The sequence below is a fragment of the Saccostrea echinata genome, unplaced genomic scaffold, assembly GCF_033153115.1.
Source record: "Saccostrea echinata isolate AGI-Se365-2 ecotype Australia unplaced genomic scaffold, CSIRO_AGI_Sech_v1 ptg000057l, whole genome shotgun sequence".
NCBI lineage: Eukaryota > Metazoa > Mollusca > Bivalvia > Ostreida > Ostreidae > Saccostrea > Saccostrea echinata.
Genome location: NW_026889806.1, coordinates 969,221 through 1,041,309, shown reverse-complemented (window position 1 = coordinate 1,041,309; position 72,089 = coordinate 969,221). Strand labels below are relative to the sequence as shown.

General features: G+C 33.0%; 1 protein-coding gene across 1 annotated transcript; it reads left to right on the top strand.

The window, feature by feature from the left end:
- Window positions 1–14,465: 14,465 nt before the first annotated feature.
- LOC133174263 (glutamate receptor ionotropic, kainate 2-like) lies at window positions 14,466–56,361 on the top strand. Its single transcript, XM_061309343.1, has 12 exons — window positions 14,466–14,897; window positions 29,523–29,657; window positions 38,604–38,849; window positions 41,314–41,492; window positions 41,630–41,683; window positions 46,945–47,163; window positions 49,093–49,197; window positions 49,941–50,087; window positions 50,727–50,945; window positions 51,061–51,884; window positions 53,875–54,061; window positions 54,698–56,361. The coding sequence occupies exons 1-12, from the start codon at window positions 14,822–14,824 to the stop codon at window positions 54,857–54,859; spliced, it is 2,553 nt and encodes an 850-aa protein (XP_061165327.1). The 5' UTR covers window positions 14,466–14,821; the 3' UTR covers window positions 54,860–56,361.
- Window positions 56,362–72,089: the final 15,728 nt, after the last annotated feature.

Here is a 72,089-nt window from a genome sequence, read left to right as displayed (position 1 = left end):
ATTTTACTCTATTAAAAAATAGAAGATCCTAGGCAAGGAAGTAATTTCAGTGCGGGGGGGGTTACAACTCAACAGAAACCCCTTGCCAAGTAATTAAAAAGATCACAGGCGTCATTATTGAGGAGCATAACTGTATAGTATATGTTGGCAATTTATTGTGAACACACTAGCCCCCCCCCCCCCCTCCCCCACAACCATCACCACCAATGCTTCTACAGACCTGACATTATCCATTAATCCGAATTAAATACGACACATATAAATGTACTTTTCATACAGGGTAAAAAGAAACACTAAAAGATATTACATGTTTTAGATGTTTTACCCAAGGCAAAAGCTATTTTGAGTTTTAGCAATATTTCTAGTATAAATACATATACCAACAAATATTACCCAAAACCCTACTAAAATTAAGTTTCTACTTTTGTCATATGTGAACCCCCCCCCCCTCCCCCGGTCAAAAAAATTGAAAACATCTGTCTGCAAGAAAATGTGGGATTTAGATATTTTGTTTTTATGAGGAAATAATACTCCTTCTTCCGATATACTCCATCCTCGCCTTCACAGTTTAAAAATTCCTGAGTCTGCCAATTTTTGTTATTATTGTATGAAATATATGGAGATAACGAACAGTATTCAAGCTCAAAAGTCCATTAAACAATACAAAATAGGAGTAGAGCAAACACAGACCTCTAAACATCAGAGGTGGGATCAGGTGCCATGGAGGAGTGAGCATCCCCTGCCGACCGGTCACACCCGCCGTGTGCTCATTGTCATGATCGGGAAATAACGGAAAAATCCGTCGACAATTCAGTGTGTAAATAATGGCCTAACAATTAGTATGAAAAACATCAGTCAGCATTTGACTCAGTGATAAATTGTATTTGCTGACAAGGTCATTGTATCGACCATAGAACTTACGAAATGATGACTCTAAACGAGACAGCTGATATTCTTGTTTCATCAGCTTGTTTGTCAATAATTTACCTCGTTTAAGAAATTGTTCATACGTAGAGCATGCTCTTGCGTATCGAATCAACTGAGAGATATATACCCCGTATGCAGGTGATGAAGGTATATTGCTGCATAAGTAAGGGAAGTTGACGATTGAAAAGTTAAAGTCATCACGTTTATCATAAAGCTTGGTTGTTAGATTACCATTAACGTCTTTTTCAAGTAAAATATCCAAATATGAAACAGATGTGTCAGACTCTGTGGTATCTTTTATCTCAAGCTCACCAGGATATATCGTATTGACATAAGAATGAAAATAGCCATTGTTAATTGACAATACATCGTCGATATATCTAAATGTCGAGTTGAAGGCCACAGCAAGTGTTTTCTTCTTTTCACGTACAAGACTTTGGACAAATTCTGCTTCATATGAATACAAAAAAGGTCTGCTAATAACGGGGCGCAATTGGTACCCATGGAAATTCCAATAGATTGGTGGAAGACCTGGTCTCCAAAAACCACATAGATATTGTCAATCAGAAACTCAAGCATCTTTTTAATGTCAACTTCAGAGTACTTGTGTGTACAATCAGAATGTTTTTTAACAAAATAATTTTGCAAATGACCAATGACAAGGTAAGTATATTTACGAGTTCCATTTTTATTGAAAAAGCAGCTGTCAATTATATCAAAAAGCCTGGACTTTAATTTATCGTGGGGAATGGTTGTGTATAAAGTAGAAAAGTCATAAGTTTTTAAGCTGTTGATTTTGGTAAAATCTTGCGATTTCAAATTTTCCAAAAGTTCCTTGGAATTTTTAAGTATCCACATCTGATTTACACCACTTCTCGAATATATTTTTGCACAGTACTCTTGAAGTTTCTCCTTCACCACTGTTAATATCTTAGTGAGGAGTAAAGAAAGAGGCTTGGTTGAACATTTACTGGAACCCGCTATATATCTTTGTTTGTAAGGATTTTTATGAAGTTTCGGAATCCAATATAAATATGGTAGTTCAATTTCATTTTGGTTGTTTGGAATATTAAAAATATTCAAAACTGACATATAATTTTGAAGAATTTCTTCCTTAGAAAGGGAACTACGAGTATAAGTTGGATTACCACTTGTAGAATTAAATCCAAGTTCCTCTAAAATACATTTAATATAATGAGCCTTACAAAGACAATGTTGTTACCTGCTTTGTCAGCAGGGACCAGTACGTACTGATCATGTAATCTATCTAATTCTTTTTTCACTTCTGGATTATTGAATACAGAAGGATAGATGGTTCTCATATTGCCCCTCAATCTTTTAATGCGTGATTTTAACATACATCTGATACATTTAATCCATTCTGACAAAGTGTCTAGGTCTTCTTTTTCATGTCTGGCCCATCGCCTGGCGTATTCCTCTACAGAATCCATAATATTTATGAAATTCCGACGCCAGTTGAAGGATCGGGGTTCCCTAAATTTAGGACCTTTTAAAATAAGTGATTTAAGGTCCTCATTATTAACTATATTAACGTCACCAGTAAAAACGTGTCCAGCAGGACTATAGTATGTATAAGAACTATCGATTCTCGCCTATAGTTTACATATATTTAATTCAATATTAATGACAGTTTGGTCATTAAAACTTGCTTGAATGCAAAGATGAGTTCATTAGTAATGTCATCATAATTTTAATACCCGTGTCTAAAAGTTAATTGCTCTTATTTACAACTCTTTTCATAAAGGAGGGGGGGTTTAGAAAATTTTATCAATTGAAATCGGGCTTTAAAACATAACCAGATTTTCAAATACTCATGGATAAATGACCATCAAATCTCTCCGTATGTTTAACTTATGTAAAAGTCAACTTTTTAGATTGATAAAGTACATCTTTCTTATGTGCAATCTCATTAAAATTGGCAATAAAATGAATTTTGCTGCTTTTACTCTGTAAACATATGTTCTACACTCCCTCCCCCTCCCAATTACAATTCATAATACCTGTAAAAAGGAATTGTTGTTTCAGGGGGGGAGGAGATGTTTTAAAATATGTTTCATTGATTTTATAGTGAAAAAACACAACTTTTACCAGAATAATAGACTTTCCTCTCTTTGTTTTCCCAAATAAGTTATGTTTTATGATGAAAATTCACATAAATATCTATATAAATATGAAAAAAAAATTAAATATGTAAGCTTTTCAAATTAATTCGGAGATAGGCGGAAGAACATTACTATCGTTCGCAGTTCTTTTCTTGCTATCATGAATTATTCAAGCATGCGTATTAAAGCTATTAAGATAACAAATTAGGCAATATCTTCTATAAACAGTGGCAGTTGGCAGTAAGCAGTGAGCAGTTGGCAGTAAGCAGTTGGCTGTCGTATATGGAATTCCATAAATTTACGAGTTCCTATGGAATTCCATATACGACAGCCAACTGCTTACTGCCAACTGCTCACTGCTTACTGCCAACTGTTCACTGCTTACTGCCAACTGCTCACTGCCTACTGCCAACTGCCACACATAAGTGAATAAATTTTCATATTTATATTGATATTTATGTGAATTTTCATACAACCAGGCGCGGATCCAGGATTTATTTTACAGGAGGGACCCACCCCAGTAAAAAAAATCTAATCCAGAAATTTCTTGACCAAAAAGAAAACAAAAAAAAAACAAAAAAACAAAAAAAAAAAACAAAACAAAACAAAACAAAAAACGCAAACTCCTTTCCTAAACGTGAAAAACCTATTTCGGCGGGGGGGGGGGGGGGGGGGGGGGGTGGGTGGGGGGGGGGATGGCACTAATACGCTTCCGTAAGGGAGAACTACTGTATATAGTATATGCTGGAAATTTAGTGGTTACGCGCCCCCCCCCCTCCCCACAACCACCACCACCACGAATTTTTTTTTACAGATCTAACATTAGTCATTAAAACGATTTACATAAGACACACATAAAAATTACCATATATAGGTACTTTTTCTAGGGTAAAAAGAAAATCCGAAAGATATTACTAGATATTTTAAACTAGGCAAAAGTTATTTGTTTTTATAACTTTCAGTAATATTTCTATTATAAAAACATATACCAACAAATGTTACACAAGACCCTTTTAAAAGTTTGTTCTTTTGTCGTATGTGACCCCCCCCCCTTACCCGCGTCAGAAAAAGCTATCAAATTATTTGCCTGCAACGAAATGCAGAAATTAAATGTTTCGTTTTTAAGAGGAAACACCCCTTCTTCCGATTTACTCCTTCCTCGCCTTTACAGTTTAAAAATTCCTAAATCCGCCAAATTTTGTTATTATTGTAAGAACTACGCACACTAACTCTCGATTCCCGCCTACATTTTCCATCCATTTAATTTAATATAAATGGCAATTTGGACATAAAAACTTGTTTGAATGCAAAGAAAAGTTCATTAGTATTAAGTACTAATTTTAAAAACCAGTGACAAAAAGTTAATTGCTCTTATTTACAACTCCTGTTATAAGGGGGTAGAAAATTTTATCAAATGAAATCAGGCTGAAAACATCACCATTTTCAAATATTCATGAAAATGAAAAAATGAAAATGGATAAATGACTCTTAAATCTCACCGTAAGTTTTAACTTACGTAAAATTTAACATACGAGATTGATAAAGTGATCAAGTACATTTTTTATTTGTTATCTCATTTGAAATTGGTAATAAAATGACTGTTTTCCTGTTTTTAATCTTCAAAAACACGTGCCCCCCCCCCCCCCCCCCCGTGAGACAACAAAACCTTTGGAATGAATAAAAACTGAATAGAAGGATCTGTTGTTTCGCGGGGAAGATGTTTTGAAAATAAATTTCCATTTTCCGTTAATTTCTATAGTGAAATATTTTCTCAAATTAAAGATCTATATATCTTTGTTTTCCCAAATAAGTTATGTTTTACATACACGGATCTAGAGAGGGGGGGGGGGGCGGTGGGAGGGGGGGTGGGTGTCCGGACCACCCCTGGAATTTGTAGAGTTATTTAATGTATATACTTAACCAACTAAAAGCCACGGTGACCTTGGAACACCCCCCCCCCTCCTAGAAAACGTGGATCCGTGTTAAGTTGATATGAAAAGTCATAGATATGAAGCATAAGATGTCAACCCCTCCCCTCCCCCCGCCGAAATAAGTTTTTACGTTTAGGAAAGGAGTTTACGTTTTTGTTTTGTTTTGTTTTTTTTTGTCAAAAAATTTCTGAGTGGGATTTTTTTTACTGGGGTGGACCCCTCCTGTAAAATAAATCCCGGATCCGCGCCTGGTTTTATGAAAATTCACATAAATATCAATATAAATATGAAAATTTATTCAAATATGTGTGGCAGTTGGCAGTAAGCAGTGAGCAGTTGGCAGTAAGCAGTGAGCAGTTGGCAGTAAGCAGTTGGCTGTCGTATATGGAATTCCATAAGTTCCAGTTTTTCTTTTTTTTCTTTTTTTTTTTTTTTTTGTTTTTTGTTTGTTTGTTTGTTTGTTTTTTTTTGTTTTTTTTTTTTGTTTTTTTTTTTTTTGAAAAAGCAGCTGTCTATGATGTCAAAAAGCCAGGACTTTAATTTATCGAGAGGAATGGTTGTATAAATTGTTTTGATGTTTTAAATTTGTATTGGTTTTCGTAAAATTCTGTGATTTCAATTTTTCTAAAAGTTCCTTGGTATTTTGAAGTATTCATATTTGATTTACACCACTTCTCGCATATAATGTTGTACTGTAACAGAATTTTCTCCGATTTGTATTGTTTCAATGGACTTTTGAACTTGGTTGCTGTTCGTTATCTCCATAATTCATGAAATGATTTGGAGGTTGCTTTCATATCCGATATTGCCCCTAAATTTATTTGCAGATGTTAAACCTATTCATACTTATGTATGCAGACGACATGGTTATTTTTGCTGAATCTGCAGAAGACTAACAAAAAAAAAGTTAAATACATGCGGTTATACTGAAGAATGGAGTATTCCTGTTAATATAACAAAACTGTCGTATTTAGAAATGGTGGTAAACTACGTAACAACGAATCCCGTTTCTACAACAGTGTAGAATTGGAAATTAAGAATGAATTTAAATATTTAGGTATTTTCTTTTACTTTAAAAACGCAGAAACAAGGTAGAAAAGCTATGTTTGCTATTTCAAGTCGATTAAAGAAGTATGAAGTATTGTTGAAACTTTATAATCAATTTTTGACACTAACATGAAGTGTGTTACTTTATGGATCTGAGTTATGGAGGTTCAATTTTTGTCTCCATACATGGAAAAGGTACATTTAAATTTTTGTAAGAATCTCTCGGTGTTGGTAAAAAAAACTTAATCTATTCTGCGCTTGGGCGTTTTCCACTACCTGTTACAATGAAACTTAGAACATTTAAAAACTGGATATAATTAAGAGCAATAGAAAATTGTATTCTTAAGTCTTGATATGAAAATATGGTATGACAAAATGATAAATGGAATTTACAAATTAAAAAAGAGATGATAGAACTTATAGCATTATAAAACAACGACTTTCAGATGTTTCCAAGCAAAATATGCAGAAAGTTCACGTATATCAAATTCTTCAAACGGTTATTTATATCAACAATTTCTGCTTACAAACTTTTTAACAAAATCCATTGACAAAAATATAATCGATTATTAGCAAAATTTAGGTTATCTAATTAAATGTTTGATATTGAAACAGTAATAATTGCTCATTTAAAATAAAATGACGTAACAATTCGTATGGGAGACGTCAGTCAACATTTCGACTTAACGATAGATTGTATTTGCAAACCAGTCACATTCTATAGACCATGGACTTCACAAGATTGTTGATATCCTTGGATTATAAACTTATTTGTCAATAGCCTGTCTCGTTTTATAAATTGATCGTGCATAAAACATGCTCTTGCGTATTGAATCAGCTGGGAGACATAAACCCCATATGCAGATGATAATGTTATTTTGCTATAAAAATAAAAGAAAGTTGACGATGGTAAAGTTGAAGTCATCACGTCATCATAATGTTTAGTTGTTTGCCTTCAATGTGTTTTTTTCTAGTAAAACATCCAAATATGAAACAGATGTGTCAGACTCTGAGGTATCTTACGTTTCGAAGTCAGTGGAATAATTCGAATCAACGTAGGGATGAAAATTAATATTATTAATTGATAAAACGCTGTCGATATATCTAATGAATTGAAGGCTGATTTGAAGGACTGGTTGCTGAAAGACATCGTTTCCAAAGATTAGATATTATCAATGAGAAACTCAAGCTTCTTTTTAATATCTACTTCAGAGTACTTGTGTGTACAATCAGAAAGTTTGTAATAAAATAAGTTTGCAGATGACCAATTACAAGTATGTAACTAAAATTTACGCGTCCAAGTTTTATTAAAACAACAGTTGTCTATGATGTCAAAAAGCCTGGACTTGAATTTATCGTGAGGAATGGTTGTATTTAGTGATAAAAAGTCGTACGTTTTAATGCTAGTATTTTCGGTAAAATTTTGTGACCACAGATTTTTCTTAAAGTTTTTGGAGTTCTTAAGTACCACGTCTTATTAACACCACTTCTAGAATATGTTGTTGTACAGTGCTACTGAAGTTTCTCCTTTACGGTTGTCAAGGGGGACCGACCCTCTGAATAGAGAGATAATTTTCCAAGTAAAAATTCCTAAAATTACTCATTATTTATTTTACCAGCTTTTAATAATAGATACCCTTGAGTAGTCAATTCGATCAAACTTGACATGTGATGAAAACATTAACTTCTATTTCCTTTTGCCTATACTTTTCAAATTGTTTTATTATGTTTAACAAAAAAACATTTAAATCCAGTATTAAAGCCCTCACAAACTGAATAAGTTCGATCTTTAAATTGACCATTTTAAAAATGCATTAATGTATCAAGTAGTATATGTAAAATTTTTAATAGTTTTCCATTGAAAAAATATTTATGAGAGATAACTCTTGCTTATGGACGTATTCTTTTCTTACAAGCACATATAACATTGTGATATTATGCCTTAAGAAACAGCGCTCTATTTATTTTTTCTAATATAAATTTAATAGGTATGACACTAAATATTATTTTCATATACATCTCATAATTATAATTTTGTATTCATAATAAATTATTACTCTTCCTATTCTCTATGTTAAAATTTCTTCATATGTAAAATTTGTGACCTCAAATTTTCTTAACATTCCTTGGCGTTCTTAAGTACCTCCTCTGATTAACACCACTTTTCGAATATGTTGTTGTACAGTGCTACTGAAGTTTCTCCTTTACGGCTATATCATGGTCTGACATAAAAAATCATTTCCGAAAAAATAACCAGCGTTTCAAACCTCATATTATTTTTCATTTGAAAATAATGCTATAGCTCCTAATGAAAATCAATGTTGGGAAGTTTTTTAAAAATGTGAAATTTAGAGCAGAGGGTCATTAGTCCTTAATGTTTTCGTGAGGAGTAAAGAAAATGGCTTGGTAGAACATTTATTAGAACCCACTATGAATCTTTGTTTGTAAGGATTTTTATGTAATTTTGGAATCAAGTAGAGTCAATGCAATTGGTTGTTCGGAATATTAAAAACAATGGATCAAACTGACATATGGTTTTGAAGAAAATTCATCCTTAGAAAGGGAACCTTGAGTATAAGTCGAATTGGCCCTTCTGAAAAAAATGATTTAAGGTCCTCATTGCCAGTAATGATGTGTCCAGCAGGACTATATTTGTAGGAAGAACATGAACACGTAGGAGGATTATGTTTAGGTTGTTATCTAGGCACTGTATAGTTTTCTTGTAATTAAAAGGTTTGGAAGTAATAGTTGATGAATATTCAGAAATACAAGGTTTGGACTTAAACTTGAAATATGGTGGAATACAAAACTGGACCTTTTTGTAAATAAGAATATTAACAATTTTTTCGACATCAATTCCTTATTTGCAAATTTTAATTTAAGGAACAGCCAGATTTCTTGAGAATTCCTAGTATTGTCTTCCGTAAAATGTGGCAGCTTAAAAAGCCTATGGCTGGCAATATCCATAATCGCAGAATCCATTCTGTATTTTGGTGTTGAAAAATTCAAATATGGATTTCTTTGGCCTTTTCATAAAGGTAATATAAACTTTCAAATAAACAAGTAAATTTGGACCGGATGTGATGCAGACCTATCTGTTTATTATAACATAATGAAGAAGTGATTCAAAAGAGACATCGTGTTTATTAGGTTTATTGTAAGACCGATGTCCATGACTTACTTCTCTGCGTTTTGTTAACAGGTCCCATCACATTCACGTTCTTGAAAGAGTCCCCACACTGTCGATATAGACATTGCAACGACATGGAAAAGCAATGCCTAGTTTCCTAATCCAGTATTCATTCCGAAGAAAAAATGGTTATGCAAGATCCCTTCGTGACGTAGCAGAGAACCCCCGCCGTATGACGTTGAGTTACGGAGCTTGTTGAATTTATTAGTGTGTTGCATGATCATCGTTGTAATCCGTAGGTGTGACGAAATGCGCTTGCATGAGCTCACATTTGTTTGGAATTCGTAATCCCTGTTAAGGATCAGATGCTGATATATAATATATTCGATAAAAAATTTTTTTATGGATTTGACTAAGAAAACATCCATTGCATGCAGTTTTGCTCTATATTGATATTGTCGTCTCTCTTTGTACGGCTGCAGTGTAAATTAATCAAAGTAATGAATCCTTTATTTAACTTTTTTAGGGGAAACTTTTTCGAACATCAATCGAAACGACTGCATATCTGTTGAGAGACCGTCCTGTGAAAGATGAGCATGGAGGGTAACTTTTGATTTTTGTTGTTCTCGAGATACAATTTGCTTTCTCCTGTTATTCGTGTTGCATATTACCACAATGTGAGATTCACAATTTAAGTGATTTTCTACAATTTCTGCATTATCATATTCTAGTCCTGGTAAGAATTTTATACTTTTGAGTTCCTAACTTTGTCAGAATGACCCTAGCTTATAATCCTGGCACCTCCTAAGACCATAACCAACTGTCGTATCAAGTATTAGCTTAAAGTTTCTCTATTTAAAAAAAAAGGTGGTTGGATAATGACTTGGACGAAGAGACAAACTGACTCACGCACAGGGTACTTCCAGTACACTCTAGACATTGCTTGCGATTAGACTGGAAATCAAGACATTTTCCAGATCTATTTTGTAATGAACGGCATATTTTTATAATGTAGTCAATTTTCTGGTCAGTAAATATTTTACAACTCATTTACAGAGTCTGCTCTCGGATTTGCCACTCATTTTCACTATGAACAGAGGCGATCAATCAGAATTTATGTCGTTGACTTGTGAGCTAATCCGTAATGTGTTCTTTGCATGATATCTTTGTTGCTTAAAACGATTTTCTCCGACGAAGCATCCATGCTAGATTCTTGTAAAGGAACCATAGTTTGAATATCCTAGAAATGATTAAATATGTGAACATCTAAGTAGCATCTTTAAACATTAAAGTGGTTTGTTGATTACACTTAAACCTCTTGAAGTTCTCTTTGAAACAAAGCGTAAATTATTTAAAATGTTTCAGGATCTGTACACTTACGTTTAAGATTATGATTGGGGTAAATAGGATCTTTCATTTTTTCAAGTGTCTGAAATTAAAGAAAAATATGCTTAAATCAGTAGTATTAAGGGAGCTCTAAACACTAAAGGAAAATGTTTTTGGTCTTTAAAAATATTTATCATATTTAAGTTTTCTATTCTAGCTCATATTCAACATAGGGTACCTGAAATACTTCTCAAGTAAAAAATGTTCTAAAACAATAAAGCAGTGATAAAAAAGAATTCACAATGGTTTACCTACATTTACATTGGAAAAACACATGCAAATGGTGTTTTCAATTACTAGTACTTTGGTTTAATAATGTATAACGGATTATTTTAGTCACCGGCAAAATTAGAGATTTAATTTATCCTAAACATTTCTTTTTAGCGATTTAAATTTCAAAAATATATGGGATTGAATTATTATCAACATCTAATTTACTGTAGTTCGTTCTATTTATACTTAAGAGCAGATCACTCTACCTATAAATGAAACTACCATGGAAGCTGAATTCTTCCATGGGCAGTATTTAGAGCTTTTTAAAGTTACCGAATGAGCGCCCTCTTTTTAAAGAACAAGGTACGGTTTCAATACAAATCTTGCCCTGTGTTTTTCTTAAAAATGAAAGTGATGTAAAAATTAAAACTCATGCTTTCTGAATCATTGAAATTCCATGCAGAAAGATCATACAAATCATTTTTCAAACATAGCCTTCTAAATGCTAATTGAGACGTCATAAACTTGTGCATTTTCCCGTATTTTCTTTAAAAGTTGCAGAAGACACCAATTTTCAATGGAATTTTCTTTCAGATAATATTGTCCACAGGCATCGCCCACAAAGGTTTTGAGATATGTGATTATTTTTCAAAGAATTTTACACAACATATCCAAAAATTAAAATGGGCGACGGCTGTGGACACTATTTTCTTAAGGCAAATACCCTTGGAATGGGACATTTTGAGACTTTTTCTGTTTGAAATAGAGAAATGCATCAAATTAATGACGTCATATTTCCAGAATGGTACTCCTTCATGTCATATTCTTTCCTGATTTATCACATTCATATACTCAACAAAACTTTTTTGAAAACATATATTTTTAGGGCACAATAAAGCTAACACCGTACCTTCTTCTTTAAAAATATGCTCGGGGGAATTTAAAAAGTTCTAAAGTGAGGTATGAATGGAGCCCTGTCATGATTTTTGTAGTGAAATAATTTACATTTGGAGATTCTACGTGAATCTGAAATTGTGGATTCCAAAGTTCTGATTACTATACGTAACAATTTAAAGTCTCTCATTTGAACGCTAACTATTTTTAAATTTTTATTAATTGTTTTTTTAATACTAGTACTTTGATCATCACACAAAGTATTACTTGGATAAACACTGGGTTTTTTCTTTAGATATGACTTATTCTATGTATTTACTGCGAATTTTATTCATATTTATTCATATTTAAGATTTGCCAAACTATTTTTTAAATAAAATCATACACCTTGATTCAATTCACGTTCTGTTTTGATCAGGATGGAGTTCGTTTAAGTCATGAGATTTAAATTTATTTAGTATTTCGTTGATATTCAAGCAAAAAAGGGTGAGCAAAATAATTTTTAAAAAAACCCATATCTCTTTTTTGTAGGAAATAAAGATTTCATTTGTGTAAAATAAATAATTCAAAATCATTAGAGTTCTTTAAGGTTCTATACAGTTCTCTAAGGTTCTCTATTTAGTCGGACCCCACGTCAAACGGAAGTATGTAAATCTTTGTGTAACTGAACATTTGTCAGCAGTGGAACCTGCTTCCAGATAATGAACATACTATTCCAAAATGTCTACCTGAACATGCTGAATGCTACATGCAATACCGAATCCTGGTATATTTAAGTTTGATTAACCTTTTATTCTCACAGAAATGGATGAATCGATGAGTCAAGTAGTTCATTAATAATGGTCCAGAATGAGGAAGTTGGTAGTTACCTATGGTGGTCAGTGATGTTGCAACACAAGCGGTCTCCCAGTCAAAAATAAAATGATATTGGGCAATCTGTCTATCTTGTCACCTATAGAACACACCCAGTGCTTTTTTTGTCCATACTCCATGTCCGTCCTCCACACTTCCGGTTGTCCCAGTTTTGTGGAACAATCTTGCAATTGTCATGTCATGAAAACTGAATGCTGTTTCCACCTATAGAAGATTTTCTTATGTTTCTGTTTCTTAATTTGTTGGCATTTTTTTTTTTATAGAAATTGAAATTGAATTGTTTTAATTTTTTACAAACCTTTCCAAAGGAACACCCTGCAGACACCATACAGACTTCTTTGGCAGGTTATTCTCTGGTTAAATGCCTCATTATGTTGTTACTTTTTTCTAATTTTTTATTAGTACAAATAAAAAGAACAGAAACACAAAGAGGCAAGTGAAAAAAAATTCATTTCTCCAAAAAACGACGAGGCACGATTTTCGTGATTTCTATGAAATGGTTTGAACATTTAAATGACTTACTTTTAACTTTAGTATAACATTTTTATATATCAAATATTTCTTAAGTGATTTTTCAAAAGTCAAATATGAATTTGTACTCATATACGTCCCTCGTAATATACCTCGATGTTCTATCGAAATGAAATATACAAGAGAAAAGTTCAAAGAATAAAAAAAATTAATCGTAAATGTTTACAAACATGCTCTGTATCTGTATTTTAAATTGCCGTCATAGACTTGATTTGAGTAGACCCTGAAAAAGCAGCCAATTAGAATCGTCGTAGGTACTCGTACATGTATATGCAGCCAATTAGAATCGTCGTAGGTACATGTACATGTACATGCAGCCAATCAGAATCGCACTACAGGTGTTTTATAACATGTTATGAACACGAAAAAAGGAACAACTGCTCGGGAGTTATAAAACACAGTTGATATGAGAGAAAAAGAATTCAAAATATTTTTTTCTTTTTTATTTCTTTTTTATTTTTTATTTTTAATGAATTAGAAAGAATATTAGTCACTGTGTCTTTGCCGAGAGCATATATATATGTGTTCACAATTGGCGTATCGCACAACTTTCTTTTTGTTTTCTTAAGAAACTTTACTTGCATATTCAAAGTCATTGAATGAGACCGTAAATAAAAGGCAATAATTAAAAATTTTTAATTCTAAATGAGGTCAACGGAACGGATGAATTAAACATTGCACAAGATCGAAGATCTTGAGGAATGGTACTATGAGATGTTTGGATTTTTGTTTTCCATTAAAGAAAAAAAAAAGGATTTTATTTTCAATATTTTCCCTGTGATGAAACTTTATTACAAAAATGAAATAAATGTAAATATGAACTCCGGCTGGACTTGGTTTCAGAGTAATTATCTGAATTCCAAAGTAAACAAGAATTGCTCCCTTTCTTCTGGCAAACATCTCCATCAGGAATATTGGTAAACATTTCTCAGCAAATGCCTGATTATTATTAGCGAATATGAACAACATTATACATTTATCCGTCAGCTCTCATCCCTGGAACTCATATATTTAGGGAATATATGAATATTGGTTACATATTCGATTCTTTTTTAACAATATAGATCTGTGTTTTCACAGTTTTTTTTTTTAATCAAAAGAAAAAAAATCCAGATTTGATTTTTTTTTTCAAACCCCAAAGGCATGCCTTACGGTTACACACATAACAGGGTTATGAATATTAAATGAAAATACCCATTAGCAAAATGGAAAATAAACATTTACAGTGGGAATAATTAATACATCCGATATCTGTGAATGATCTCGGAACTGATCGGACCTTTTCAATACTGATCGATCGATCAACACCGAACCGAATTTGAAGTTTTCTTATTTACTTCAACGACATATGGTGGTAAACATTGTGTGTAACAGCAACGTAGCTAGTAAGTTCCCAACAGCACAGGGAGGTACGTTAAATCTGATTCCGTATGGATTGATTCAAAGTACTCCGATGGATTTATGCGAGAGGGATTATACTCCAAGTTGCTTATGATTTCTAACCTGATAAAAATGTTTGTTCACTTCTTTGTTAATCAATTTAAGAAGGAAAAAGGGAAGTCTAATTAAACAGGTGGAGCGATAATGCTATTTCTGATGGTTGTTTTTAAAAAACGCGATGGATACTCTATGGAACCGTATGTTTACCCGATTTTTCTGTTCGACAAAAGAAATATTCTTGCGTCGGCATTTTTTTAATTCGAGAACATGACCGAGGTTAGCGAGTTGCACCCCTTAACATCAGTGGACGGTGTATATATTCAGTGATGTGGATCTTGGTCGTGACTTTTGCTTTCCTTCTATCACATTTGTCTTTGTGCATGGAAAATCCCCACAGAGTCGGTAAGTTACTAGTTTTACCTCCAGTCAAAAATCTTTCCAGAATTTGAAAATAAATGATTTTTTCTGCAAGATAGAATATGGTTAATGGGTTTTAAAACATCTATTTTGAGGAAACAAATAGGTTTGATCTTGTTTTCTAATTAAAATTTCATGAAGTATACTCTATTTTATAGCCAAATCATTATTGAAATTATTTTCTGACATCGTAAAATTTGCCGTGAAGTGAACCAAAATGCAAATGGATTTTCAAGCATGAAAATTTGCAAGTACTAGAAATATATTATGTAGCTATTTATCATTTTTTCCACATTATTATTATGCCTTTTGAAACGAAAGATATAATTAGCTTAAAGAACTACTTTATTATAACAAATGATACTTAATGCAGTTTTATTTTGACTGCCTTATGTCAAAAATTATGAACTGCCTTCCTTTTCGAAAGAGAAGAGAAATCAGGGACAATATACGATCAATATATACTGAAGAGAAGAGGCAGAACGCATTAAAAGAAGCCATCGCATCTCATCTGAAAAGCTTTCGTACCTCATCTTCTATAACCGAATAACATATTCACATATATATATAGAGAGAGAGAGAGGAGTCAAATACAAATATCTTTGAATAGTATTTTCTGTTGGAACATGTACTTGTGATGTTTAAGGATCCGTTAATTGAGTTCAAATTGAAATGATTCCTAGAAAAGGAGAATCAAATTGAAATGTTTCCTTGTAAAAGCGAACGAAATTACTAATCCTGAAACTCTTGGAAACCTAATCACTTGGACTCTGACGAAATAATGCCATTTCCTGATTATTTGTTTAAAGTCCTTTTTCTGCAGTTCGATTGACAAGTCTAGAGAGATCCCAGCGGGCTGCTTCCTTCGGGTGTCAGAGAAAGTAAATGCTGCATAAACTAATCTTAACAAACATGCAACAATATGTCCACGAATAAATCGTTTAATTCAAACTCTCATATTTTCCCCTGAATTTTCATTATGCGCCTATTACTACGTCTTTGATCTCCGGCTTGGCTTTATCACACTAATTAAATACTACATGGATCGCACAATTAAACTCAGTAGTGTACTTCTGCAAGAATTGATTTGATTGGAAGATGAACATGTTGATAATAAACAGGTGTACCTTTTTTACTATTATTATTTTACTCATTCATTCCAAATTAAAAATTGTCTTTTATTTTGCTTCTTTGCGTCATAAAAAAAAATCAGCGTAAGTTTTGTGTATTTGCTCTGTGATCGAGTGCAATACTCTGTAAGTAATTAGGAACGATCTGTTACTTTTTCAGCATTATAACTGACTATAGAGTATTAGAATATAAATTCAATATCAAATCCATAGTACAATATGCAATGTTAAATGAAGTGTATCTTGATTATCCAATGTTCTGTTTATAACAAAAGAGTCAAAGCGCACCTGTTTTAATAGGCAAAATGGAGGATCCACTAGTCATTCTCTGAAAAAAAAACAGCTGTTTCACGGTGCGGCTATATGTCAACACGCTCTAGTTTACAGGTCTATGTTTATAGACGTTATCTCGCGTTACAGATCGATATGAGATTATGATACTTATCTATTCGATTGTCGATTTAAAAATTAAAACAATTGACATCATGTTCCGCTCTGGAGGCGTCAGAAGTTGAGAGGGGTCTATTTCTGGTGCAGATGTAGCTGCAGATCTGTAGCTCGCTGGTCTAAAGAATTCGAATGGACGACGAGAGAGCTACAATGCCACCCACTGAAAAAAGTGTATATTGCGCACAAAAAGTGCACTGTTTCTCAATTTATTTCTGCGTATATTTAAGCTGTCATTTCAAAATATTACTAACCGTGTGTTCCTAACATATTCTTTTACTACTTCCAAAACAAAACATCCCCAGACTGTTGTTAATAGCCCCCTGGGTTTGAAATTGAAACCATCGAAAATTTTGCCTATTTATACTGCCATTTGGGTGGCAAGACAATTCGGTCCAACGCTCTTCGTGCATGACCTGTATATGCAGTTTTGTTATTAAAGTAGTTAAAGAATATGTAACGAACACACAGTTTTTAATATTTTTGAAGTACTAGTAAACGGAGAAATATATCGAGAAACAGCGTACTTTTGGGTGGTATACAGCAGCTCTCTGGCCGTCCATCCCATTTTTTTTTCAGACCAGCGAGCTACAGATCTGCAGCTAGTGCAGATGATACCTCATTCCATCTTAAACTTGAACTGTTTACCTTTGAATCGTGTTCAATTAATCTTTGACGTATTTTAAAGATTTATAATAACAATTATAACCTTTATGCAACTTACAGTTTAGAAAAACCTTAGTTTTTGCTACAATGCTAAAAAAGAAAGTGGATTCTTGTGTGCATGAAAGCCTTTAAAATAGATACAGTAATAAATAGATAAAATAAATTGTAGATCGGTATTAAACATTGTCTTAGCAGTCGTCATATCTCCTAGCTATTTATGAATAATTTAGAATGTCTGTAGTATTAACGATCTCGCAAAGGAATTTTTCCAATTAATTTCTAGGTGACATCACCTTTGCATTTGACAAACTTCATCGGTAGGAAATATATACTGTAAAGGCTATGAACTCTGAAACAGTTTTAAAAACTGATTGAAAATGAGATATACATTAGGGATGCGCGATTTTATCGGTATACTGCTATACTGCGATTTTTTATTGCGTGATACGTATCGTGATACGGAGATTAAAATACCGGTATTTGATACATAATTATAAATTCTGGAAATCATTCATTTATTTGTTGAAACTATTGAAAGACATTACAGGAAGTGTAAAAAATGTTGAAAACGGTTAAACAACGGCATCCAAACATGCTTTATATTAAATAAAAAAAAATTTAAAAAGTAAAGTTATGTTTTTATTGCATATTTTAAAGAAATATTATGGACATTCATTTGAAATTGTAGTAAAAATTGTGTGTAAAAATATCACGATTTATCGTGATACTTTGGGGAAAAAATCGTGATATATCACGATACGAAATTTTTGACGATACCCATCCCTAATATACATGTATACACTGTATATCACAAATGGTGTACTATTTCCGTGGGTGGACATTTTTAGTAGATCCAAATATCGTCTTCGAAAAAATACTTGACAAGCTTTTAAAGTATCGATGTCCCTTTGTTAGGATATAGCCATATCTTTCTTATTTTATAGGAGTTAAATTAATTTCGATCGCTGTATCAAAAAACTTTTTCTATGATTTGTATTCTCCAGGGAGCCAATAGGATGTCAACATTGCACAACCATTCTTCAGATGAAAACATGACTTGCTTAATCAAAAATTGCTTTTCTTTTTTCGTAAATTCGTCAAGTATAACATTATTTTGACACTATGAATGCAGAATATAATGTACCTAGATAATGCTTTAGATTGTAGTTGAAATGGCAACTTGAGGAAAAATATGAACCCAAACAATAATCAAGTTAGCGTCCGACAATCTCATTTAGTTTTCATTGGGAGTCAGACATGATCTTGAAACCTTTTAAGAAAAGCGAGATCTGGAAGTGGTCTCGTTCAAACCTGACAAGTGCTTATGAAATTTCTTTTAAGAAATAATTCGACTCATTGCATGAGTGTTTGAATCGAAGACGAGGTGATATGATAATCTATTCACTCCGTAGTCGGGCTTACCCCAGAGAGACACGAGCTAACAATAGATGCCAGCAGTCACGGCTTGAGAACTCGCAGAAGAGTTCCCAATCACAAAATGGCAGGTTAAGATTGCCACTCCTCCAATTTTTGCTGTCTTAGGCTAGAAATGATTTTCCTAAAAGGTCATTTACATAATCCCTTTTGTCCAGTAATGAATAAATCGAGAAGCTAATACAGCAGGGCCTGATGGTCAGCTTCTGATTATAAGCCGTATTTTCGAAAAAGTAAAGATGTGGAAAGTAACGAAAAATAAGCTTCATTAATATTCATAAGGACTCTGAAGAAGCAAGACAGCGTTGTCATGCCACGTACGGAGAATCTCTTCGGCGGAATGGTCATCAGGAGAAGGACAGATTGATATCGACCGATCTCTGAGGGAGGCTCTCCACATTGCCCTCAGACTCTTCAGTCATTACCACAGGATGATGTATCACAGGGAGCACAAAAATGTCTCTGTCTGTCGGTGCCAATATGTTCATCTTAGCTTCTCCTGTAAATCGAATCGACAGCAAAGTGGAATAAACCGCTATAGATTCAATATAAAATGGAGGTTATAGATAGATGGAAATTAATGGCGACATGTTTATTGACACCAGATAGGTTGCAAAATCTCCCTTAACACCGGGATGATTGGAGATACTTTAAATGTTATACACCAAAGTCATCCAAATCCTACAGAAGCGAGGCTAGGGTAATGGTACACATCGGTTATTTCAGTTATTGAACAAGTTTGCTTCACAGAAACATTTTATTTTTTGAAACGTCCCCATTGTTTATATCTGAATCAAATTTTTTACATGATGGATTTGCGATGTACCTCGATCTTCATCAACTGAAATAAAATTGTGAACTCATTTGCAGGCCCTGATATCAAAGAGATTCTTTTTTTTCACTAGTAATGAAATACTGGGCGAGAACCGATAAACTTACTTTAAATAAATAGAGAAAAAATCGGCAAAGTTCAGTTACATTTATACTGCATGATTATGCAAAAAAAAAAAAAAACAAAAAAAAACAAAAAAAAAAAACAAAAAAAAAAAAAAAAAAAAAACAGCATAAAGTACATGCAGTCTTTGCTAAGTTTCACATAATTAACACTGTGGACATAAAGAGTAAATTGTAAGAAATATTTGAGATTTTGGTTGTACATATAATGTGGGTTACGTCTTCACCTATTACATGTTCTTTCACTTTTGTTATTATATTTTATGAGCAATATTACTGAATTTCTATTTACATTGTAAATTAATAAAAAAAAAAGGGCATTTGTCATTGTAGTTAAAAAAATCTGCTTGAGAAAATTTAGAGCATATAAAATTTATATTCAAGATTTTGTATATATCTGCCACGCATCGAAGGACAGATATACGGGATCGAACAATTTATAATTTAAACTGTTCTTCCTTCAGATCAATTTTGCTTATATCCAGGAGTCAAGATTGACCTTCGATAAAGATCGTGTCACAAGGTCATTCAGATGGATACTTCCATACAACGTATCTTTATTGCTAGCGCTCTCGCGCGCTAGTGACTACGTTAGTCTTTTTACTGGAATACACATGCTCTACTTCACGGTAGGGCATTCTGGGAATACCGTTACTACTGTAGATAAACTATACAATGTCAATTTCGTTTTTCTTGTGTTTTGTTGTCTAATCTAGGTCACACAATGCAAGACTGTAGAGATCAGTTATTTCTAGAATTATAATAAATACCTAGCTTTTCTTGACTACCTTTCTAGATCTTTCTGACAAGCTCAAAAAAACCTCGGATATGTATTCAGACCTTGCCGGAAAGGCCCGAGAAGATGCGATTGCTGTGAAACAGTACCACACTGGAATATTTTAAACTAGGTGCTCATTGGCTACACTGATCTCTTATTTTTCACATCAAACTTGAAATTACAGAAAACTAGAGAATGCTTAAAGCACAGTTAATGAGTTATGCCGATAATAAAGATTCTAGATTCACCATTTTGAATTGAGATCCCCCAACTCCAACACAACACCCCAGTGCACCACTGTGCTTTCTTATTAATAATTAGTCGGTTCATAAAATTAAACCGATGGTTCAGATATCTACTTGTGTTTTTTATGATGGCTACCACGCTAGCTCACCTATCTTTTTAAAAGATCTACATGTTTAATCCTTCCTTTGACTCCATAGATAATATATTGATCTGCGACCTAAATCTTCATTCTAATTAACCCTATTTTCCCCTAATTTAGTTTTTTATTTTACATATAAAATGGTGACCAGTACCTCTTAAACCATGGTCATATTCACACACCCACACACATTTATACATGACTTTTACATTTTTTGTTCTTGTAATCTAAATTTTCTAAATCGGGGGGGGGGGGGGGATTCTAAGATGTGCATATTATCCAGTTCTACTTGATATTTATAAATTGCACATAAATGTATTTGCTTGCCGGGTCTCATCCTCATTAATTATCGTACCTGTTCTCACGGCGTTAATGTTGCATATCATTTTAAGTAACATGTATCAGCGGGGATAAAGTGTCAGTACTGCGTACCACACATTAACTGATACTTGTTGATTTAACGATCCTATAGCTACGCGTACATTACTGGTGTCTCTTGTAAGCGCAACTTTAAGATAATTGTTACTCATTAATTATCAAATGATTAATGGTTAATATACATGAACAATGAAATATAACAGACAATATAAAGATAATCATTTTTAAAATTTCAGTAAAAACAATTCTAGCAATGATTCTAACATTATTTAACTGAATTGAAACGAATGTAAACATCTGAAATATGATGGGATTGCTTTACTAACTGTTTTAAAGTCTAGAAGTCATTTCCTTTCCTTGTTCTGTACCCAGGGTATTTATGATCTGTATGTATCCAGCTAGTCGGAACATAGTATGATTGATTGTATGTTGTTTTACATCCCATTCGAGAATGTTTCACTCATATAGAGACGTCACCATATACCGGTGAAGGGCTTGAAATTTTGACCTTTACTGGGCACTCAGGGCCATTGTGCAGTGAGGGACCTTTATCGTGCCAACGCCTGCCGTGACACGGGGCCTCGGTTTTTAAGGTCTCATCCGAAGGATCCGCAACTTTCACTTCAAAGTGCCGAGCGCATGGCGAAGGAACAGTTGCTACCCATTTTTTATTGACTTAGGTCAGTCGCGGCCGAGATTCGAACTCACGACCTCCCGATCACAGAGCGAGCGCTCTACCGACTGAGCTACCGTGAACGGTTAGGAACATAGTATGAAGCTATTTTATAATCAATGAAGAAAGATGAAGAATGCACTGTAATTATTCATTTTTATTTTGCCCTCTTCTTCTCTTTGTCTGTAACATGTCAAGTGCCAAAACATAAGGTTTGGCTATAAACATAAGTTGATCAAGGTCGTAATTCTGATCCCATATACATGTAGTGACCGTTTCTTGCTATTAACGTGATGTTGATAAAGGTCGTAATTTCTGACCCTACATATTGACCGTTTCTTGCTACCTTGCTGAAATTGAATTGTTTATTTTGGGATCACTACTTCCAGGTTAAATAAATAATTCAGATCTGCTTTATCGTGATCATCACTGTTTCTGTATTATTGCTTGTCTGACACTATGAGGCTATACTCTCTGGGACGAGTTGGAACTCGCCATTGTTTATCGGCTTCTACACGGCATTACAATCGTCTACTGCAGACGGTTCATAACATTCTGCAGACCGCCTTTGCAGCAATATGTGATACTGACAAGACTGTCCCATGGGGAAAGTTATACATGTATGGCTGTATGACACGGAGCTCCCTATTCCAAAAGACATATCTTTTTAAAAAAGATAGGTGAGCTAGCGCTGTAGCCATTATAAAACGCAGAAAAAGATTTCTGAATCACTGGGTTTTATTTTTGCTGAATTGATTAATAGTTTTTAATAGGAGGGCAGTGCTTCAGAGGGGGTGGGGGTAGGGGAAGGTCTCAATTCAGAATGATAAAAACTCTCGTGAGCTTCACGTCGGCACTGTCATCACTGTGTTTAATCTGTCTTTTATTGTTATTTTAACATTGGGTGGAAAATACAGTAATTTTAAGAGATCTGTACAACCAAAGTCATTTAGTTTAAAATATTCCAGTGTGATACTATTAGCTTCTCTTGTCTTTCCGATAACTTCGAAGAAAATCGGGTGTTAAATGTTTCTTCAAAATGGAGTCACCTTCCATCAATTAAAGTATTGTCTTAAGGACATACGCAACGTATCTTACCTACTGATAATTTTTCAAGATATTCTTAATTTAAGATTATAGTGCCATCAGATGTTCGTAGACAAAAAAAATCAGCATGCATTACCAGGGGTTTTGAAAAGATATCAATTGATGAAAATTCTTGTATAATTTAAAGAAAAATATTCAAAAATTACTAAACATATATTCTAGATGTTTTGATTATCAAAACTTGTTTTAGAAGAAGTGTACAACAGCATATATAGACATTAAAATGTAGCACACAGTTCCTTTAAGTGTTGGAACTCTTCAACTCCAGTGGAAAAGACAATAAAGTTCAAACTACGTTGCGTATGTCCTTAAAAGAGTTGATTGTCTGTTTGTTTATTTATTCCTTAAACCATATGGCTTATCAGATTACATCCTCATTAGCCAATTGCAAAATACAAAATGTAAATACATAAAATATTTACATACACTTGTTTTAACATAATATAAATTGTGTACAACTAGTCTATTCTGTGTTATATTTTAGCTTAAATCGCCCGTGTGGCACAGCTAGTGGTTAGAGTGTTTGCTCCGGAGTCGCGGCCTAATGTTGCGGGTTCGATTCCACTCTGTGATCTGAAGACCGTCCTTTGGATGAGACCATATAAACTGACGTTTACGAGAGAGATCCCTTACTGCTCAAAGGCCGTAAGTGCCGAGTAAAAGTCTAAATTTGCAGCCCTCCACCAGCAAGTGGTTAGGTCTCAATATGAGTGAAAAAATTCTCGGAGGGACGTTAAACAACCAAATAAACGAACAGATATCGTACTTTTTCAGATGATAATACGAAACTGACATGTTACCTTTTTCCAGAATGCCCTACTGTGATTTCGAGCATGCGTATTCTCGGAAAAAAAGACTAATAACGTAGTTGCTAGCACTTGGGAGCACGGGCAAAAAGATGTAAACTTACAGGAGAAAACTCTGATCAAAGTCTAATAAATGTTTGTAAGGTTGTTCTACCTATAGATTATAAAAGCAGAACTTTCTAATCCGAGAACCATGAAAAATCTAATGAATATTTGGTGTTGATATCTCTTTGTTCATTGATGAAATGTACATTTCGCTGACGAAAGCAAAGGGACAGGATGTGTTTTATTATCCTCGCATTATTTAAATACGTGCTTGAATGTATTTAAAGACGCTAATCAATCTGAAAAATATTGTTAGCATACCGTTCTTGGTTCGATTTTTAGGTAAATTTGACTAGTGTCATTAATCACACGGTGACACAAAGCCATTGTAATTAACATTTAGACCCTTTTTATGTTCTACAAAGTTTAAGGTTCATGGTTTAACATTGGATACCACTCACTTATCCAAATTAAGATTTTGTTTTTGCCATTTAATCGCTTAATTAACTAATGTAAGTGAAATAACATAGCTCCAAGATAGGTCTAATACAGGCTTTCATCTTGAGAGTAGGTTATATGGTTTTGTTCTAATGGATTTCCAATACATGTCCTAACACTTGTGCAGGCGGTATAATGAAATAACAGAAAAAGAATCGAAATTAATATGTCGATATTTTGAGCAAAATTATGTATAAACATAATTATTGTAAAAATTCTTTTCTACATTAAAAAAGTGTCTCGTTTTACAATCAAGATAAATAGCCCATAAGTGCAAGTCATGCACATTTCATCTTAACTGCAGTGTAAAACATTGATTTAGATTAACTTTGTTTGTCTTCTTCTCAAACAATTTACAACAATTTATGACACTTTATTATTGTGTTGCTCGGAATCAAAGAACGATGCTAATGTTCCAGAATGCTTAGTAATAAAATGGAAATGTTAAATTTATTATATAGAGGTAGTCGATATTAACATTACAAACAGTTCACATTTTAATATGAAATAATAATTGGAATATGATGTCGAGGAAAGGTATAATGCACATTTCCTTTGTCTTGCTATGTAATGACGTTATATTTGTAGAGTGTTTAATTTCCGTGGATTTCATTATCATGTAACGCTTATATTTCCCATTAATTTACAACCTTAATGAATTTAGATTTACAAGAAATAGTTTTCAATTTTAACTTCATTATTAATGTATGAAAACTCCCCTTTTAATAGTAGTAAAAAGAACAAATTAAAGCATGAAAATATTATTTGCATGATGAATCATTGGATCAGTCTATAAAGATTTTATTGATTATTATGTTGGAAAAAAATTAATCGAACAGTAACAAAAAGATATAAACTTTTAAAAAAAAATTATTGATTTTTATCTTAATAAAAGGATTATACTCCAAATCTACACTTAATGCATGTAAAGTTAACCAATAAAGTAAAATTGTGTATTGTAACGTGTCAAGGATTGATTCCAGGATCTTGGGGTTTGGATTAATTAAACTAGCTAATAATTGTCCTCTTAAACAGTTAAAGTGATTGTACAAAATGATTGACTTGGAAATATATTCCTATCTGGTTCTTCCGTTACTTTACACTTGATGGTCGCCTTAATAATTGCGAATAAATAAAGAGTTCACCAATGTCATCGGACAAATACTGGTCTATGTTTTATTCAGTAGTGTCTACCACCATGTCAAGCCCCTATCTTACAGTGGTGATCAGCCTCATATATAAGTAGATAATGTGTTAACGTTGTCCTTATTCAAAACGGACAGAATCCACTGCTACCAGACTTTTACCTCTTCCTTGTACGTAAGCAAGGCAAACCTCTGAGAGAATGAGCTTTTATATTTTGGATAAAGATAACAAACAGTTATCTTTCTCAAAAGTCCATTTAAACAATACAGATTATGAAAAGAGCCAGCACGGACGAAACAACATTGGAAAGATAATCACAAAAAATTCTACGGCACACATCGAGAGGGAGGAAGGTTAATGTATACATTTTAACAATGTTTTTCATATACACGAAGATTTTTTAAAGTCCATTGTAATGAGAGAATTAAGGATTGCAACTATTGCCCCTTCCCCTCCCTCCCAATATCTGGTAAGTGAATTGTGTAACTTTTTTCTGCAATATTGCAGCCGTTAATTCTGCATTAACAAAGGAGGATATTTTGAAATTATTGTTTATATTTATTTCTGTATAAATAAGCGTATAAAGTAGGTTTAAGTAAAAATATTGTATTTTTATATGTACTTTAAGGTATGATTCATTGATGGAAGAAGTCTTTACAAGCGGTAGCCTTGAAAAAGTAGTTCTAACCAGTTTAACGTTAATGGATTGATTACGGGAAGTATTCAGTGGATGTAAATAATATTCGAGTAATGATATGTGAAAGTTAAATAAAATTTTATAGTATTATTATCATACAAAAAGGGTTGTTTTTACTTGTACTTCTTCAGTGCTGCATTGTGTTTGACTGCTGGCCTTTAAATTTGCACGCAATAAAAACACATAATAAGACAATATTCTGAAACATCTTTCATGATTTTCGATTTTACGGCGCAATTCCAGTGTAAGTATTTCTCTGCCTTCCTTCAATTCTGAAGAAATAATAATTGGATTTAAGTTTTTTTTTTTCTCAGGCATTCTGATTGTACACACAAGTACCCTGAAGTTGACATTAAAAAGATGCTTGAGTTTCTGATTGACATTATCTATGTGGTTTTTGGAGACCAGGTCTTCCAACAATCTATTGGAATTCCCAAGGGTACCAATTGCGCCCCGTTATTAGCAGACCTTTTTTTGTATTCATATGAAGCAGAATTTGTCCAAAATCTTATACGTGAAAAGAAGAAAAACACTTGCTGTGGCCTTCAACTCGACATATAGATATATCGACGACGTACTGTCAATTATTTCCATTCTTATGTCGATACGATATATCCCGGTGAGCTTGAGATAAAAGTAACCACAGAGTCTGACACATCTGTTTCATATTTGGATATTTTACTTGAAAAAGACGTTAATGGTAATCTAACAACCAAGCTTTACGATAAACGTGATGACTTTAACTTTTCAATCGTCAACTTCCCTTACTTAACGAGGTTCGCTCCTGAGCTTTTGAGCAGATTTTTATTTTGGCCTATATTTCAAAAATTCTCCATAATGTTTTAATTCTTACAATAAATTTGGATTCTACAATGCCAATTTAACTATATTCAGTTAAAACGCCATGATTAAATTCCATACCAAAAGCATTAAGTGAGGAACTATATTTTGTGGCGGAAGTTTTTTTTAGAAGAAAATGATCATTTTTTTCCCTTTCGAAGTATCTAAAGTATGTTAAGTTTGGATTCCTATTTTTACATGCAGTCTGCACACATAGTTATTTATTTGCAGTGGACTGTTTTATACTGGTCCTAAATTATCTATTAAATAAACTGTCATGAATTCTGTCATCATATATGATAAATATAGCAAATATATTGTGAAAATGAAGAAAGAAAATAGCCCTAATTTAAGCTTAAAATTAGCACTATTTTAGTAATATCTAAAAATTAACGTCACAGACCCCCACTTTTAATTTTCTTTTCTGAATATATACGATACTTTGAACCATTCTTCTTAAATTCATTAAAATGTCATTACTTTCAAATGATTTTTTTGCTTGTTAAATTTTTAATGCCAGAAAAATGAAAATGTTTGAGTGCAAAAAGGTCAGATAATTGAACATGCGGAGTAATTTGAAAATCTCTTCGTTGTCACAAATTTTAATGTGTCTATTTAAGATAAAATAAGACTGTTTTTGTTCCCATAATTTATTTGAACAAAAAATATTGAAGAAAAAACTTAAAAATTGATTGATGTGTAAGATGTATTTTCAGTGCAAAAAGGTCAAACTAAATGCTCTGTAGCGCCAAAAGAAGCGCATTGACCCCCATTTTTGTTTTGATTTTTAATAAAGCTATGTGTCTAAATCCTAAAAATATACTTGATAAAAAATTCTCATTACTTTTGATGACAGGATCCAACCTCCTTAAGCAGCAATATACCTTCATCACCTGCATACGGGGTTTATATATATTTCTCAGTTGATTCGATACGCAAGAGCATGCTCTACGTATGTACAATTTCCAAATCGAGGTAAATTATTGACAAACAAGTTGATGAAACAAGAATATCAGCAGTCTCGTTTAAAGTCATCATTTCGTAAGTTCTATGGTCGATACAATGACCTTCTCAGCAAGTACAATTTATCATTGAGTCAAATGCTGACTGACGTTTTTCATACTAATTGTTAGGCCATTATTTACACACTGAATTGTCTACGGATTTTTCCGTTATTTACCGATCATGACAAGGAGCACACGGCGGGTGTGACCGGTCGGCAAAGGATGCTCACTCCTCCCTGGCACCTGATCCCACCTCTGATGTTTTGGAGGTCCATGTTTGCTCTGCTCCTATTTTGTAATGTTTAATGGACTTTTGAGCTCGAATACTGTTCGTTATCTCCATATATTTCATGAAAGAGAATTGAGAGTCTTTTTAACATAACACTTGCTGTTCATAAATTGTGTGTGTAATCGTAACTATTATATAATAGCTCTAACAGTGCTACAATGACGATCCTTTTCTCTAGACCTTAATTTCACCCATTCTAAATATGGAATATGCCAATCAGTTACGTGATTTGAAAATTCTCCAGTCACATGTGATGATATTGAGCTTGAACTTGTCCGTATTTAGAAAAGTTCTGAACCGCTTGATAATAACAATGAGAGACCGATGTCAAGCGAACATCATTTCGAATAATCACTTTCTGTTTTACATGTACCCCAGCGGTTTTTAGTTACGTTCTCTTGAAAGGCTGTCAATTAAATTTAGCAATGCACTATGTAAAAAGACGAATATAAATCATTAAAAATGTTAATAATGAATTCAGTTTCTTTTTTATCCAGTGGAACATTTTTGTACGGCTTATATAAAAAGCGTTACCGTTTTTCCTTCAGTAAGTGTCTAATGACGAGGCTTCGTCTTGAGCTATAGAGCATGACGTGCGTGCGCAATGCTAGTTGCAACATTTACCGGATGTCTTAGTGTAATCAAATGTGATGGCAGAAGCCGATCACAACAAGGTGAATATAAAATGTAGGTAGGCATATCTAAAAGAGACTTTAAAAAGCACAGTGGCTTTTGCAAGCATAAGTGCTTAAGAAATGATTAATTTGCAGGACTACATCTTGATAATAATTTCGCGTGATCACAAAGTACCACAGCTATCAGCGTGCCCTTTCCAGTAACGACAAGGAGATGGTTTTAAGTAGGTGTAATTACTAGCGAAAATCAGTCCTAATTGGCTGGGGCTCAAAAGACTTTCCTTGCTGAGAGACGTATATTAGTCTATAATCCTGTATAACGTTGATACAAAATAAAGACACGCGCTCTGAAAGTGAAATGAAAACGTGATGCATTAAATACGAACCGGTTGACAATTGCAGCACTTGACTTGAATGTTTGCTACTTTTAAACAAATGACAGTAACGTTTTCGATCATTCAGAGGTTACTGTATTATTCGTCCAAAAACATATGTCCAAATTAACATATCTGCTGATTCAGTAAATATGTCAATTATACTAATTTAACTTAAAAAAAAATACTGGACACAAGTATTTGATTATTGTAAAATATACATAAATGCAATTTTTCCAGCATCATGTCTATATGCACATCTTGAAAAAATTGCTTGATGATGAAAAGGCATGTAATTATTACGTATTCATGTGTACCTTTCAGCTGTCCTAGAGCATCGAGGGATATCAAGTCAAGAAATTCGCTCCTTTTTAGTAAAACTCGACCCCTACCACGAATTTGACCTGGTGCGTATTCCAATAACCTATCCAGAGATGACGTTTGACAACGTTAGAAATGGTAAGAATAAATGAAAGAATAGTATATCGTGTTTTTCCATTATTCAAACTATTGTTTATTATGCACTTTACATATATCTTACGTGTATTAAAATATTTTAAAATTGAATTGAAGATATTTCTATGTACTTTTCTCACTGCACGGAATTTCTGCCTTTGACTTAAGGTCACCTGAGTCATTTAGATGATCCATTGCTATCTGTTTCCAACCGTCGTCGTGCATTTTGGGTCCGACTTTCAGCTTCTTCTAACCAGTTTCAACCAATTTTATTATGAATCATCTATACGTAAAGGGAAACAAAAATGGTTAAATTTATACATGTAGTATCCGCCGCCCTGGCCAAAATCGCCACCTAAAAAGCTTCTTCTTCAATCAGTCGAGCTGTTGGCATCATTATAATATGCAATAAGCCCTATACCAAAGCTGTAAAGTTCATAATCCTTAGGAACAGTCACAGATTGGGACTAAGTTGAGTTCGATCTACCCTTCCTACACTGAATCCCTAAACTTCATAAAAATCCTCACAAGCAAAGATGCAAATGCTCTACCAAACCCCATTCCTTACTCCTTTCACAAATATTAATAACTGTTGTAAAGGATAAACTTCAGACGTACTGTGGAATAGCATCATCTAGAAGTGGTGGAAATCATATGTGGATTCTCAAAAATTCCAAAGAACTTTTAGAAATGTTAAAATCACCAACTTTTTTCTCAGTAAGTCAGTTACATAACAACCTACGAGTTTTCTACACTTTATACAAACATTCCTCCCGATAAATAAAAAAACAAGATTTTTTGATATCATAGACAACTGCTTCTTGAGTAAAAATGGAACTTGGAAATTTTCCTATCGTGATTGGTCACCAACAAAATTACTTTGTTAAAATCACTTTGATTCTACACAAAAGGACTCTGAAGTTGATGATAAAAGGATGCGGGAATTTCATACAATATTAATGTTGTCTTCGGAGACCAGATCTTCCAACAAGCTGCTGGAATACCGATGGGCACTAATTGTGTTTCTTGATTAGCCGACCTGTTTTTATTTTCATATAAAGCAGAATTTATTAAACATTACTACAAGAGAAGAAATAAACACTTGCTGTCGCCTCGAAGTCGATATTTAGATATATCGACAACGTTTTATCAATTAACAATAGTTATTTCCATTCATATGTCGACTCGATATATTCCAGTGAAGTTGAAATAAAAGACACCCAAGAGTCTGTCGCATCTGTTTCATAATTGGATATTTTACTGACTATAGACAATGAGGGACAACTAAAAACTAATCTGTATGACAATCGAGATGACTTCAACTTTTTCATTGTCAGCTTTCCTTATTTATGAAATTATATTGCGCTATCACCTGCGTATGGTGTTAACGTTTCCCAAATTATTCAATACTTGAGATCATGCTCTGGGTACGATCAATTTTTAAACTGAGGTAGGCTACTGATAGAATGTTGATGTCACAGGGATTTCAACAACCTTGTTTTAAGACAGCATTTTGTAAATTCTATGGACGTTATAATGACCCTTTTAGCAAATATAACCTATCATTGAGTCGAACTGTGGCTGACGTGTTTCATAATAATTGTTAGGTCTTTGCTTTTAAACTAAATTTGACTAAGAAATGGTCCATGTACCTGATCAATACATAGGGATCACGGCGGGTGTGACAGGTCTACAGGGGATATTTATTCCTCCTAGGCACCTGTTCCCACCTCTGGAATTTCTAGGGGTCCGTTTTCATGCCCTGTTCACAGATTTGTGATGTTTAGATTTTTTGAGATCGATTACTGTTCATTATTATTCACCTTTTTCGTTGGTATTTAATTGAAAATGCCATTGACTATGTGTTTAATGTTCAGGCTTCTAAATAGGCCTACCCGTAAGTCCGTCGTATATTGAAAATACATTAAAATTAAAAAAAAACTTCTTTACTTATGGACCTCAAGCAACTTGATTACAATGAGTACTAACCTCTTTGCCAATATTGTAAAATTCATAGTCCCTGGTTCAGATTTCAGGCCTTAGAGTGGGGTTATATTGGACCAAAATTATAAGATCCCTAGCTGATGGATCCAGTCCCCCAGGGTGTGGTTTGATTGGTCTTGTATTGATTTAACTTAAATTAATGGACACAGAAGAAAAAGTTTTTATGATTATAATGAGCAGTTATCCCTCTATCGCAATTATGAAATTAATGTCCCCAATGTCAAGGTTTATGCCCCAGGTTGAGGCTACGCTGGTCATAATATTGAAAATGCATTACATATTTGAAATTCTCATTGACTTTTGATTTTTTTCCAATTGATGCAGAGTTAAGGCCTCAGGGTTGATTCCAGCTATATACATGTATATGTGTGTCTAGAGATGAGACCTTGGTGGGCACTTTATTTTTAAGAATCTTTTTCTTTTCTACATCTAAAATCATGAATATGATAGTGAACAAAGAGTCTTCTACAAATGACACGCAATTGATACTAGATTAACTATCAAGGCCTTTGGGTCTCTTTTTTATGTTTAGATATCCATTTGTCCCCATTTCTTGACTAGAATGCCTTTTGTTTTCTTATGTTAAATTTGGTAGCAGATATTCTTATACGATTTGTACGACCGTATAAGATTAAATGATATTTCATAAAAAGAATCAAAAAGTATGTTTTTTGCTCCGAAATATGTTCAGAAAAATATGCACATGTATTTTGGTAGTGTCTCTTTCACAAGCTGTCTGATATTTTTATGAAATGAGGTATGGAGAAAGCATAAGGCATCATGTAGGATCAAACTTGAATGAAACAGTATATTCTTCAACTACAATAAAGTACAAAAGACAAACAAATAAAACAAACAAACAAACAAACAAAAAATACGAAAACTCTACGCTGTTGTGTCACAGTTAAATGCAATTATGTTAAATGTAAAAAAAGATGTGCTTTCAGGAGAAAAAACAAGGCTGAACCATTACGTATTCCTAGTCAGATTTTATACCAGTTCGACAAAGTTTTCAAAATAATATAAAAGTTAACAAAATTAATTTTGACCATTGCCGTCAAACTTACGTAAGATTAGTTATTAGATCACCAAAGATCAGCGTAGTGTGAGCGACAAATCGATTCCGAACTTGTGCTATGTCATTATGTCACTGGCGACACGCAACGTGAAAAAATGAAAAGTAAATTAATAATGAACTCTTAGTTGAACGAAGGGAAACCTTTCAAAGCAGAAACTTTGGGGAAAACATTGAAGGAACCTAGTTTGAATTTTGATTGATTGTATGTTGTTTAACGCCTCATCCGAGTTTTTCCCTTATCTACTGACGTCAACATATATGCCGGCAAAGGTCTTCAAATTAAGACCTATACTCGGCACTCAGAGCAAGTGAGCAGTGAAGGTTCTTTATCGTGCCAATGCCTACCGTGACACATGATCTCGGTTTAAAGTCTCATCCAAACACCTGTGACTTTCGCTTCTATGTTAACGTCTTAGGTTTGACGAGGCGCTGCGAACGAGAATCGAACTTGGTCTCCCGATCAGGTTCAATAAACGCTCTACCACTAGGCTACCGTGACTGTTCCAAGTTTTAAAGATCAAGCTATTATGACGTTTATATCAGAAATAAAATTCGCATTCGTTCCTTTTCCATGCTTGCATAAATGAACAATTTGCTATTTTGATAATTTGCAACCTAAAGTAAATGAATGTATTTCTAGCATTCTGAATACAAAGAAAAAATATTGACGTCATTAGATAAATCTTCTTTAACAAAGAGAACGTTTTTTTGTCTTAAGCCATGGTCACACCGAGAGACTCGGAGAATCTGGTTCTGTGAAGACAGCTTGATTACAATGCAAATAAGATTCTGCAATTGATTTTGTCATCAAAGGAAGTTGGTTATCAGATTGTCCTCGTCTTAAATGTCTTCGTTGCAAAACGAACCCAGTTAGAGGAAAAGTACCCTAAACTTCACTTTAGATATCAAAATGAGTGGATACATGTACCTGTTCAGATGAATGCAAGGAAACATTAGATTATTTTCATTTTTTTAAATAAAAGGGTACAGAAAATTTTCTAAAAATCATCGAAATCTTAATAAAGCGGAATAAAAATGCATGTCTTGTCACGTAATTTTCTTTTAATAAACCTAGGTCATCTGATTCGATTGTTTCACGATTGTTTTGTCTATTAGCATTTATCATTACTTACATTTATAGAGATGATATGTTTAAAATGTACATAATCTTGAATTCAAAAACAAAGGATTTGAATTGCATTGTTGTAGCCATGAACAAGGCGAGGATAATGAAATGTAACCAATTTCCTAAATGCTGTAAAGAATTCAAAACGTAAACAGAGCAAAACACGGACATGTTTGGACATTTGGAAACACCAGAGTGAGATCAGGTGCCTACATGTAGGAGGAGTAAGAACGCCTTGTCGACTGGTATATATAAAAACCGAGCGAGCCCTTTATATTCAGCTAGTAAATAGAATAATCAGTATTTAAACAATTAATGGTCTAACAATGGTATGGAACATGTCAGTCAAAAAACGATCCAATGATGAGATGTATTTGCAAACATATTCTTTTAACGACCATAAAATTTTCGAAATTATGACCATAAACAAGATTTTAAAAAAAACTGTAATTTCATATTATTTATCAGAAGCCTGACTCAGATTAAAAATTATTGTACTCAACACATGCTCTTACGTACCGAATCGGTTGGGCGACATTAAAACCATAACTATGCAAGTGATAGGAGACTATTACTAACTATATATATATATATATATATATATATATATATATATATATATATATATATATATATATATATATATATATATATATATATATACACACACACAAATGTTCAACCGTGAAGTTCAAAAAATATTTGAAAGGCCACAAGTTTTTATTATCTATTATAAAAGGTGCCAATCAATTATTCTGGAGACAAAATGTTATTAATTTTAATGATAGGTTTCACAGTCAAAAATTCTGGAAAAATATTAATACAATTTGCCGTATTTCTTATGTAGATGAAATTTTCTAAGAAATTAATGAAACTGGAAGTACAACTCAACGAAATTATGGAGGTATATAATTCACTAAGCTATTGGTGGATTTTACATATCTGATTGCGGAACGGTGTTCACTCTTTATCTTTTTATTAAGTTTCGAGCTGTTCGCGTGTTAATGTCTATTGCTTGAAATGTTTGTTTGTTCTAAATGAATTGCTAATGTAGGGAAATGGACATTATTTAACTTTATCACGTCATGTTCTTGGCTACAGTAGAAAATACCATCACCTAATAGCAATAATGCGACTACCTCGAAGTTATGTAATAGATCTTTCTAATATCTGCTAAATGTATCTGCAGTACTTAAAGAACTAATCGTATTACAGAAGTTTTTTAAAAAAGGAAAAAAAAGAGTATTTTGTCTTATAATTTCCTCCGTTTTTTCACAGCATCGATTTCTTGTCCTTTTGTCTTGTAAATGTGTCCATGTTCCACTTGCCTGATACATGTATCACTGGATGGATGTGATGTAAATGAGAAACTGTATCCTTTATGACAGTTTCATTCATTCATTCATTCAAACTCTGCACTATGATTACTAATAAGTCATATTGAGGAGTTTATTTAATAAATTAAAATCTGTTGGAAAAGGCAATTTAATGGCTAATGACCAATTCCTTAACCTTTTTCCAATCACCCGATGCAGGCCTGTTTTTTTCATAATAGATGGATTAAATTTATAAAGAATCTTGTTAATATTTTACCAGGTGTGAAGAGCTTATAGGTAAATATGTCATGAACTTTTTTGAAACATCTCAGATCTACACATTTTTGTGACCGTTCTCGGACATTCGTGCATTGTTACATTTTTCTGATTAACTGCACAATATACGTCAAAATACCATTTAATCAACTCATGTTAATGAATAAAAACTAATTTTAAGAAATAAGGCAGTATTTAAGTTGAATGCTTTCCAGACTCTGAAAATAAATTGAGCATTTTCAGATATAATATAGTTAGGTTATTGCCAAATTTTCTGACCATGTGTTTGTTAAGGAGAAAAAAGATTTTTGAAATGTTTGTATAATAGCACAGTTTAGTACCCAGTAGAGGAATTGCACTTCTAAGAATTGGTGGTGAGCTGACTTAAATACAAAGCCTTAATTTTACAGATAATCTCACTCAGGTTTTTGGTCATGTTTATTTTTCTGCAGCTACAGTGAGATGATAAATTTCGTTACATTACAATGTACAAGAAAAAGTGCATCAACACGGATGATAAATAAAAAGAAAATCGGTGAAATGTTATTGCAATAAGGTTCGTGTTTAGTAAAAGGAGCAGGTGATTAAACGATTTGAATATCTGCCTTTTAAACATAGAAACAATAAAACAAACCTCACGGATTTCTTCAGATACATTTATTCTGATAGTCAATGAAAATTCAAGGAAACCAGTAGGAGGTATTTTGATGATGTAGCAAAATACTTCATTGGATTAATTGGATTAAGTAAAATATCAGGGACATATTCAGATGGTTACATTTTTACTAAGTTCATTCATGCAACTTATTTTCATATAAGAGAATTTCTGATGTTAAGATTATTCATTCAGGAGTATTACATCAGTTTACTTTAGAAATCCTGCAAACTATACGAGTCGTGAACAGGGCAAAAACGGACCCCTTGAAACACTAGAGGTGGGATCAGGTACCTAGGAGGAGAAAGCAAACCATGTCAACCAGTCCTTATTGATCAGGTTATCGGAGTAGCCTTGGTCAAAATTGTTATAAAAGCAATGCTTTAATAATTTGTAGGAAATATATCAATCCTAATACGACCTAATGTTAGGTTGTATTTGCAAATGAGGTCATTGTAACGACAAGAGTTTTGCAAAATGCTGACATAATGAGAATGTAGAAAACCCTGAAACAGCAACGTATTTGGCAGTAGCTTGCTTCGGTTTAAAAAATTGATTGTACTGTGGACAAGCTCTTGCGTACGAAATCAGCTGAGAGACATTAACGCCACCTGTAGGTGATAGTGATTTATTACTACATGAATAGATGGAATTGAATTGTAAAAAATGTTGACGATGGGAAAGAAGACACCCCGTTTGTAATATTGTTCAGTTGTTATTTGGTCATTAATATCTGTAGTCAGTAAAACATTCAAATGTGAAACAGATCTGGTTGACTCTGTGTTTTATAGACAGATTGTTTGAAGACCTGGTCTCCAACGACTAAATTAATATCTTCAATGAGGAAATACCGGTCACGGTAGCTTAGTGGTAGAGTGCTCTAGTCGTGGTCGGAGGCAAGGAATCGATTCTCGTTCGCCGCGCACGATAAAGTACCCTAAATGCTCAATGGCCATGAGTGCCGAGTATAGGTCTAAACTTGCAGCCCTTCACTGGTATATGGTGAGTGAAAAATCTCAAATGAGACGATTCAATAATATACAATCAAAGAGGAACCCAAGCATTTTTATATACAAACTTCAGTGTACTAAGTCTTGTATTTTGAATCAGAATGAATTTTAACAATGTAATTTTGTAGAAGACCAATCACAAAATATGAAAATGTTTTTATTCAAAAGCAATTGTTTATGATGTCAAAAAACCTTGTCTTTAATTTCTTTGAGGAATGGTTGTAAAAAAAAATCGCTGAAAAGTTATCCGTTTTGCTGTTATTGGTTTGAGGGAAAACTGCAATTATATATGTTCTTTAAGAGTTTTTGAGAGAGCACCTTTAATTAACACCACTTCTTCAATATTTTGTAGTGCAGTACGCCTAGACTCTCTCCTTCACAGTAACCTGACATATAGATAATGTACCTCACTCCAACCCTTTCTAAGATTTTTTTTCAAACACGATAACATAAAATACATGAGTTCTTAGCCTATTATGTCTTTATTTTGCTATCTTCTTTTGTGTTTTCCTTAATAGTTTATGCCTATATATTCATTGTTTGAATAAAGGGTATTTAAAAGTAACATATTTTATGGATATACAAAAGTAAGGTGGGTAGAATAAACTATCGTAAAGAACAGTGACATAATCGTGGCTTCTTTCATTATGCACCAACTTTAGAAGAATGGCATTCTTTCTTGAAGGATCGGGTCCCAAGGGGACAATCAAGTACCATTTGCATGATCGCCTCAAGCGACGTGATATTTCCTAGAACTACCATTAAAGTGCATTTGATATTAGTAAGGGTATTGATATCTCACAGCTTTACAATTCAAGTAAATATTTCATGGCATGGATTTAATGTTATAACAATAGACTTGCCTTCAGTTTCACTTTTCAAATGGTACAGAGAGCTGTAACATTAACTAGATAGGTAAAGTTCTTAACATCAGATCTATTGATACTTTTTGTCAATGCAAAACTTATCAAATGTTCAGAAACTTTGTGCTCTCCATAAAAAAAACATTTTGTAAATGAAAAATCAATGACCGACGCTGGCGCAAAACATGACAAAGGACTGGGTAAATAAAATTCATTTAATGCAGCCGAGATACGTACGGTACATTAGTACAGTTATACACTTTGATCTGCATGAAATTTGAAATTCTCAATCTTTTAAATGAATCGTTTACTATTAATCTAAATTATAGAAATGAATCGCACTTTTTAATATCTTAAATTGTTTCTACAATCGAAAATTGTTCAAACAAAGAACTTCAACAAACATCGAAGATGCACAGTTGAATTTTCATCCTTTCACAAATACATATGTAAGTATGTAAGAAAGAAAGTACATTAAACAAATTAAGAATGAGCAAAATTTGAAAAGATAATGACAATATCTACCAAACCGCAATCCTGATGGTGTTTCACCTTTATATACTAACCATTCACAATAAGCTGAGAGCTTAAGGTATTACTAACACATTGTTTTCATTGTAGCTTCTAACTTCATCAGCAAACAGAATATCTCAGCTATCATTGGAACATACAGTGAAATATATAATCATGCAACCTGCTATCAAAGAGTACCCTATATCGTCACATCCGGTCTCCCTCATGACGTCATGGAGAGTCCTTTCTTGTTAAACATTTTACCTGGGATCTATAGTTATGCTTTGGCAATCAATGACATTGTGACGTATTTTGGCTGGAAGAGAGTTGCTGTCATCTACGACTGGGAAGAAGGTAGAAGAGAGAGTGATTTCTTACGTTTTTTAATAACAAGCTAAATAAACGTCATGCTTAAAGTGAAATTAAAGGCAACATTAACATTACGTGTAACAAAACCTGCTACAAATAGATTGTAAAATACAATATTTTTTATTTCATGCATGTTAACCATGATTTCTCGCTGTCTCCTATAAATAAATATGTTATGATTTACCAGTAGTAAATACAGCCAATAGAATTCCGGAAAATAATGATTTAAATAACATTTTGCTTGTAGATTAAAACATCATGCTTGTAGATCTCCGCTTAACATTAACTAGTTTTGTTTTGCAGATATATTGCCTCTTCACATGTTTCGTGAGTGAAGTTGAAATCCTTAGAGAAATGTTTGCATTTGCATGCCAATTTTTAAAAATATCCAATGGTACATTTTTATTCGCCTATTCGTTTGAATATAACAAAATATATTTCTGAGATTGAGAAGGGTAAATGATACTGTTTTATTATCTGCATGAATTTGGAAGATTTAAATAGATTAGCACCCATCCATGCTGCTCTTATTTCAATCTTATTATTTCATAGTCGCAATATTTTATAACCCATAGTAGTGAGAGTTTAAGTTTAGATTTGCTCACGACTATTCACCAGAAAACTTTATTAAACTGAAATCAAAGATAGCATGAAAAAAAAAATTCTGAATGTTTTCCCCCCAAAAATACACACATTTTCCAGCCTCTCAAATCATTTTTCTCCTTTTTTTATCAAGCAGAACCAATTACGTCATTTTGGCATGATAATTATCCCGAATAATCCTCCTTTTATTACCGTTGTGTTAAGCCAAAAATTTTAATGAATGCTATTTTAAGGCAGATATAATATTATATTATATTATATTCAGCTTTATTTCTGTGAGTTTTAGATATTAGCAAAGTGTCCTGTTTTATAACAGACAGCTGTGGTACGATATTTATTGTTGGTTTTGTGTGTATGGTTAAGCGTGTAGTCTTGTAGTGTAGTAACAATTGGTAAAAACAACTGTGTACAGATCGTTCACTCAAAGAGTTATATACTCTCACTACTCTTGTGGCTTGGTGACAAGTAGCACAGATAAATTGAGTTGTTCTGAAATTGTGTGCAAACGGTTGGTATTTCACGGTCTGTCTCGTAGTAGTCTAGTCTTGATCATTAAGACGCTTTGACTCTATAGCGGTTTGTGTACTAAATACAAACGTCTGAATGATCGAGACTAGTAAGTGTTACTGTATCATGATATCTGACAGAGAAAATGTCATTACTGTTTTATCATTAGTCTGTTGAATGTTCTTAAGAGCAGTCGGTCTCCAACAACTGGATTTTCTTTTTAACCCTCGTAGTGTGACCTACTACCTTATAAGCATACATGAAATATGGAGATAACGAACAGTATTCAAGATCAACGTCCATTAAAACAATACAAATCGGGAGCAGAGCAAACATGGACCCCCAGAAACATCAGAGGTGGGATCAGGTGCCATTGAGGAGTGACCATCCCCTGCCGACCTGTCACACCCACCGTGTGCTCCTTGTCATAATTCGGAAATAACAGGAAAATCTGTCGACAATTCAGTGTGAAAAGAATGGCCTAACATTTAGTATGAAAAACGTCAGTCAGCATATGACTTAATGATAGATTGTATTTGCTCACAAGGTCATTGTATCGACCATAGAACTAACATGTACGAAATGACAATTTTAAACAAGACTGTTGATATTCTTGTTTCATTAGCTTGTTTGTCAATAACTTAACTCGTTTCAGAAATTGTTCATACGTAGAGCATGCTCTTACGTATCGAATCAACTGAGATATGAACCAGTATGCAGGTGATAAGGGTATATTGCTGCGTAAGTAAGGGAAGTTGACGATTGAAAAGTTAGTCATCATGTTTATCCTAAAGCTTTGTTGTTAGATTACAATTAACGTCTTTTTCTAATAAAATATCCAAATATGAAACAGATGAAACAGTAATGTGTTTGATCAGTCGTCAACACCTTTACCACAATCAGAATTATTAGGACTACTTGTTAGAAATTCCGGGAAAAATAAACTTCCACCCACAACTGATCACGTCGTTTTAATGAAGTTGTGAAATTTTTCAGTTGTCTTGTAAATAAAGTTCATAGAATAATTTGTTATTATGACTATAGTGGCTATTGTAAACATGAACTCTAGTACATACATGTAAAATAACAATGGGGGGGGGGGGGGGTAAGGAATAAATGAAGGATCCTTTTCTTGCTGCTGGTTCCATCTTTAGATGATGAACGTTTCAGCTAAAATTCAAACTCATGAAACAAATTACTATCTTGAAAGAGATGTAATTAATGAATTTAATTGCAGCCTATAGGCAAGGTGGTGTATATTGCTTTTTTTCATATATAATTTTACATATAAAGTTGCTTTGCAAATTTTATTAATAAACACATTTTTATGTTTTCTCAGGTCCTCCAATAATGTCTTTGCTGGTTGATAGGCATCCAACAGACCTTAAAGCATATAACATACGTCATAATACGTCAGGAGCCTACGTCAGGGGAGTCCTGCGGGATCTCCGCAACAGATTCATCGACCGAATAATAGTTATTTGCTCATCAGTCGATACAAACATTGTTTTAACCCAGGTAATGATAAGTTTGTTGTGTCTCTAGTATTCTATTGACAGTTATGCTCAACACTTATTAAAACAGGTTATAAATTTGTAAGACAAATATTTGGTTACAAAGTTATGATTATTCTTCCTCATTTTTGTTTGTTTTAGGCTTTGTATCTGAGCCTCCTCTCCCGTCCATATGAATGGCTGATTGCAAATGTGGTATGTGTGCTTTTATTTTGTTCATTAAACAGCATTATAAAATGCTTTACTGATAAAATCAATCATATAATTCTTTGTATCCAGAATCTGTGAAATTTCAAATTATTCCGACTCTAAAATATCAGTGTGTGATATTTGATAGCAATATTTAAGGAGGTTGGATTCTGCCATTAAATTATCACATTAAAATTTGTCACAACGAAGAAATTTCAAATTACTCCGCGTGTTCAATTATTTGACCTTTTTGCACTCAAAATTTTCATTTTCCTGGCATTAAAAATTTAACAAGCAAAAGAATCATTTGGAAGTAATGACATTTTACTGAATTTAAGAAAAATGGTTAAAAGTATCGTATATATTCAGAAAAGAAAATCAAAAGTGGGGGTCTGTGATGTTAATTTTCAGATATTACTAAAAAAGTGCAAATTTTAAGCTTAAATTAGGGCTATTTTTTCCTTCATTTTCACAATATATTTGCTATATTTATCAAATATGATGATAGAATTCATGACAGTTTATTTAATAGATAATTTAGGACCAATATAAAACAGTCCACTGCACAAAATAACTATGTGTGCAGACTGCATGTAAAAATAGGAATCCAAACTTAGCATACTTTAATACTTCGAACGAGAAAAAATGATCATTTTCTTCTAAAAAAACCTTCCGCCACAAAATATAGTTCCTCACTTAATGCTTTTGGTATGGAATTTAATCATGGAGTTTTAACTGAATATAGTTAAATTGGCATTGTAGAATCCAAATTTATTGTAAGAATTAAAACATTATGCAGAATTTTTGAAATATAGGTTAGGATAAAAATCTGCTCAAAAGCTCAGGAGCGAACCTCCTTAAGTTAAATGTTACACTATGGTAACCAAATAACTATATAGGAAAATCTAATACTTCAACATATTGATTATAATTTTAGGTTCATTGTGTATTATATTTTTCTGTGTCATTTGAGAACTTAAAAACATATGAGCATGTGGGCTTTGTACCTAGCCCTGTGTTAAATAAAGCTACTGATCAAATCTTGCCAAAACAACTAAAACATGCTAATTATAAATGTAAAGTATATCAAATCTTCATTATTTTGTCAGATGAGGCTTTATAACACATCATTCGAGGAAAGCAACTTTGTTAGGTGGACAGTATTTAGTTTAACGTCCTGTAAATTATCTTGATAAGTTGAAGTGTTAAATTTAAACCCACAAATTGAAGATAAGGAACAGTGATCGATCTCATATATCCTGTAAAACAATACAAATCGCGAAAAGTGCAAAAGCACAGAGGTAAGATCAGGTGCCTAGGAGGAGTTATCATCCTCTGTTGACTGTTCGAACCCGTGAGTCCTCTGTATTGATTAGGTAAACATCAGAGGTAAGATCAGGTGCCTATAGCTAGAAGTAAGCATCACTGTTTGAACCCGTGAGTCCTCTCTATTGATTAGGTAAACATCAGAGGTAAGATCAGGTGCCTATAGCTAGAAGTAAGCATACTCTGTCGACTGTTTGAACCCGTGAGTCCTCTGTATTGATTAGGTAAACATCAGAGGTAAGATCAGGTGCCTAGGAGGAGTAAGCATCCTCTGTTGACTGTTCGAATTCGTGAGTCCTCTGTATTGATTAGGTAAACATCAGATGTAAGATTAGGTGCCTATAGCTAGAAGTGAGCATCCTCTGTCAACTGTTTGAACCCGTGAGTCCTCTGTATTGATTAGGTAAACATCAGAGGTAAGATCAGGTGCCTATAGCTAGACGTAAGCATACTCTGTCGACTGTTTGAACCCGTGAGTCCTCTGTATTGATTAGGTAAACATCAGAGGTAAGATCAGGTGTCTATAGCTAGAAGTAAGCATCCTCTGTCGACTGTTTGAACCCGTGAGTCCTCTGTATTGATAAGGTAAACATCAGAGGTAAGATCAGGTGCCTAGGAGGAGTAAGCATCCTCTGTTGACTGTTTGAACCCGTGAGTCCTCTGTATTGATTAGGTAAACATCAGAGGTAAGATCAGGTGCCTAGGAGGAATAAGCATCCTCTGTCGACTGTTTGAACCCGTGAGTCCTCTGTATTGATTAGGTAAACATCAGAGGTAAGATCAGGTGCCTAGGAGAAGTAAGCATCCTCTGTCGACTGTTTGAACCCGTGAGTCCTCTGTATTGATTAGGTAAACATCAGAGGTAAGATCAAGTGCCTATAGCTAGAAGTAAGCATACTCTGTCGACTGTTTGAACCCGTGAGTCCTCTGTATTGATTAGGTAAACATCAGAGGTAAGATCAGGTGCCTAGGAGGAGTAAGCATCCTCTGTTGACTGTTTGAACCCGTGAGTCCTCTGTATTGATTAGGTAAACATCAGAGGTAAGATCAGGTGCCTAGGAGGAGTAAGCATCCTCTGTCGACTGTTTGAACCCGTGAGACCTCTGTATTGATTAGGTAAACATCAGAGGTAAGATCATGTGCCTAGGAGGAATAAGCATCCTCTGTCGACTGTTTGAACCCGTGAGTCCTCTGTATTGATTAGGTAAACATCAGAGGTAAGATCAGGTGCCTATAGCTAGACGTAAGCATACTCTGTCGACTGTTTGAACCCGTGAGTCCTCTGTATTGATTAGGTAAACATCAGAGGTAAGATCAGGTGCCTAGGAGGAGTAAGCATCCTCTGTCGACTGTTTGAACCCGTGAGTCCTCTGTATTGATTAGGTAAACATCAGAGGTAAGATCAGGTGCCTAGGAGGAGTAAGCATCCTCTGTCGACTGTTTGAACCCGCGAGTCCTCTGTATTGATTAGGTAAACGGAATAATCTTAAGTCAAAATAAATATGAAAACAATGATTTATCAATTACTATGAAACATATCAGTCAAAGAATTAGCGAAATGCGGACTTTAAAAGAGATTACAGTAATCCCTGTAACATCAACTTTACCTCGGTTTTCGAATTGATCGTATTCAGAGCATGCTCTAGCGTACCGATGAAATTGGGAGACATAATGTCATGTGCAGGTGATACTAGAATATTACTGCATATATAGGGGAAGTGGACGGACGATGAAAAAGCTTAAGTCGTCACGTTTGTCATATAGTTTAATTATTAGTTGGACACGAACATAAATAAAACAAAATACAGATGTAGGAGACTGGTGTGTCTTTTTAGTTTGAGTTCACTGGGATATATCTTGTCGAAAATGAAATAAAATTAACCATTGTGAATTTATTTAATGCGTCGATATTTGTAAATCTCCATTGAAAGCCGAGATTTCTTATCATGTAGAGGTAGTCGTTTTAGGGGGAAAAATCTGCTTCATAAGGATATAAGAAACAGGCCGGCTTAGAGCACAATTAATGCCCATTAGAATTCCAATAAGTTGTCGGAAGACCAGGTCTCCAGGAACAACAGCATTGTCAGTGGGGAACTCAAGCATCTATTAACAGGATTTTCAGATCAGAGTATATACGTGTAATTTTATGTAGAATTAAATTGATTTTTTTTAAAAAAGAAACTTTGTAAATGACAAAACTCAAAACTTCAGAGTTTCAATTTATTAAGAATGTATTTATAAAAGAAACAGTTGTCTATGATGTCAAAAAATCTGGTCTTTAATATACCGTGAGGAATGGCTGCATAAAAATTTAAAGGTATACTTGTTGATGCTTTTCATTTTGGAAAAAAAAGGTAATTTTAAATTTTCTTTAAAAAAAAAATTCTTGCTGTGTTTGAGATTTTAATTTACAACATATCTTGATTATGTTGTTGCCATGATTCTCCTTTGCAGCAGTTAATATTTTTGTGAGGAGTAAAGATAGGGGCTTTGTGGAACATTTACTAGATATGGAAATGCAATTTTATTGATAAGGAATCTTGTAATATTTTGGAATCCAGTTTAGGTACGGTAACTCAAATTCATTACCGTTGACTGGAATGTTAATAATCAAGTATTTCAAACTTAAACGTGATTTTGTAGAATTTCATCCTTTGAAGGGGAATAATGAGAATAAGTTGGGTTGCCAGATGAGGAATAAAATCCAAGTTCTACTAAAATGCTACTTATTAACCTTTCAAACAAAAGCTATATTGTTACAGGCTTTGTCAGATGGAACCATAACCACATCGTCCATGTAGTCATTCTAATTCTTTTATCACTTTCGAAGGATAAAATGAAATGACAGATATGAAGTTTTGTCGAGATTTGAAATTTCAATGTATACGATTTTTTTTTCATTAAATCTTGACAAGAAAATAATGTTTCGTAAACAGTTTTGTTTAGAATGAAATGCACTTCAAAAGATCCCGTGTGGTCACAAAAGGCAGAAGGACAGGACTTCACTTAAATTTGAAAGTAGATCCTTTATAATGTTATAAGAATTATATCTTTTATTTTGTGACAAGATGTTTTGCCGATGGTTTAATTGAATTAAGATATAACATGTAAAAATCTCTATTCCTAATTAAATTATTAATTACATTACAAAGATTTTGATAGCATTAGAGATATATTATATTGCTTGATATAAATTTATAGTCAATTTCCAGGATGAATATTAATGCTTTTGTTTTGTTTTTATTTTTTTCGGAAGGGATATGAAACGATATATAACTTTATTGATTTCAGATAAATTATGATGCAAGTTTATGATACTCTTGTTTTGAGGTTAGAAATTAATTCAACTAAAAGCTGTTTATCTGCTTTTGTGACAAGTTATATTCCTTATCTTTGATTGCAAGAAATGGCCATGAACAGGAAAAGTAAGGCACCAAAAAACGGGAATAGATAATCTTCTAGTAATGCTGTTCATCTTTGTACCTCGTCTCCCAGAAATAATCGACAGCCCACTGACAGTCATTTAAGTACAAGTTGTCGTGTGAATTGTACTCACCTTATACAACAGATTATAGAATGCGGTTATCTGGTCATAATGCGTTTTACTCATCATCCCTTTATACCGGAATCAATTCTTATCTGACGAGTACTTCAATATGCGCAGTCTTTCAATCTAAATTTATAATGTTTTAGCAAATTGTAACCATTAGTAGAATAGTAGATCTCATCTGCGATTTTATTTTCAAATGCCATTAACTGGTACTTTCTTGGCGATTTAATGGCTGTATTGACAATTTGAATGTACTTTCTAAAGGTAAACATTGCAATCAGCGGTATGAGTTTTCTGCGTAACCCAGGCTTCTATGCAAGGCTTAATGAAAAGTACCTCTTACTAAGTAATTAAATAACTTGATATTTTATCAGGCAAGTTATTTTATCAGGGGACAGACGTGGCAGTCTTAGATGATTACCTAGATTCCCGTGTTAACCTGACGTCACTTCTACTGATGATCAACAGTAACCCGGATGATTGTGCCTTGGAGAAGGGGAACGTATCTCTGTCTAATGCCGTCCTTCATGACGCTTTCAAGATTTACATGAACATTCTAGAAGAACATGTCAACAAAAACAGACTACAGATGAGGAAGGCTTTACGAAATGTACTTGGGAGAATCCATTTTATTTGAGTTTGAAATGCTTTAATTCTTTGATTTTGAGAATATTTTTATTTCTTTATATTCAATCATGCATACCCAATCCTTCCCATTTTGACCTCTTACTAATTTTGTCAATCTTTTCCAGAAAGATTTAGACTTGCGAAATGTGAGCAAAAATTTTCTATGAAGAGCACATAAATGTTGTTATGTATCAAACACCCTTTTTTCCTATTTTTCATTATCTCACAGTTTCTTTACAGCCTCCGAATGCATAAACTGAACAATTTATTGTCAGTTTGCACGACAATCATTTAGATCAGAAGCATGCAAAATCTACCACCTCTCCTTTACATGCAGCTATTATTGTTTGTTTCATGTTAGACTAATTCATTTAATTTATTCTTGCCCTACATACAACATACTGAAATAAGATACAATGTACATATACTTTTAATCATACTCCTTTTGTCATTCATTTCTGGTAGGATTTCAAAGTAACATCCGGTCTTTTGATTGATGCTTTATGTGTTTTGTCTATCAGTACGTCCTATCCCTAAAAAAATACTATAGTTAACTATAGTTTACCATAGTATCAAAGTTTTTTTTTGTACTATAGTAAATCAAAGTATTTCCATTATGGATTTCAGATTGTTATATGTTTTGTTCTTCAATTCATACATGCACATTTTTTATATTAATGGAACTACTATTGTATATTCAAATATTATTTCCAAATTTTACTACATTGTTATCGAATTTAAGAGATTTTAGGCTTTGAAATCTCAAAAAAAAAGTTCCAAAGATTCAGAGTAAATCAAAGTTTTTCTTTAATTAACTATAGTATTTTGTTTATTAGGGATATGCTCTTATATCTTACATTAAGTAAATCAGGCTGAAAGTTTTCAAATACCACCATATATGTTGACCCTGGCCTTTAACGGTAGTTTGATAAATCTGGTTACTACTTTTTAATACAGTATTTTTTTTATTTTACTTTTGTGATAAGAATTGATGAAATATATTGGTTAAGATTATTCCAATAAAGATACAATTTTCTGTATATACAGTCATTTTGGTACAAAAGTTTTCTAAGAGTTTCTCTATACGATTGTTTCAAACTTCCATATGATGATATACTAGTATTTTATGGTGATTTATTAAGGTTAAAATACCTTCATTTTTTAATACAATACTCCTTTTATATATCAAAGACTTAAAAAAAATCTTTTTACTTGTGACAAGAAAATAAAAGATTGGTACGACTAAACTAAATTTAGATGATATTATAAGGAGTTTCAAATATCATCGTATGGATTAATATTTTCTCTAATATACGAAATGTTTACATAACGTCTTACAAAGCAGGATGTGTTGACTGAATTACATAAAACAACCATTTACCCTGACACTTCACCTCATTATTGGCCTAGGCTCTAGGGTTTGACTTTGAGATTAGAGAGTTACAGGCACTGAGTTGTGGTTGTAGGTAGTTTGTAAAATATTTTATCTTTATATCTAATGTATACTAGATTAATTAAGATTAATATTTTGAATACCCATTTGTGTGCTGACCTTTAACATTTAATCTAGTTTAATACTTTGTAAAGATGGGTCTCGTCTTAAGTTTTTTTTTTATTGAGCACATTATTTAGGACTGATCACAAACATGATATTTTCATTTTATCAAATTTCAGTTTCTTAACAATCCAGCCATTCCTCTCGTCTTAAAAATTTCTTTTTTTTTCTATTTCTTTTACTTGCATGATTTGCTTAAAAACTAAAGTCCTTAACAAATAAAATATCAACATATTGATTTTAAAAACAAGTTTTTAAAACAAGTCAAAATTTATTTAATTGCTCATTAGGAAATGATTTCAAGACCATTATAATGAGGACATGTAACTAGATATATATTTTGGTGTATTTTTGTAGATACGTGTTGATGGCTGCACTGGTAAACTCTCCTTTTCAAAACTGGGTGTTAGAAATGAGACTTATCTCCAGCTAAAATCTCTGGCAACCGATCGAGATGGAATGGTGAGTAGGTCCTTCAATTATCTCAAAATGTTTCGATCTGAAGAAATGACAGAATTGTTAGGCAAGCATATGTCTGTATCTGTAAACATTTACATTTTGATAAAGCATTATTAGAAGTGAATAACAGAATCGAAACCATGATATACTTGTATATACAATTGTAGGTATTCAATTTTTATATGTACAAAATAAACGATTTATGAAAAGCAACTCACTATCTATGGTCATAAGCAATCTAAAGAAATTAAAAAAATGAATATTGATATTTAAAGATTAAATTTTTCTTATGTTGAATAAATGTGATAATGCTAAATATTCTGGAGAATGATTGTTGTGTTTTAGTGTTGTTAGATGTAACTTTGCTATATATATATATACTAATACACTGTACACAGAATGATATGGTGAACGACTGTTGTACATATATCTCCTACATTCAAAAGTTATGATTTTTTCAGAAATGGATTGCAAAATATATTCTTTAAGTATATATGGAGTGTAAAATATATACAAAAATGTATTGAATGTATGTTTGGTGTCATGTACGTGTACTTGGACGTCCTTAATGAAAAAGCAACGAAAGCATCGACTTTTTTCTATCCATGTGTTTTGTTAACGCTTTTTAATTATACATTTTTATATAAACTTGACAAGATGCATGATGTGTTTTTTGGCGCACCTGCTTCTGTTATTGTCTGTCTGAATGCACAACTGACTCTGCGCTTTTTCTGTCAATTTGACAGACATATTTATTTCAGTATGGGACTTGGAGGAGCGGCAAAGAGCGGTTATTGGAACGAATTCAGCCGTCGCACACATACAGGTCAATGATGAACAAGGACAACGAGAATGTATTTACAGATAATAGAATTAGAGTCACAACTAAACTGGTTAGTCCCTATCCATAATGAATATTGCAGTCTATTTGTTATCTACAGCAATTTTGTGTTTTCTTCAATTGTAAGGACTATATATTTTGTCACAGAGTTTTTAGGGACTCCTAGATAAAGTAGATAAAGTCGAGAATCTAGGGTAAAAAAAATCAGCACATGGAAAACGACATCAAACGTGATTATTAGCGTAATGAAAAGTTATTGTTCAAATATCCTGGCAAAGGTATTAAGATATTGCTTTCTTCCAAGTCCTCTGCTAGGAATAAAAAGGTTTTGGGGTGATTTTTTTGTGAATATTCAACTCAATACAAGTATTAAGCCCATTATACAATGCATAGATGAAGAATAAGTTTAAATGCATTAATAATAGAAAAATGGTTAGTGTATTCAGTTGGCAAAAAAATTAAAATTGATCATAGGGATTTTAAATTTTTAGTAGCAATATTAAAAAAATGTCTATAAAATATATGTCAAAGAACAGGACGTGTAAAATGCTAAATGTGTTTTTAATATTATTATTCATATTATTTAAATAAAACCAAGAATAAGGGGAGTTAGAACTTTAAAATACTGAGGGGTTACATCTAGTATTGCTACTGCTGTTACCAGTTTTATGTCTTTGATTTTATACCACAGGAGGAACCCTTTGTTCAGTGGAAAAATGATTCCGGGGGTGGTAATAAGACTACAGATATCGGGGACCAGCTCGAAGGATTTCTTATAAGTATATTCGAGAAGTTGGCAGAGGATTTAGGATTTTCTTTCAACATAAGCTTAGTACCAGACGGAAAGTATGGGAGCTACAAAGGCAAAGTACGAGGCTGGACGGGAATGGTCCGGCAACTCTTAGATAATGTAAATATTCCATATATAATATTCTTCTGATTAAAAATTGCCAAACATATGACTAATCTAGAGATATTGAATCTATCAATAGAGAGAATATAATATTTTCTTTTTACTTTTTCAGAAGGCTGATATTGCTTTGGCACCTTTCCAAATAACTCCCTCCCGTTCTAGAGTTGTCGACTTCCCAAAACCATTTATGACAAAAGGAACCAGTTTAGTAGTTAGAAAACCTGAGAGGAGTGTATCCCCTTTCCAATTTCTTATGCCTTTATCCCATGTTGTGTGGATTAATATTTTTGTGGCATATATATTCACTGCTTTAATGCTTTTTGGTGTGAGTCGTGTGAACTGTGATAAGCATGAAAGCTGTTTGAACAACTTTCGGGAGAGTTTCTGGTATATATGGGGAACTCTGTTACGAGGAAATTTGACACAATCCCCTACTGGTATATCAAGCCGGATAGTCAGCAGTGCATGGTGGTTTTTTTCTTTAATTGTGATTTCAGTTTATACAGCTAATTTAGCGGCTTTTCTGACCATTTCTAATGCTCACATACCTATCACCTCTGCTGCTGATCTTCCAAAACAGAATGATTACAATTATGGTACTGTAGAAGGAAGCCAAATAGAAAACTTCTTCAGCCAAACAAACATTAGTCACTATCAAGCTATGTATGCTCATATGAAAATAACAGAGGGAGCTATTGTAAGGAGAGTGGAAGATGGTTTCCAGAAAGTCCGCACAGAAAAATATGCCTTTCTTTGGGACTCCCCTATAATCCGTCATGCAATTTCTACTGATTGTAACTTGATGGAGATAGGGAGTCCATTTGACCTGAAGGGCTATGGCATGGCAGCACGAAAACATTCACCGCTAACTGAAAAGCTCTCTCTTGGAATTTTGAAATTAAACGATAATGGAGAGTTGTACAAACTGGAAGGAAAGTAAGTGTTGTCTTCATATAAACACTTTGAAAAGGTGTAGTTATCATATTTTTTATGGAGTACATTCCATTGTTTCATCAATATTTCATTGATGATTTTCCAACTTCCATTTTTTTCATATCTTTTAAACCAGCATAGCTAAGCTTAAGGATGATGTTTACTCAGCTTTTTGTTGTCAGAAACGGAATGCTATAACGTATAAGATGTTATCAATTTAGAATTTAACATTTTCTTATTTGAAGAAAATATGCAAGCGTATAAGTAAATTTATGGTGAAGCAGAGGATATTCTGACTGAATGTTAATTTTTCATTATTTACACATTGTTTTTCTTGCAATATTGTTCATTAAGTTATGATTTTATGTTAATTTCAACACCATTTTTCAAACTCTTTTTTTTTTCATTTTTGTGTGTTAATACTCGAACATTTTTTCAAATAATTGAATGGCATGCAATGAAGAATTTCAAAAATACGAACAAAGTCAATCCAGACAACAAATCTCAAGAGTTTGATCATTCGTCTCTTATAATCTAAATACCAACAAAACAAGGGCAATTAAAGTAAATTGAGATTGTTAATAGAGTAGAGGCTTATCATAAAAATGGTTAAAAATTAGATAATTGACAGAGGAAATCTGAATCGAATAAGTAAAACATTTAAACTTTGAACTGTTATTGTTTATTAATATTTAGCAGAACTATTCCATTTATATAAATTTCATTATTCAACGAGTTTTGTTGCTTATATTTTGTTAATAAAAAAGATATTGATTATAATGTTAAAAAAGAAAAAAAAAGAAAAAAAGAGGGATTTTCCGAGAAATATTCAGGGGCCACCAGCATAATATGTAGGTCATTGTTCTAGTTATTTGAAAGTGAATAATAACACTACAATGCTAGGTCTAGAATGCACAATAGGTGGTTTTTCATTCTTCTCAGTGGAAAGTTTTGGTCATCTGAGTAAACGTAATCCTTATGTGTTTTGAATTCTAACAAAGTACAACTTTGTAAATAAAATGTAAGATAATTGTAAACGGAGAGAGATATATGCTTGCTAGATTTTGTCAAAGTATATTTGCTCTTTATAATTCTGATGTTTCAAGAATGTGAAGACTCTACTTTTCCAAAAGTAAGATAGTACAAAAGCAATTATTCTGAAAAATGAATAAAAAGGTTCTTTTGATTGTCATAGTGCTGAAACATATAATTAAATTTCAAGTCTTAACAATAGTAAGGTACGATGACATTTCTGTTACTTATTTGCCGATATATATATATATATATATATATATATATATATATATATATATATATATATATATATATATATATATATATAATTTGCACTCAAATTCGTTGTACACAATCTGATTTGAGCCCTCCTTTGCTGGGTCTGCCATTAAATTAACAGTCAGTATTCAGACCTCAGTCCCTTTGATTCAAAGAGCTCATTGACTTGTATTATATTCTTTTCTGGTAGTTGCCAGTCGATGAACTGTTGGCTTTTAAAGCTGAGATGAGAGTGTGGTGAGGGACAGCATTGATAATGTAATTTTTGACACTTTTCACTGAGAGCCCCCAGGAGACGCTGTTTTAGATTCATAGGCTTTTTGGATTTTTTTTATTTGTCCCGAGTTCATCTTTCTCGAAGCTTGTAAATGTCATGGAAAAATCTTTTCGTCACACACTAATGTAACGTTATTTTACAAAACAACAGTTGGATATATGTTGAACATAAAATAACTGAGGGCACATCTTTAGTTATGAACTTGATCGTAGAATTCCTTTGGAGAATGACTTTTAAAAAATTAGATACAACTCTGTAATGCAATATACTGAATGTTTGAAATCTGTGACTCGCACTGACTCAAGACAACGAATTACTAGTTATTAGGATAATGATATAACTTTGGTTGTAAAGAGATGTCCAATTTATTTTTCATTTATGTAACTTGTTTCCAGTGAGTAAAACATAACCTTTATCATTTAGATGGTTTGGAATTCCTACCTGTCCAGACCCCCGTTCCAGCGCAAAGAGCCAAGAGATTAAAATGGGCGTGGCCTCTGGAATGTTTTATGTTTTGACTGGAGGCCTTGTCCTTGCTTGTTTTGTATTCATCATACAATTGTTGTATCATAAACGTTCCAAAAACCTAGCGCGAGAAAACAAACAAGAGGTATTGTCTCGTATCATTTTTTTCATATTTGTTTAAAAAATTTGCAATAGATCTAAGAAAATGTCTTAATATGTCCAAAATGTGACAGGATATTATTTCAAATTTAATTCAAGAAATTTTTAGATTAAGAAAGAATTTGGATCGATTTGGCTTTGAGATACATATAACACTTCATAAAAGATAGAGAACTTTCGGAAAATAAACATTGTTGAGTGGTTATCCAAATGAAATTTTAAATTTCGGTGGATGAGGGATTTAATTCGTGTGTCTTTTCACACCTCTAAATCAACGAAAATCAACCCCCACGAAAATTAGTTTATTCACAGTAATGTTGTGAGAATTTCAATACAAAGAATGTTTAAGAGGGCTGGGTGGTCGTGGCCATTTTTAGACTATATTGATCTCCTTTAGAAGAAGAGCTCCATATAAAGATATACAAAAGTGATCAAATTTTAAAACTAAAATGTATGATTTTTTTTCTTTGCCAAATGATAGTTGACAGCTTAAGATATCATATCTTAAAAAATAAGTTATATCTGATGGTTAATTTGTTGACCCCCCAGCCTCCTTAAATATTTATAATTCTTACTATCTGAAGGTTGACATTGTAATCACAGATTCCTTTCATTATTTCAGCAAAATAAGGCAGAAGAAAACAATGTTCATAATCACACGGACAGAAATACCTCTTCAGAACTCGGCAAGGACAGAGATGATGAACTTATAACTGTATTAACAAGAACACTGAGTATCGGTGAGAATTCGGTCCATAGTAGGTGGCAAGGAGAACATTTATAACAACATAACACAAATGTCACAACGTCTTCCACACACACGTGTTTTCTTCATAATCATAATTTCAACATTTTCTTCATTATTTTTATCAGGATGTTTCCCATATGTCAAACACTGTATTCAAATGACTTCTTGTGATATTGTATAAAGTTGTGTTGAAAACGATAAAAAGGGAAATATGTGACGTTTATGCAAACTGGCTGATCTAGATGCCAGTGATGTAAGATTTTTTGTTTAACATCTCAGGAATTAATCATTTGTTTTATTGTCTTTGTTTCATTTGAATTATTTTTATTATCTTTGACGAACAATCTGACATCATTTTTGTATTATTATTTTTGCGTCACTGGTGTGGTGATATGATATTTTTGATTTGCATCAAATCATATACATGTATGATCATTTTGTTGAAGCGATTCAATTATTAAAGAAATAGTGAATTATACATTTAATCGATAGCACATCTAATGCAGTAATTAATACTTATAGAGTCAGGATTAACAAGATAATGAAAGTATTTCAATGTTTACATTTTGTATCATGAAGAATCTACAATAATAATTAATCTTTGTCAAGTGCAATCTCAGAAGGAGAAGAGGCCATTTTATATTGTAAGCCGTAGATTTCAAATTTGTTCTTATTAACTCGATCTTAAATTTCGAATGATTGATAATACATGTTTTTTAATTAAAATTAATCATAGTTATCTGACATTTATAGGGAGAATAAGAAAAAATGTGCTCACTAAGATTTATAATTGTTGTCCAGTAATTATTTTATTTTAATTAAAATTATGAGGAGTCCAATTATTGAGCAATTGATGGTAATGTGTTCATCTATCACATACGTCATTGTACCAAATGTAAATAACTCAGAAAAAAACATATAAAACTGTGAGCTAAATTAAATACTGAAATATTGAAAACGCACGAACTTTAACCATTATTCTTTTCGATGGTTGTTTGAACAGCTCTAGATATGAGAGGAGTTCAATTTGCTGTCAATTGTTCACAAGCTAAATTTGTTTCTGCAATTATTTTGTCAATGTTACAAAATTAAATTTGCTTTCTCATGTGATTTCTGTAATTTGACTCTCTAACTAACAATTTATTAAGTTCGGTTAGCTTTTGCTTTTTCTTTTACATTCAAGCATTTGAAAAAACGATGGAATAAATTGGTTGGTCTCAGTATCGTAGAAATTAGATTCGATTCTTTCTTTTATTAACTTGATTAAATGAACACTATTCTCAAAATTGTAAATATTATCTTTAAAGCCTCTTAGAACTTAGTTGAAATTGGATTCCTTTTGAAAATTCCTATCCTATCAATTAGTGCTACATTAAGCCTCACTAATAATCATTTTTGCTGCATTTTGTCACAACACAAATCATTTATGAGCGTATTAGCTAAGTTTATATTCAGCTGAGTACTGTACTTTGTAAAGAAGTGAATGATATCTGAACTTTTGATGAAATTATGTGCCTTAATAAAATGTTTTTCTTGCACTGTTTTATTTTATTAATTGTTTTTAGCAATATTTTTCAATGTATTCAATAAACATAAATTTCAATGAACTCTTTCAAGGCATTTAAACTATTCTTTACTTTTATATGTAAGCGATTTCAGCTGGTCTAATATTTTTTTTTAACTTTTGTGCTCATGAAACAACACATTCGTCTATGTGATTTTACCAATCAAGAATTCAATTCTGAAAGGTTAGCAATGATATCAGGAAACATCAGCTGGTAAAGAATTATATTCTCTGTCACATTGTGATGTAGATATGTCTCCAAAACCTTGTAGAAAATACTTAATGTGCTAGTGAAATGAAAAATAAAACCCCGCTTCGAGTACACGTTACATCATGTGACTGATGAACTTCCTCTGTCTAATCTTGATTAATAGTCACAGTTTTATGCTGGAGCTGAAATGGATCCACTTTACAGTGTTGGAGTTTATATCAGTAGTCCAAACGGTTAGACTAATTCATTCTTATTTTTATCTCTCTTGTTGCCAATAAACCCTAGAGAGGTCGCTTCAAATCATAGGGGTCAACTTCCGGCGATTAGTAAGGCAGAGTTGAATAAATCAAAGTAATATTTTTTCTGATCGACCATCATATGACTGTAGAGATTGATCGAATTCATCTGTAAAATATTGCTCTGGCTCTTGCTATTGATTATACAATTTTCTACTTACTAAACGAGACCTGTGTCTTCTAGGTGGGTAATAAATACCACAGAGTTATTAATAAAAGCAAGGGGTAAAAAAGTGAATAAAGAGTACATGAACTATACTTATTTTGAAAGCAACACTGCGTGTTTAAACAGTTATAAGAAATTTCCCTTTAAACATCCCATAACAATACAGCTCTCAGCGCTCATATAAATTACTTGGTCTGTTACCATGACCACGATTAAATGTAATGCACTCTTAAATCCATTAATTAAATAGTTGTTTCTTTTAGAAAATCTGTAAAATATATCAGCTTCAGAAAATTTAACGCATTTGACATTGAATAACACTTTAAGGATATCAAGATAAAGTTTATCCCAAGTCATAGCTAAAACATTACAGAATAAGTTATTGCATCAGAAAGAGGTTAATTCTGACATAAGTGTCATTGTTTTTAACATATTGTGAAAATGCTTCGTTGAAATATTTTTTTCTCTGTTAGAAAAAAAAAATTTATTGTTAAGGGTATCTACAAATTTGGTATTCTTATACCGGTCGACAAGGGATGTTTACTTCTCCATGGCACCTGGTCTCACCACACAATTTTTCAGGGATCTATGATTGCTCTGCTCTTTATTTGTATAGTTTATTTGGACTTCTGAGCATGTTTACTGCTCTTTATTTGCATATTTTATTATGTTTAACAAGAAAAAAAATGCTGGAATACCGGGGTATTTTAAACGTCATAAACGTGTCTCATGGAGACTCATTCGATCTGAGTTTCAAGTTTATAGAAGAGGCGGACTATATCAGACTAATCTTATCATAAATCACATGATCATTTTGGCAACGACATCTTTCACAGCTTTCTGATTGGAATTACCACAGAATTAAATTACAGTATAAATTCTTAATAAACAATGTATTTTATTTATTTCCCTTGCGAAAATATGTCAGGAACAAATATTTCAATATGTTGGTGGCCTTTTCCTCAAGAAAACTACACTAAAACACACTATTTTTGCGGACGGTGGCTTATAAAAATAGCCAATAAGATCCCTTGTATGTAATTGAAAAATTGAATTTCCTCTTCTTCCTTGATAACACATATGGGAGCTGTTAATTAAGGATTGTTTTTCTTACATATGCCGACTCACTGTGTTATAAATGCTTCTGTTCCCCATTAGGTAGGTGTTAGGATGATTTATAAATGAATCTATTTCTTGACTTTGTAACGTGAAATATCATTAATCATGACCAAAAATCATAAATATTTATTTTGAACTCAAATTACACTCATGTGCATATAAACATTCCGATAAGTTTGCTAGAGAATCCTTTCATTGTATCCAGGTGTACAATCACGATCAAATGCTGTGTTGCTTTGCAGTAGGTAAAATGGACATACTGCATGATATTGAAAAATAAGATATGTTATTAGTTCAAGTCTGATACATGTTGGATAAATGCCAAATACTGTTACCAATGAAAAAAAAAATACGACAGATTTTGGCCTAACACTGTCCCATTTTTTTTTTACAGTGGGATATTTTAACAAAAGACAGAAGTGTTTGTAGCCATTGAAGCAATTTTCAAGAAAGCAGGCCTGAATGAAAACTCTTCAGTATGTTGGGAAAAGGTTATATATTGTAGTGGGAATTTGTAATGATTAGATCAGTTTGAAATGGAGAATGGAGTTGAAATTTTGCTTACAAAAGAATTCAGAGCTGAATATGGAATTTACAGAATTATCTATTACAGATACATGAATGATAGATGAGATACATGAATACACATGAGATAATCTAAACTTTAGTTTAAATTAGAACAAAAAAAAACGAAGTAGATGGTACATGTTTAATGGAAATACTTGTTTCTATTTGTGTTACAATTTATGATATAAATTTCTATTTATAGTCGTTGATAATAATTCTATTAGCCATAAAAGATTACCAGACTGTTTTGCATCATAATATAATGTATTGCTTTCAGCTCTATTCATGTTTTGAAGAAAGAAAAAGAATAGCCTTCATTTCTTTTGAAAGAAATGTTTCAATGGACATAGACACTTTTGTTTTTTGTTTTTTTTATTGTTATATGGGACAGTCCAAGGTAAATCAACAAATGAATTACAATGTTTTAATTTTCGTGCTTTAAGGAAAATTAACTGGTTCGAGGGGATTTGATTTCGCAGTTAATGGAGAACCACCATGCTGTAACTTATCAAATTTTATGATTTCGTTGGGGATATAAATTCGTGGATCTCTTCATACGATAAAAAAACAAAAATTTAACACTCACGAAAATTAGTGATTTTACAGTATTCTATTTCACAAAAATTCATTGTAAATATAAAATTAAAATTTTCTGTTTGTTAAATAATCACGTTTTTATTTCTTTTGTTCAATTAAGGTCAAATTTGTGAAGGATTTTTGTCAGAAGGCAATTTGAGTGTGTAAGTGAATATTTTCAGGTCATTTTGATTATGTATACTCAAGTGATCTTCATTTTAAAGTGAAATTCAAATCGAACACTCTTGTCTGTATATCATTGAAAATACATTTTTGTTAAGCTATATCCCAATTTTTATATTCTAACAGGAAGATTAACTTACTGTCATAGGTTGTTCAAAATTGAACATATTACGGAATCCGTAATGACTGATAATTAACCTTTGTCTCTCAAGAGCAATTCAGCCATCTTTGATTTTGCGTTGCTAGGCTTATCAATTTTATATATGACAGTCTATATTCTCTCGTCACTAATTTTTCCCAGACTGCATAGTTGTATTCTTGTGACATACTGCCTATCTCTTCTTATATCAATATCTGTACTGTCCTTTAAACGTCCTCAATAGATGAAATAAACCTCGTCAGCATCTACATTAAATCGTCTCTTAACGACTTTCTGTACAGAAATGGTGATTTTATCTCTACTAAGATCCCTCTACAACTTCCCTATTTGACCTAACGTCACATGTCGAGTTCATGAAAGATAATTCCTCATCTATCAAAATTGATTTTTCATGTCGTTTGAAAGTCAAATCATCGTTATGTAGCTATACTCGGAATGTGTTGAACTCAGATTATTTCGCATCTGGGAATTAAGTAAATATTTCAAAGCCTCCGTCTCTCTGGCTTCTTTGCAAAACAAGAGATTACATTATGATTGTACATCATATCAGCGAATCTGATGTCTAGCTTGTAATCATTGATCGTGGTACAATAAACATTATTGTAAAGAAACTAGGGACTTGTTTTCGACCTTTCGACATCTTGAAGCATATTGTGTATTTAGATGTAATACCTCAGTCTAATCGATAAATTTAAGATTAGTAGAAGAAAGTTCATACTGCTACCAAAAAGAGATATGTATATGATTGCTCAAAGACTTTAAGTATTTGTCATATCGTTTTCCACCTTTCCTGTCCTTCCGTCCTTCTTTCTTCCATCTGTCCTCAGTCACACAGGTCACACAGAGCCCCTGTCCTTCCCTCCCTAGTCGGCCTTTGTCTTCCATCTGTCCTCAGTCACACAGAGCCTCTGTCCTTCCGTCCCTAGCCAGCTCTGTCTTCCATCTGTCCTCAGTCACATGGAGCCCTTGTCCTTCCCTCCCTAGCCGGACTCTGTCTTCCATCTGTTCTCAGTCACATTGAGCCTCTGTCCTTCCGTCCCTAGCCGGCCTCTGTCTTCCATCTGTCCTCAGACACATGGAGCCTCTGTCCATCCGTCCCTAGCCGGCCTTTGTCTTCCATCTGTCCGTAGTCACACGGAGCTCCTGTCTTTCCGTCCCTAGCCGGCTCTATCTTCCATCTGTCCTCAATTACACGTAGTCTCTATCCTTACGTCCCTAACCGACTCTGTCTTCCATCTGTCCTCAGAAACACGGACCCTCTGTCCTTCCGTCCCTAGCCAGCCTCTGTCTTCCATCTGTCCTCAGTCACATGGAGCCTCTGTCATCATTTTTTTTTTATCCTTTACCTTCCCTATGACATGAACTTCACTTTAAGTTTTATCGACGTTTATCAGATATAACATTGGTGAAAGCAATTCAACTGTTATAATTTTCTGATCTCTGACTTTGAATTTTACCTCTACCTCTTTGCTTTCAGTTCATGGTATTGAATTCCATAAAGGATTACCTCATACAACTCCGTGCAAAGATAAATCTCCATGATATCCATTCAACTACACATATACTTAGGAGAAAATATAAATTAGTGCACATCGTTTTTTTATGAATAGTGAGAAAAGGTATACTAAATCATCGTATAATTGACGAAAAACGCAAACAGGTGTGTTTCTTGGGAAAACGATGAATAATATATATAATGTTGTTAAATATCTATATGTCGATGAATAAGGAAAGGGTTTATACAGGTAGTATGACAATGTTTATTCACTGATTATATACATGCGTATATATACATGAAGCATAGTTACATTGTTTATGTGCTCATATATAGACTTCAATACTGTAAAAAAAGGAAATGTTCGCCCCTCTTTTATTTTCGCCCTTTTCGCCCTACTCATAGCTGGGTGAATTTAAAACGGGACGAATTATAAAAAAAAATCACTATAATTTTTTAGATAGATCTGTGATTGAGCGAATTTAAAACTAGGTAAAATTATTTGCAAGCGAGAAAGGACAAAGATATCACGATTGCCGGGTCCAGCAACTGCTCTACCAAGCCCCTATATTTACTCCTCACAAAAATATGCTCATAAAAATAAACTGCTGTAAAGGGGTAAATTCAGACGTACTGTATCACAGAATATTCAAGAAGTGGTGTTAATAAAACATTCCGAAGAACTTTTATAATATTTTAAATCAAAAAAACTTTTCAAAAGTTAGCAATATCAAAACAAATTACTTTCGACAGACACCTTTTTTAATCATTCTTAACAATAAATAAAAACTAGGCTTTTTTGATATCACAGACAACTGCCTCTTTATTCCTATGAAGCAGAAATTATTTATAACCTACCTGAGAAGAAGAAAACACTAGCTGTGGCCTTCAACTCGACATTTAGATATATCGACGATGTTTTATTAATTAACAATAGTTACTTCCATTCAAATATCGACGACATATCCTAGTGAACTCGATATAAAAGACAACCTAGAGTCTGTCACATCTGTTTCATATTTGGATGATTTACTGACTATAGACGATAAGGACCATTAAAAAACTGACAAGTAAACTGTATGGCTACCTAGATGACTTCAGCTTTTAAATCGTCAACAACTCTTAAACTAAAACTGCCCTAAGTGAAGATATATTAATATAGAAATAACAAATAAATTCACTTTATAAGGATACTCACATCCGCCCAAACCCAGGGTTGAACTTTCGACCTACGGAAGCTTTCTCCTAGCAGTACAAGAATAGCACGCTAGACCGCTCGGCTATCTAGGCAATTAAAAAAAAAACATGTTTTCGATGCCGATGGAATTCTCGCGGCGCCGCCCTACACTACACGGTCATTGAGAATGGAAATGAGATACAGTTATTTGGACATTAGTGTTATTAGTGGATCGTTACCGATACATATTGTAAAGAAAATTTTATTTTATTTTTAAAGCACATTTTACAGCAACTCTTAATCTAACACAATTGCCCTAAGTGAAGAAATATTAATATAACTTCCATTTCCAATAACCGTATAGTGTAGGGCGGCGCCGAGATTGTTAATACCCTTCTATCATCAACTTATTTGTCAACAGCCTGACTTCTTTTAGAAATTGTTGGACCATACTCTTGCGTATCGAATCAACTGGGAGACATAAACTCCAAATGCAGGTGATAATGGTATATTGCCGCATAAATTAGGGACGTTAACTTTAGAAAAGGTAAGGTCAACAAGTTTGTCATAGAGATTTGTTGTCATTTTGCCTTCAATGTCTTTCTTTGGTGAAACATCCATTTATGAAACAGATGTGTCAGGGTCTGTGGTCTCCTTTCTTTCGAGTTCAATCAAAATATATGATTATCATTCTTTAATACAATATTTTCTTTCTAAACATTTCCTTATTATTTTTGGCAGTGTGACACCTGTTTTATTTCACTGCAATACAGCAATTTCGACTTAGATGTACTTAAAGGAATGCTTTGTGATCCTGACCAGAACCCAGAACTACAGAGCATATTCAGTTTCTAATGTGGATACATCTTGTCACATGCAAATCAAACTCATTTAATCAACTGAAGAGACCTACGCTTAATATTCGAAAGATTTTGAGACACCGTGACAAATAAAATTAATGGAGGACAGCTTGACAAGAATCGGGACTTCATTACCCAGAAGTTCCATAAAATATTGATGATTGTTTCGTTTTTCACGGACTCATGAAGACATTTGTAGAAAGGGCAGTTCGTGTCTCAGCACTGTAAAAAACAATCGTCCCAGTGGATTGAAATATTTGTCAAATTACTTCTGTTCTCTCTGAAATGATAAATAATTCATCAAATCCACTAGTTGATTACACGATGAATAACAATGATAAACACTAAGTATTTTTTTATTATCTGGCAACATTTCAAATGTCTGGGGTGCCATTTTTAATAAATAATTATGATCAAAATTAAGAGGCACAAAAATTACTGAGAAAAAGTGAATATAAAGAGAACAAGTAGACGGAATACTCTCTCTCTCTCTCTCTCTCTCTCTCTCTCTCTCTCCATCAGCCCACCCGCCCATCCATCTGTCTTCCTCTTCATCTATCTATTTACACGTATCTATCTATTTTATGCCGATAATTTTTTATTTTAACCTGATCTCTCAGTGAATATCAACACACTCGCATGAATACTTTTAACAGCTTCCTGGACCTCCCTTTGATTAAATTAACTTCACAAATTGTGTAGAAATCATTGATCATTTTTCAGTAAACTTAAATTTCTGTGGTGTTATAGCAAAGTGCACCCCTTCATCCTGCATTTGAAGAGTTACTCTTAGCAATCGTTATATTTTCCAAAATATTAAAATTCAAGAATAAGAACTTAACATGCAATGGATTTAAACAAGGATCTTTAAAATAGGAATGGAAATATCATTTGTAGCTCTGAGTAAATTAATGAAAGGTTTGCTGTATTCAAAAGGATAGACCATGTACATAATGTAGAAAAGCTGACATAAACAAGATGAGTTTGTGAAACACTGATGCCTCCGTATGGCAGTCTATGGCGAGGACTAAAGTTTCTCAATTGCAAGTTCAATACCAAGATCAAGGCCAAAAGGTCAAAATTGTTGGTAACCAAAGGAAGGTCTTGTCACAGGGAATACACACTGAAAAATGAAGGCCCTAGTTCTAATTGTTCGAACGTTATGGCCAAGAATAAAGTTTTTAAAAAGTGAGTAAAACTCACAGGTCATGGACAAAGGGTCAAAGTAACGATACCTAGGGAAAGGACTTGTCATAAGAAATACACATGTGAAATATGAAAGCCCTAGCACCAAAAAGTTTTCTTAAAGTGGATCAAACTAAAAGGTCAAGGTCAAAAATATTTATATCAAAGGAAAGGTCTTGTCACAATAAATACACTTGTGAAATACACCTGTGAAGTAAGAAAGCTTTATCACTAACTGTACAAATGTTATGGCCAGGATTATAAATTGATTTTTGTTTTGCAAAAGTGGGTCAAACTCAAAGGTCAACGTCGAAAGGTCAAATATATTCATACCCAAAGGTCTTGTCCCAAGGAATACACTTGTGAAATATTAAAGCCATAGTTCTTAACAATCAAAACTTTTTTGCGGACAAACAGACGAACAGATAAACAGACAGAAAGGCGGACGGACAGGACAAAAACGATATATACCCACGAATCTTTGATTACAGGGTCATAAAAAGATAAAAATCTTACTAGTAAACCATATAATATGATCACTTTGGTCTCTGTAAAAAAAGTTTAAAAGGTAAATGCAATGAAAATTTAGAGGAAATAGAGTACCATAAAGCAGATCGGGTTATTGATAATTCCCATTTAAAAACCATTTCTTTTACCTTGATCATGCATTTCTCTAAAATTCATTATAATTTACATACATTGTAAATGTTTCTATTCTCTTTTAGAATATCAACAGTCTCGTTTAATACCAATATTTCGCAAAGTCGATACAATGACCTTTTCAACAAATACAGCCTATTATTAAGTCTAATGTTGACTGACGTTTTCATACAAATTGTTAAACCATTATTTTCTCACTGAATTGTCTACGGATTTCTCCTTTTACCCAAACATGTCAAGAAGCATAAGGCGGATGTGACCGGTCGACAGGTGATACTTACTCCTCCATGGCACCTGACCCCAACTCTGACGTTTTAGAGGTCCTTGTTTGCTCTGCATCAAATTTGTGACGTTTAAATGGACGTGATTACTGTTCATTATCGTCATATTTCATTAGATAAATGTAAGAAGTTTCTTAGATAAAGTACGTGGTTTCATGTATTATTCTTTTATGTTTTATTACGCATTCTGACAAAACAGATTGAGAAAAAGTAAGAACATGTATGGAGGAATCATAAGGCCTTACACTGGGGACTTTAAGTAACTCATTTGACGGGTAAGGGATCTTTATGAATGGACAGATTTAAGATTGCCTATTAGTGTCCAGAAATAGCTTGCTTATTACAGTCTTTCTGACATGTACGAGAAATCCCAAATGGAAGCAAGATCTACATCAACGTCATTAAAAACCAAAATGGGTTGATGCCATGGACTGATTAACGTTAAATAGCGGAAGTATCGGCAATCAAGATTATTGCAACATGCAGTGTATGTTTTATAATGATACTTTTTCTTGAAGTCGAGGAGAATGAACGAAGTAAGTCAGTGTTATTGTATATGCAGTTGTATGTTTTATGATTCTCCTCTTCCTCAATGTAGAGGCAAAACAAGCTATGAGTCAAGTTTGTGTCTTAGAGCTAGGTGTATCGATCACTAATTCTCTATTTTTTTAAAAATGTGAAGCAGAAAACAAGCAATGAGTCAAGATTATTGTGTCTTACTGTAGCATGTTTTCAAATTCTCTTTTTTTCCTTTAAGGACAGGTGATACAAACAAACTTTTATCAAAAATTTTGAAAATAACCACTTTAGTCATGATTACATGAGTAAAACGAATAAGTTTAACCGGATAGATTTTAATTTTTCATTCAAAGTTTCAAAATAATGTGATTTTAAGCGAAAAAAAAATTGTATAGATTAATAAGGATGGTTACAGAAAGGTCTAAATTTAAACATCATAGAAAGTTTACAAATTCCTAATATTTTAGAAATTTATTACTTGCATCATTTACAATCAAAATAGGTCCAAAAATATATACCAATCCAGGCATCCATTTTTTGGTTTGTATCATCTGTCCTTAAGATGAGGGAAGACAAGAATAGTGTAGACAAAATGATTTGACGGTAAAACAAGAATGACTCAGAATGCCATGCCGTGGAGAAAATCATAATTGGCCAAGATTATTATTTCGTGCGTTGAAACTGTTCTGTAAATTCTCATTTTTCTTAAAGTCGAGATAAAAAACAAGAATAGGTAAAGATTGATACAATATGAAGTGGGATGTTTAATAAATTGTCGTTCCTTTTAAGTTCAAAGTGGAAATCAGAACAATTCTACATTCTTATTGGGGCATTCATTATGGTATGTTTCATAATTTCTCATTCTCTTGAAGTTCAATGGTTTATCTAACTTAAAAATATTATTCAAAATATAGACATAAGGTTAATACATTAAGGTTTAAGCATCAGATATATGCAAAAGAATCAATTATTTGGTAGTACATGTAAAATCATAGATGTCCTATTAATTCAACATTGGAATTAAAATACAATGAAGTTCTTTGATATTTGATTTATTAATTATGGATTGGTAGTGAACACAAATTCTTCCTAAGAGAGGAGCATCGTTATAATGAATTGATTCCATTCTGGCTGAAATGAATTTCAGAAATCCAAATCCATTTATTAATCACTTCAGACACGTTAGTCCAGTTGACAAGCACTGTGTTGTTTCTATTATTGCCTGAAATATTCCATGGAAATTAAAGTCATCAGAAGACAAAAAGTCTGTATATTGCATTTTTAAAGTATCAGTTATATTGTCAATTATGTTCTATTATCAATATTTTAAGTACCTAGAGCATGCTCTTGAGTATAGAATAAATTGGGAGATATACACATATGCAGGTGATAACGGAATATTACTTCATGAAATATATGGAGATAACGAACTCAAACTCAAAAGTCCATTAAACAATACAAATTTTGGAGCAGAGCAAACACGGACATCTAAAATACCAGAGGTGGGATCAGGTGCCATGGAGGAGTGAGCATCCCCTACCGACCGGTCACATCCGCTGTGTGCCCCTTGTCATGATCGGAAAATAACGGGAAAATCCGTCGACAATTCAGTGTGTAAATAATGGCCAAACAATAAGTATGAAAAGTGTTCACAATAAGGTATCGAATCAGCTGAGAGATATAAACCCCGTATGCAGGTGATGAAGGTATATCGCTGCATAAGTAAGGGAAGTTGACGATTGAAAAGTTAAAGTCATCATGTTTATCATAAAGCTTGGTTGTAAAATTACCATTAACGTTTTTTTCCTAGTAAAATATCCAACTATAAAACAGGTGTGTCAGACTCTGTGGTAAGAATGGAAATAACCATTGTTAATTGACAATACATGTACGTCGTCGAAATACATGTATCTGAATGTCGAGTTGAAGGCCACAGCAAGTGTTTTTTTTTTGTTTTTTTTTGTTTTTTTTTTTTTTTCATGTATAAGATTTTGAACAAATTCTGCTTCATATGAATACAAAAATAGGTCTGCTAATAACGGGGTGCAATTGGTACTCATGGGAATCCCAACAGATTGTTGGAAGACCCGGTCTCCAAAAACCACATAGAAATTGTCAATCAGAAACTCAAGCATCTTTTTAATGTCAACTTCAGAGTACTTGTGTGTACAATCAGATTGTTTTTTAATAAAATAATTTTGTAAATGACCAACGACAAGGTAAGAATATTTACGAGTTCATTTTTATTGAAAAAGCAGTTGTCAATGATTCCAAAAAAGCCTGGACTTAAATTTATCGTGGGGAATGGTTGTATATAAAGTTTTTATGTTGTTGATTTTGGTAAAAGTTTGTGATTTCAAATTTTCCAAAAGTTCCTTGGAATTCTTAAATATCCACATCTGATTTACACCACTTCTCGAATATATTATTGCACATTACTCCTGAAGTTTCTCCTTCACTATTGTTAATATTTTAGTGAGGAGTAAAGAAAGAGGCTTGGTAGAAAATTTACTGGAACCCGCTTTGTATCTTTGTTTGTATGGATTTTTATGAAGTTTCGGAATCCAATATAAATTCATTCATGTTGGTTGTTGGGAATATTAAAAATATTCAAAACTGAAATATGATTTTGAAGAATTTCTTCCTAGAAAGGGAGCTATGGGTATAAGTTGAATTACCACTTGTAGAATTAAATCCCAGTTCCTCTAAAATACAATTTAAATAATGAGCCTTACAAACAAAGACAATGTTGTTACCTGCTTTGTCAGCAGAGACCAGTACATACTGATCGTGTAATCTATTTAATTCTTTTTCACTTCTGAATTAATGAACACAGAAGGATAGCTGGTTTTCATTTTGCCCCTCAATCGCTTAATACGAGATTTTAATATACATCTGATACATTTAATCCATTCTGACAACTATAAATAAGGAAAGTTAAAGATGAAAAAGTTGGAGTCATCTCGTAGCAAAGTAACCAGAAGAATTTCAACTAGAAAAATTAACATTTTAATATCTACATGAGTTTGTATCACAAATTTCTTTCAGTACTTTTATGTACTTGTAGTTTTTGTTCAGTGTAAGATTAAATCATTGACACAGATTTCTGAAAGCCACTATCTTAATTTGATTGAAAAAGTAATTTTTACCTCTCCTGACAGTATTTTATCTACACAGAAAATATGCAAAGTACCGGTACAATATTCTTTGATCTCTATAGAGTAAGTGGGTTTTTTTTTTCTGGGTAGTACCCTTTTAACACTTAAATGCCAAGCAATCGTTGCAGTTTCATTCTTGAAGTTCCACGTTATTTTCAATTATCGAGAGAACAGACCTGAGGCTTGTATCGTTTTTGTGACACCCAGTCGCAAAACGTTATGCTTTCAATGCGTCAAGACGGCCACTCTGGGAGACTGTCTGAGTGTAAATGGTTTGGTCTTCTAGGTGAAATGCCTAAACAGACATGAAATACCGGTATACTAATTTATCAGAAAGAAGACTTTGTTCACGCACGTTAAGTTGTCAGCTTTGTTTCTTGATAATGGCTTCGTGCATTATGTTTTAATTTGAACGGACTCTAAAATACTTTTGAGACCATTTTTTTCATTTAAAATTTCAAACTGCATTTTAAAAAGTTTTGTTTATGATTTTAAATACAATTCTTTGAATGAAGCCTTTTTCTGCTCGGTTTCTTTGAAATTGAAATACGAACGAAAGCAACAATGTTCATGATAGAATGAACACTGAAGCTTGTAGTCTGTTTTAGATAAAGTACAATGAAAAGAGTGAAGATAACGAACAGTGAACGATCTCAAAAAATCCACAAACAATACAAATTTGTGAACAGGGCATAAAACACGGACCCCCCGGAAATTCCAAAGTATTGTAAATGCATGGAAACTCATATATTCTTACGCAACAGAGGGATACTAGAGGATTGATTTTCACCTCTGAGAGCTTGTAACATCTTATCTGACTAAATATTGCAGTACAAAATGAAAACTTAAACGAATTTTTGTTGGTTTTCATTTGGATTGACTTTAAGACCCAGGGATTTTGTACTGATGTCACTGACTACACGCACGCATCCTCCACTGCTGATCAAAATTTGTTTAGGCTTAGAATGACAACACTGTTGGCATTTCTCTTGGTTTTTGCAGTGATGTGCTTGTCGTCATCTGTCAGTAATTTTAAAAGAAACAAAGACCATTTACAAAATCAGCACTTTATATGAGTGAAAATTGTTATGACAGAATTATTTGATTCAACGATACGATACATATATTTTTTTTGCAAAACTAGTATATTGCAAACCTGCATTTTGTCTATTCCATTGGATGATTAGAAATAATTCTACATAGAATGCATTTAAAAATAAAAGGAAAATGTACTATTTTCCAAATATCTTGTTCATGTTTTAGATAGCAGTGTGGGTGGGATGACAAATATTATCTGTCTTGTCTATGATATACGTTTGATCTTGACAAAATTGATAAGAATTGTTGCAGTCTGTGTGAGGTTTGGAGATTATATCATTACTGGGGTAACTGAATCTCCATTTATCAAACGACACGTGTACTTTTATTTCTTGGAATAAACGTATGTTGTCACAAGGCTACCATTACTATAAAATAGAATGATAATGTCATGTTTGTGATATGTTTTTGATGATAAATGTTCTCTTTGATCCTTTAGATACATGATCGTGCAATTCTTTTTAGAATGATTTAAACTATTGTGCTTTTGGTATATCGCGTCAAATTGAAAGATTAAATCGATTTTTTTAAATTGTTACTATTTTTATGCTTCGAAGGACATAAAATTTAGAAATTTATTGGAAAAAAAACTATTAGTGTACTACTACAAGTACTAGTATAAAAATTTTTGAATATTTACAGACAATTACATTCTGGTCTGATTTGTGTATTTCTTGCGGTTTCTAAGTATTGCAACATTTATACTTTAGAGTATGATACTAAGGGGGATATACTTTAAGTACTATGAGTAGTGCTTGTCTGAGACTCAAGATCAAGTTGATAAAACATCTGAATCTTATAATGATATTGGATTATGAAAGAATCTTTAAAAATCTTCTTGTCAAGAACATCCACCACAAGCTAGCAAGGTCATGGTCATTAGTCATTCATATTAGGGATGTCAACGAATAGTCGACTATTCGACTATCAGTCGAATGGACCGACGATCGAATAATGAAACGACATTCGAATATTATTATTATTAAATAAATGCAATAAAAGAGTGATTTAACGAGATGGAATTCTCATCTTTAATTTTCCTCAACAAAAAACGATTGACTTTCCATGTGCTTATAGAAAGTAAAGTAATTGTTAGTGCTTCACTACCGCTGGAAGTATATGTCAGTTACTACCTGTGTTGTTTTTGTAATAAATTACCCATCAAATTACTGGACTTTGTTTGGAAAATTATTAATTGGGCTTGACCTTATACCCTGTACCAATTATATTTTTTTTTGTTTTCGGATTGCTCAAATCCAAGGAACACAACATAGCCGTGACATGTTTTGACACTTCGATAATTATTAAAACAATCCGCTTACATTTTAAGGACATTTTGATAGCTGGGGCAATCAATTGAATAAGTAGTATCTGTTTAATAATGTCACGAGAACCTGGGCTGGGATTCATAAACATACTTAAGATTTGTGCTAAGTTTCACACTTAAGTATAGAAAAATTCTTAGCTAAGAAAAAATTCTTAAGTCATATTCATATAAATTCTAAGTGCAATTCTTAGCTAAGTTTAATTCTGAGAAAATTAGAGCACTTAAGTTAGGTCACCCTAGCAATGCAGACAATTTCCCGAACAAAAAGCGCACTCTTTTGTGATAGAGGTATTTAGTTCCATGTGTATTACATAACAACTGATACAACTTTGTCATCAACATTGCACAACACTGCATCTTACCAGTTGATAAACATCTCAAAGTCAAAACAAGTTTCTAGTTGGATGTAATAGCATGGTTTCTTACTGAAAGAGTAAAATGTCTTCTGTAAAGCATTATTTTTAAGAAAACTTAAGTATTTCTTATCTACTTAAGACACCTCCTGAGGACACTTAACTTTAAGTCAATACTTAAGCACCAAATATGTTTATGAATTACACTTAAGTATTTCTACCAAATTTAAGTAATACTTAGGGGACTTAAGTATAAAATATAAAACTTAAGTGATTTTTTAAACTTAAGATTATACTAAGAAGTTTTATGA

Bases quoted from the DNA above. Each gene is read 5' to 3' on its own strand.
- LOC133174263 (XM_061309343.1), top strand. From the start codon at position 14,822: ATGTGGATCTTGGTCGTGACTTTTGCTTTCCTTCTATCACATTTGTCT. The intron at 29,658-38,603 runs GTAAGAATAAAT...TTTTCATTGTAG, and splicing joins GTTTGACAACGTTAGAAATG to CTTCTAACTTCATCAGCAAA. The intron at 49,198-49,940 runs GTGAGTAGGTCC...TCAATTTGACAG, and splicing joins CAACCGATCGAGATGGAATG to ACATATTTATTTCAGTATGG.